We start from the raw sequence: 72,089 nt of genomic DNA, 5'->3' as shown, positions 1-72,089 counted from the left end.
CTTTTCTTTTTGCGAATACAGACTAACACGGCTGTTACTCTGAAACCTTTTATTGTTCAAACTGTCATCAGTCTGACATCATGGATTCCTCTCCTTCAGAACTCAGAAAGAGAGAGAATATATTAGTCTGATGGCAGCACTGCAGAAGGCAAAGCAAAGCAGCTAGGGTGAATAACAGTGGAAAACTCAAGATTATAATCCACTATTGAGTTTTCTTTGAAATGCTAGCCACCCATGTACCAACAATCAGCTTCAATGAAAATAGCAATTAAAAAATGAAGCTTTTAGCACTTACTATGCTCATTTGATTTCTCTCTCTTTTCAGCATTTTATAGACTTTTTTACAGTAGCTAAAGACTTCCCTACCAAGGTTCCTAATGATCCTTCTTCTGTGTCATGGCTGAAAATTTCACTAATATTCTTTCCTTCTCCAGTGAAGACCTGATTTTAGCAGACTCATACTGTCTCTTTCTTAAGGTCCAGAAGCTCACACTTAATTGCTGTGCCTAGGATTTCAAACCATATTAGAGGTTTTAGGACATAATCCTTGGACTCAGTGAAATGTAAGACCTGTAGGTCCTTAAATCATCATATTATTCAGCTCTCTCTTGATTTCCTTCAAAGAGACAGTCAGCCTATTTAGGCATTAAAGTTAACATTCCTTAAAGAAAGGTAAATTCCATTCAATATCTTTAGAGGCTAAATATTAATATAAACATTGGTTTGGACTTCAACACAATGTCTTAGGCACTGAGAACTTGTATGGGCAGAACCACATATACTAGTGGCCACATAGCATTTCATAACATTAATATTTACTAATAATTGTCTTCTGAAACGTGTGGGTGGCCCATCTGGCCAGGTCTGAGAGGGCTCCACTAAGATCCTCCTACTTACTGTACAGTGAAGGAACTTCACCATCAGGATCTTCAGAAGAACCAGCTCAAGGAGGAGACACACTGTGGTGAGGCCAGGAAGTAAGGGACGGAGAGAAGAATGCTGAAGGTACAGGAGGAATTCTGATGTCTGAGGTAGAACTGGTAAATGGAGAAGTTTAAATCAATGGACTTGTACCAGGGATGAATTTGGACCGTGGTCTTTGCCTCTTTATTCTTTTTCTCAAGTTGCTTTTTTGCTATTGATTGTGACTCAGACAGTAAGAGAACCTCAATGACCACCATAATATACAAGGCCTCATGAATACTGTGGCAAGGAGCCTGGATTCTGTGAAACTCCAGGAGAGAAGATTGGAAATTCCTCAGCAGCATCAGGTACATTAAAAAATTAAGGTTTTATTGAATTAAACATTAACATGAATAATACAATCAATACAGTATTACCTGTGTTATTAATTTGATATTATTACATTTAATTGATTTCATGCTGTCCAACATTTCTAATGTTCCATGTGCTGCAGAATTTGGTACTGAAAATGCAAAAGTCCACTCAAAAAGTTCTTAAGGAGGAAGCTGGATGTTTTGGCAAATAAGTAGGGAATAATTGGGGCTTTCATGCTTTGGAAGGTGTGGGAGACAGTTTGGGATTGTAGAGTACATACATTAGCTGGCTGTTTCTGCTAAAATGATCAGCAGTGAAACAGCTAACAATGATGACATAAAATTGTCATCATTATTTTTCAAAGCGGACCCCACACACTGAGATGAATGAGGCAGTGCACATCTTTCTGGGAGCACTCACTTCAGGCATGTTGCAGACTCGGGCAGACATCAATTCATCCAATGGCATTTGGTTCATAGAATTTTTTTTAATGAAATGTTAGACTCTTGAGCACAGTTCTGTTGCAAGAGCTGGACTCTGTACCTAAATCCAGGGCCAAGAAATGAGTGAACACAGAGCCCTGGCTCCATAGCAACCCCATTACAATTGTTGTTGAAGAAGATTTTTGTATTTTTATACGAGAAGAATCTATACAAGAAACCTCTCATCCAGTGCCGAACAAGACAGTGTCCTGCCAGGTGCTGTTAATGTATGCATGTGAGCCTGGAGATTTCCAGAGTTTATAACAATGCAGTGACATTACTGGAGTTACTCAAGGATGAATCTGGACCCATATTACTGCACATGGCTTTGGTTACTTCACATACCTATGTCTAGATCATCAAGATCTGCTGTAGGCAGGGGTGAAAGTAAGTTAGAGGACTTACCGGTACGCCGGAGTCCTGAGCAGGGGTGTGGCCTCAACCGGAAGAGGCAGGGCCTTAAATGCCCGAGCCCTTTAAATCTTGATTTAAAGGGCCAGGGCTCCAGTTGCGGTAGTGGCGGCTGGGAGCCCGGGGCCCTTTAAGTCACCCCCAAGCTATCAGCTGCAGAGGCGGCTGGGAGCCCCAGGGCTCGAGGGTGATTTAAAGGGCCCAGGGCTCCAGCTGCCGCTACCGCAGCGGAGCCCCGGGCCCTTTAAATCACTGAGGAGCCCTGGGGGCTCCCAGCTGCCACCATTACCCCAGGGGCTCTGGGCTCTGGCTGAGCTTTAAAGGGCCTGGGGCTCCACTGTGGTAGCAGCTGCCGGAGCCCCGAGCCCTTTAAATCCCCACCTGAGCCCTGCTGCCCAAGCCCTGGGGTAGCGGTGGCTGGGCTCCATCGGGGATTTAAAGAGCCCCGGGGCTCCAGCCGCCACTACCGCCCTGGCCCTTTAAATGCCTGCCGGAGCCCCACCACTGCTACCCCAGGGTTTCGGCAGCAGGGCTCAGGCTGGGATTTAAAGGTCCCCGGAGGGTAGCAGCGGCTGGAGCTCCGGGGCCCTTTAAATCCCCGCCACAGCCCCACCGCCGCTACCCCAGGGCTTTAAATTGCCCTCTTGGAAAGCCAGTTCTGGTATGGCACACCGGCTCTTACCAGTACGCCGTACCGGGGCATGCCAGCTTACTTTCACCTCTGGTTGTAGGTCAGATTTTCCCTGTTTCCCTCAACTTGCTTGACCAGAGAGATGCACCCCAGGCAGATACAGCTAGGAAATTAATTACTATTTACATATTTTACAGTGCTACGTCTGGCTTACAGAGTGAGTAAAAGACAAAGGGTGAAATGATGACCCTAATGAAAACAATGGGAATTTTGCCATTGTTTTCACTGGGGCCACGATTTCACTCAAAGGTCAAAGAGTTTTAAGCTAAATGGAGAAGTGACTGAAAGGGTGAGGGTAACAAACAAACTAAAAGGCAGTGGGGTGAGGAAAGACAAGAGTCCCAGTAAAATTTCATTCAGTTAGTCCATTTCGTCACAGGCACATCTTGAAGACCTGTGTCTCTCTCTATGTAATATATATACTCTACATAGTCCTAATTCTACCCAGTTATTTCATATCATCTATTTTTACTCAGATATTCCAAGGTATGTAGGGAAAAAAACAGGGTGGTCTGGTTACAAAACAGACTTGCTTTCTAGCAAACTTTCCACATTCCTGAAAGTTTTCATTGATAAATTAGGTAGTTAGGTTGCTGGCCTGCTGCCAAGCAGCTCCTTTAGTTTGCATCTACAAAATGGCAGCTTTCCAAATATGAGCCATCAAAGACAGCAGAGCAAAAACAGCTCAGAAAACAGTGCAGTTCGTACTTCAGAGAACCATCACACTGGTTCCACTAGAGGGGGCTACAATTCCCCAACCTGGGCAGGACTCTGGCTCTGTGGATTTTGACTGCCAGTGCTAACTCTTTCTCACACACAACAAAACAAAGGCTCTAGTCCCGTTCTGAACTCAGATCACAGAGGGTGGTTCCCACAAGGACTAGCTCCTTCAGAAAATGAAATTCCGCAGTAGGATAGCGACTTTAGACATATCTGGGCCTCTCACAGAAGCCATTGCACACACTTTTCTGTGCTGTAGTGCTCTTTCTGCTTATTTTCTTCCTGCACCAGAATCAGAGGTACTAAGTGGGCTGGAAATGTGAGGGTGAGACAAATTCCTTCCAAAGGGCTTGTCAGTAAAGACAGTGTTCTGAGCAGCCTACATTCATTACCTTGGGTGCTGCTCATTTCACTGGCTCAGCGCCACTAAACAATAAATTAGGAAAAATTGCAGTTGAGTGCTTCTTTTTTTCCCAGTAATAAATTTCCAAAGGAACATAGGGCCTGATGCTGCTCCTAATAGAGTCCCTGAGAGTTTGCTGTTGAGTTCACTGGATGCAGGAGCAGGCCCCCAATGTTTACCAATTATTTCTTTAGTGAATAGATAATATTTTTTTTAAACTGAACCAAGAAGGAACAGAGGGACAGCATTTAAAGGTGCCTACAGATGCAGATGGGAGCTTTTAAAAATTCCACTAGGCATCTAAGTACCTAACTTCCAATTGAAATCACTGGGAGTTAGGCACCTATGGGATTTTTAAAAGCATCAGGTGCCTAACTCCCACTGATTTCAAATGAAAGTTGGGCATCTCTAGGTGCCTACTGCAAAAAGAAAAGGAGGACTTGTGGCACATTAGAGACTAACAAATTTATTTGAGCATAAGCTTTCGTGAGCTACAGCTCACTTCATTGGATGCATCTTTAGGCACCTAAGTACCTTTAAAAATCTGGGTCAAAGCCACCACCAAATAGTGCTTCCAAATCTACATGGAGCACATTTTAACAGAGCATTACTCAGGCTTTCTCTAACGTTTACTCTTTCCTGTGCAGAGTAAAATTCCCTTACAGCAACTTGTATTTTATGTGCTTCAAAAAGTTCTCTTGTAGCTTTACACCACCACCAGTTTTTCTCTGTTTCTAATTAGCTTTCTTTCTTCATTTGTTTCCTTATTCAGAATGCTGTCCGATATTTCTCCTCCTCCTCCTCTCTGGGAAGGTGAACAGCTCCCTCATGTGCACCATTCAATTGCTTATCTGGCACAGAAGGTTAGCAGACACCACTGTAGAGCAGTGTTTTCAACCTGTGGTCAGTGGACCCTGGAGGTCCGCAGATTATGTCTAAGATTTCCAAAGGGGTTCACACCTCCAGCTGAAAATTTTTAGGGGCCCACAAATGAAAAAAAAAGGTTGAAAACCATTGCTCTAGAGAATCAATTTATCCACTCTGCAGTTCATTTTGCTCCTCCTGATCCAATCACTGGAGTGTAAATCCAGGGCTGAACCCAGGAGTGCAATTATGATCCAAGCAATTGCCTGTCCATCAAACCAACTCCACTTCAGTGTAACAAAGAGGGGGGAAAATTGCTCACTGCAGCAGTATGAAAGTGTACATGGGCAAAGACCCACTTACTAAGCAGAAACTAAGAATTATGTTTGAAAATAAAAGTTATCAGTAAAAGAGACATTTCTGAGTCTCATTTTGGAAGCCTTCAGGTTGCTGAAAAGTGACAGTTGTGACATCAACAGTACAGGGATCCCATGTTCTAAGCCAGTTCCTGTCTTGCTTTAAAATAAATTTAACACTCACAAGAGGAGCTTTAGAGTCAACATGTTATTGGAATGTTTAAGCAATGATCACCTCCAGCTCATTGGTTGGCAATTAATGATCAGCTGGCCATTGACTGCAAAAGAAATGTCTGACCTGGCGGTCATTATTGCTGTTGTAAACTGGAAAACACTGGCTTGTTTATGACTGAAGGTAGCTCTCACTGCTGTGAAAGGGGAGACCAGAGCACATTTCCAGTTCCAGTCTTTCGCTCACAGCAGGCCTGTAGGCTGGAAAATGGGAGTACCTACAGTTGCTCATCAGTGACTCCACTGGCTGGCTAAGGAACGGTATTACTGACATAGACAGATGAATGAGCTCCATCTATCCAAAACACTTGAGTATGTCTCTGCCCCCAATACCATCTCCCTCTCCACCTAACTTCTTGCTCCGATCCTGCTGTGCTGGGGAAAGAGGGTCCCTGGAGCGGGGCTAGTGAGGTCTGCCTTTGCTGTTCAGCTGCAACAGAACAGGAGGCAGATGTTGCCATTCTCTGTGTAATTGCTGCCTGGTAAATGATGTTCTTTGTACTGGGCAGAAGCAAACAAAATTTGCCTTTCAACCAAGTCTGGCTTTAACTTGTCTTCAGCTCAGATAGCCCAGTTCGTTGTGTTTGTCAGGACATCCATAGTGAACTTCTAATTTGTGAAAGTTTACATTGGAGAATGATGGCTGGTCAGTGTGCTGCTTATTCATTTTATATTTACACAATGGCTGCCTTCCACATATGTAAATGCAGCTAAGGGAATGAGTAGATTAAGTGGAAATATTAAGGGTGTAGACTGTGATTGTCAAAGTCTTGCTCTGCCATTTGAATTGCATCGGCTTCAGTTATAGTTTGGATTTATACACATCTTCTGTGAACTTTAATTTCCTAAATTGAACCCAGCTAGGAAAAAAGACAGGAAATTGTTCATTAATGAGCTAAAATATACTTCCCCAGGGAGTTCTATATCCACTCATAGGTAGAACATAGGGAGGAAGGGACCCTTTGGAAAAACTCCTGGATTCAATGGACTACTTAATTAGCTGTTGTCCTCAAGCGTTGTACACCCCCTCTTGAAGGGATCAGACGAGTCCTTTACAAATGGGCAAAATACCTTTGAAATAAACAGATATGCACCCATACAAGTTAAGAGAAGGAAGTGAACAGATCATGGAGCTGGAGAAAAGGAATAGTGAAGGTAAACAGGTATGTTGTATCTTTGAAATAGAACAGTATTTATGTATTATATGGACTAAAGGTTCAGGTGATTTCAATGTGCTTGAAGGCTTTTTAACATGAAGGCACAGGACTATAAGAGACGAGAGAAGGGACAGAGCTTTACAGGGCGAGGGGAGGATACTCTCCTTTCAGGGAGATGTCACAATACTAGCTGTCAGCCTAGCTGTTCACTGTACTAAAACAATGAAGAGAGACTTCAGTAATACATAAAATCTCCAGGTAATGTAACCAACATGCTCCATAACAAAGCTTAGAGGCTCACTAGCTGTGTGTTTCATAGTGCTCTGGTCTGTGTTTATATTCTGCTTAACATTTGTTTTGCATATTTTTTCTTTAAAAAAGGCTCCAGAGAAGATCCTGGCAATTACAGGCCGGTAAGCCTAACTTCGGTACCAGGCAAACTGGGTGAAACTATAGTAAAGAACAAAATTATCAGACACATAGATGAACGTGATTTGTTAGGGAAGAGTCAACATGGTTTTTGTAAAGGGAAAGCATGCCTCACTAACTACTAGAATTCTTTGAGGGGAGTCAACGAGCATGTGGACAAGGGGAATCCCGTGGATATAGTGTACTTAGATTTCCAGAAAGCCTTTGACAAGGTCCCTCACTAAAGGCTGTGAAGCAAAGTAAGCTGTCACGGGATAAGGAAGGTAGGTCCTCTCATGGATCAGTACTGGTTAAAAGACAGAAAACAAAGGGTAGGAATAAATGGTCAGTTTTCCAAATGAGAGAGGTAAATAGTGTTGTCCCCCGCTACTGTTCAACATATTTATAAACGATCTGGAAAAGGGGGTAAACAGTGAGGTTTGCAGGTGACAGCAAAATTTGCAGGTGACACAAAACTACTCAAGATAGTTAAGTCCAAAGAGATTGCAAAGAGTTACAAAGGGATCTCCCAAAACTGTGGGAGTGGGCAACAAAATGGCAGATGAAATTCAATGTTCATAAATGCAAAATAATGCACATTAGAAAACATAATCCCAACTATACACATAAAACGATGGGGTCTAAATTAGTTGTTACCACTCAAGAAAGAAATCTTGGAGTCATTGTGGATACAGCAGACCCTCGCTAGAGCACGTCGCTATAGCACGGATTTGCATATAGCACAGTTGCAGCAGTGGATCCCAAATTTAAATAGGGATCCATGGTAACACAGCCCCCGGTATTACGTGGTCCCCATGTTAATGCGATCCCACGCATGGATCCTGAACCCCGCGTTCTAGCGAGGGTCCGGTGTAGTTCTCTGAAAACAACCACTCAATGTGCAGAGGCAGTCAAAAAACAAACAATGTTGAGAATCATTAGGAAAGGGATAGAAATATCAAATTGTCTCTATATAAATCCATGATACCACCCACATCTTGAATACTGTGTGCAGATGTGGTTATCCCATCTCAAAAAAGATATATTGGAATTGCCAAAAGGTACAGGAAAGGGCAACAAAAATTATTAGGGATGTGGAACAGCTTCCATACGAGGAGAAAGAACAGGAGTACTTGTGGCACATTAGAGACTGACCAATTTATTTGAGCATAAGCTTTCGTGAGCTACAGCTCACTTCATTGGATGCATCAAGACTGGGACTTTTCATCTTGGAAAAGAGAGGACTCAGGGGGGATACGATAGTGGTCTATAAAATCATGACTGGTGTGGAGAAAGTAAATAAGGAAGTGTTATTTACTGCTTCTCATAACACAAGAACTAGGGGTCACCAAATGAAATTAATAGGCAGCAGCTATAAAAACAAACAAAAGGAAGTATTTTTCACACAATGCATGGTCAACCTGTGGAACTCTTTGCCAAAGGATGTTGTGAAGGCCACGACTACAATGTTGACTGGATTTAGAATGGCCGGAGACCAGTCGAGAAATTCATCTCCCTATCTGCCTCTATTATCGGGGTTTAAATTGCCCAAAATAAAAACTAACAAGGAAGTATAGGAGCAAAACTCAGGTACATTTAGACTAACAACAGTTCAACAAGGTAGGTAAACTGGGTATACTATAAAGGACTCCCAACACAGGTAAGTAAAGAAAACAGGTAAAGGTGACATTATAACTATACTGACTGTGACCAAAAGGGTTTACTCCCTCCCCAAGACGAGTCCTAGGGAAGGGGTATGGAGTACAGAGACTTAAAAGGTCTCTACCATTTCTTGCAGCCTGTCTAGAGCCTCCTGACTTCACGGCACGAATTGGATCCGGAACCTACCAGGTGACTCAGCAGGGTGAGAAGTAGACCTCAGGCAAAAGTAGGTGGTAACTCTGTTTTTTCTTCCTTTTTCCCTGTGGCATCGTGGATGCAAGTAAGATCCGGATGAGAGGGTGGCAGCTTGCAGCTCACCTTTACATGCAAGTATGTTAAACGCTCCCACAACCCTAAGGCTTGGTGCTCTGGCATACACACCTGAGTACAGCACTCTGCCACTCAGATGGGTAGCACCCTCCCTCCGACATGCTAGCCCTTATATGCCCTGCTGTTACTGGGCAGATTGTATGTCACATGGTTGCTCGGTTTCCTGCCTTTTGGCAAAAATGGTGGGAAACTGTCCCTAATGAGGGGGAAGAAAGGCAGCCAAGATGGATTCCTAGTTGTTGTTAGGAATTCAAGATGGCATGTGGGTATTAACAACCAGAACAGAAATACAGAAATTCTCCCCCTACAATAACAGGGTTAAAAAAACAGAACTAGATAAGTTCATAGAGGATAGGTCCATCAATGGCTATTAGCCAGGATGTGCAGGGAGGCAAAACCATTTTCTATTCTATACCAAATGACTTTGCTTCTGTTTAAGGCCATCGTTTTGTTTGTAAAGCCTGTTAGTTTGAGGGCAGTCACTGCTAGGTGCCCTGAAAGGAAGAAACTTATTTCTGTCCTAAGGGAGCCAGAGCAGTAGCAAAGTAATGGGCTTCCGCAGCCAACCACAAGTGAAGAAGTTCTGTGTCCCCTCCCCAAAGTGTGCTGTGAGGGACATGGCTGAGGTTAAGGGCATACAGAGATCCAAATGACTTGAGCAATGCCAGTCCAGTTACAGAGACTAGAACTAGTCAAAGATTTTTTTTGACAGAACACTTTACATCACCAAATGCAGTTTAGTCAAAATGGGAGGATATCAATTTTGACAAATTTGACACGGAAAAGTCTACATGAATCATTTCAATTTTCTTGTTTCAGTAATATTGAAATGTTCTGTTCCAGTAAGGTACAGATGGTGTTTTGTCTTTCGTTTACTCTCATTTTGATTTTATATTTATTTTACATACTCTATATTTTTATTCTATTTAATATTTTTTATTATGTTTTGACATCCATTTGTAGAACATTCCATTGGTGAAATGCACATCTGGGAAGTGTGTCTGTCAGACATATGCTACAAGGTCGGGGTGAAAGTAACTTAACGGACTTACTGGTATGCAGGGCGGCCAGGGTCCTGGGAAATGTGGGAGGGGGGCATGGCCTTAAGCAGAAGGGACTAGGGCCAGATTCCCCCAGCCAGCCCTTCAGCGCTGCCTGGCCCGCACCTCACAAGGCTCTGCAGTGATTTAAAAGGCCAGGGACTCCAGCCACTGCTGGGAGCCCCAGGCCCTTTTAAATCACCGGGCCCTGGGGCAGCTGCCCCTTTTGCCCCCTCACTCCCACCCATCAGCAGCCCTGCCGGTACAGTCAGCTTTTCTTACCGGTACGCCATACCGAACCATACCGGCTTACTTTCACTCCTGTACAAGGTGCAAATCCTGGGGATGGATCATTTGATGATTACCTGTTCTGTTCATTCCCTCTGGGGCACCTGGCATTGGCCACTGTTGGAAGACAGGATACTGGGCTAGATGGACCTTTGGTCTGACCCAGTATGGCTGTTCTTATGTTCAAAAGCAGGACATTGTCTATAAAAAAAAAAACAAGCTGCTGGCCTCTCATTGCTACTTCTTGTTAATTTTAAACCCTCAGAGAAATTAAGATGTTCATTTGAACTTGAAACTTTCAGCCCACATCTTCAAGACCAACAGGTAGCACTCTCAGTCCTGGGAGCCAGACATTTAAAATCCAATTTTTCTGTTGGTCTGAGTCAGCATTTTGGACATGAGATGGCAGAGAGAGAGAGAGAAAGAGGAGAGAACTATTGGCTGCAAAAGGTGGAGTTCAGCCTGCTCTGTTACAAACACATTTGATTTCAAAGCCCAGACAATTTAAACAGAGCTATATCCTGCTTCAACTGAAATTAACCGAATTGCTAAAAAAAAAAATTGAATAAACTAATAGGAAATAGGCCTTTCACTGTCAGCCTGAGGGTCACTGCAGGACTTCCAATAACACAATCTAAAGATCAATTAGAAATTTACTTCAAGAAATGGATGGAATCAAATAAATGGGGACATCCATTTCCTAGAAACAGGGATAAAAATAACAGAAGGAATTGAAATTACATACAGTTAAAGGCATACTGTTAATTGGATGGCTCAGCCAATTTCTGGCTGTAAAACAAAAGAAAAGAAGAAAAATAGTACTAGAACATTTGTAATGATAGGCTTTGATTAAAAGTTATCTAGCCCTCACAATAAAAACAAGAATCTGGATATGAGAGTCCACTCTCCATCACTACTTCAGGTATTTATGCACGTAATGCTTGCTGGTGGAAGTGGGTGTACTGGACTCAATTCTCTTCTTACACCGGTGTAAATGAGGAGCAGCACTATTGAATTCAATACAGTTACAATGCTGTTAAACCGATGTAGTGAGAAGAGTCTGGCTTGACATTCCAGACACGGTGATGGAAGAATAAACCCCAGGAAGTTCTTCCACTTATACAATAGAAAATTAAAAGTAATACAATAAAATACTTAGCCCTTCCATCCACAGATGTCAGAGTATTATACAAATGTTAATTTAAGAAGAGATTGTGATCTCCTGGCTCCCACTGGTGAGCTGTTACGGACACAAGTGGTCCCATTGACTTCAGAAAGATTGCTAGTGGAGTAGTTACTCATCAATGTGGGGATGGGGATTACCATGTGGACCTAATCCTTAAATCACCACTGTGAAGCAAGCAAGATTATCCCTCCCTCACAGCTGGGGAAACTGTAACAGTGATTTTAAGTGAATTGCCCAAGGTCATACAGTAAAAGTTGGGATCAAAATCTCAGTCTTCTGCGTCCTGCCCCTGAGTTCTATTCACCAGACCACACTTCATCCATGGTACATACAGTATACTTCATCTCTCCCAGACAGAATAATATGTACCTCAGAGGTGGCTCTTGATCCTGAAAACATTCACTGTATGTATTTGGAAATGTGCGTGAAGATCTCATATGGGGATAGGAGTTTCCTCCTTGGGGAAATTAATGCAATCTAGTGCACACCAAAGGTAAAACATTTGCTCTTCAGAAGTGTTTTGTGATACTCCAAGATTAGCCATCTCAGATGGGGGTTGTATAGCAATACCCACAACAGGTTCTGGCAAGCCCCCTCCAGCCGTAACTCACATTAGAAAATATTTGAATTCCAATGACTGCATGTGTGGTTTGTCAGCTATGAGCAGCCAATCTCCAGCTCCCATTAATCTCTCAGAAGCAGACATAGTGGCTGCTCTCATTTTTATTAATATTAATGGTCCATTACAATGTTCAAGAGGAAACCTCTGACACTATGGGAATTAAAAAGAGCTGACATTCAGTCCTAGACAAGTCTACTGGGGAAAAGATCAAAAGAAAGGTGTGATGAGATCTAGGATTTTCTTAAATGTGCGCTAGGCTGTAAGCAGAGGAGAGGAACAAATGCCCATGAAACAAGGGCAAATCAAGTGGGGGAAAAGAGGCAGATAGAGATTTGGGTCATGCTGTTCTAGCTTTCTTCTTCAATAACTTAAGTTTATGCAAGTTAAGCATCATAGGTGTGTACACAGTACTATGTAATTAATAACCTGTGCCAAACAGCTAATAGGATCCCTACACCAGTTTACAATTCAAGGGTCTGTGCCAATACCCACTGAAATAAAAAAAGACCCCCCTCTGGCTTCAGTGGTTAGATCAAGCCCTAGTTTTAGGCACAAGTATGTATAATATGTTATATTATGATGCAACAGAAAGAGAGAGTAGCTTCCAGAGCCAACTAACTGAACTTGGGATGACCCTTGTATTAACAACCTCCAGATCCTGAGCTGACTGGCCTTGTCGAATATGTATGAGTGTGCATACATGGGGCTATGAACTTACAACCATTGGTTCTGAATTAGCTTCACAAATTTCTATTCCCCGTGCCCTCCCCAGCCCCCAAGCCAATAGTCTTAGTTGGACTGAAAAATATTAATTGTGGTTGATATGACTTATGCTCTCCTAAGATGTTATGTACTTCAACTGACTTCCCTCTGAAGATTTATCCACTGTGCTGTGTAGATTTGAAAGGTAGCGGTCGTCTTGTAGTTCAGATTTATCCCATATCTGCTCCCTCTTTATACTATACCTCTCCTGAGGTCTTTGAAAAGTATTGTTGAAATGCATGAGCAAAGTGTGCCAAGTGGAGGTTTACACTGCAACTGCACAATGTCAGCCGGTGATGGGGTTCTGGCAGCCAGTGGCCTTTTCAAATCCTTTATTTTGTGCAAATGTTTTTTTCAACTATAGTTGCACCCAGGTGCTGTTAAAAGTCTTCATACAGTTCAATTCAGTGCCAGGCCTTTTTTTAAAAAAGGTGACCAGGTTATGTATTTCATGTTGGCATTTGCCAACAATTCATCTCAAGTGCAATCCTTTAGTCTGTTTTCTAAACACCAGGGCCCTTTCCCAGGAACTGTACATCCTGTTCTTTGCTTTACAACACCTTGTATGCAAGCAGTGGCAGAAGTTTGAACACATGGCAACAGGACTTTAAATTTTCCAACAAAAAGCTGACATCAGACTTCACTAGGTTCACAGTATGCAGTTTAGTTGTAGCTGTGTTAGTCCCAGGATACTAGAAAGAGAGAAGGTGGGTGAAGTAATATCTTTTATTGGACCGACTTCCGTTGGTGAAAGAAACAAGCTTTCAAGCTACACAGAGCTCTTCCTTGGTCTGGGAAGTGTACTCCCAGTGTCACAGCAAAATGCAAGGTGAAAAGAAGAGGAGAAAGTCCGGGATATACATCTTAACGTACTCAAACCCGCCTTCACCAAACACAGACACTCCCCCATAGAAATAGATCACATCATGGAACGGGCCAACCAAATACCCTGAGAGAATCTGCTTCAATACAGAAATAAAACCCGCTCTGACTGCACACCCTTAGTTGTAACTTATCACCCCACACTGGAACACATATGGGTCATCAGACAACTACAACCCGTTCCCAATGGGGACCCCATCCTGAAAAAAATCTTTCCTGAACCCCTAGCCTTCAAACAACACCCCAACTCATGAACAGCGGGTGGAGCTCCACTTCAGGGAGGCTAGCCCCCTGTTCCGCCCTTTCCACCCAACCCCTCCATAGCCAGAGCCTCGAACCTCCCTGCCTCCCCATCCTATGGCCAGAGGAGTGCTAGGCCAGCCACAGCCCTGAGACACGCCCCGCCCCCGCACCCAACCTGCTCAGAGAAGCCGCGGGCTTGCCAGAGCCTCCGCAGACCCATCTTTAAAAAAGAGAAGGAGGAGGATCCAAGGAACTACAGGCCAGTCAGCCTCACCTCAGTCCCTGGAAAAATCATGGAGCAGGTCCTCAAGGAATCAATTCTGAAGCATTTAGAGGAGAGGAAAGTGATCAGGAACAGTCAACATGGATTCACCAAAGGCAAGTCATGCCTGACTAACTTAATTGCCTTCTATGATGACATAACTGGCTCTGTGGATGAAGGGAAAGCAGTGGACGTGTTATTCATTGACTTTAGCAAAGCTTTTAATATGGTCTCCCACAGTATTCTTGCCTGCAAGTTAAAGGGTATGTGTACACCAGGAAATTTAGTTGATTTTATAGAAGTCGATTTTTAGAAATCGATTTTATACAGTCGATTGATTATGTCCACACTAAGCGCATTAAGTCAGCGGAGTGCGTCCTCACTACCATGGCTAGCATCGACTTACGGAGCAGTGCACTGTGGGTAGCTATCCCACAGTTCCCGCAGTCTCCATTGGAATTCTGGGTTAAGCTCGCAATGCCTGATGGGGCAAAAACATTGTCACAGGTGGTTTTGGCTACATGTCGTCAGTTGCCCCTCCCTCTGTGAAAGCAACATCAGACAATCATTTCGTGCCTTTTTCCTGTGCAGATGCCATACCACAGCAAGCATGGAGCCTGCTCAGCTCACCATTGATCCCTGGGTGCTGCTGTCAGCAGAAGGTGCAGTAGGATTGCTAACTATTGTCATAAACTGCTTCCACTGTAATTCTGCTCTCCTGCTCCCCAGCGACGAGCTCAGGGGATTCGTTCTGGTCCTCTTGCGTGCTGTACAACTGCTAACAGTCATCATCCACCACTTCCGCTGCAACCCTGCTCTCCTGTAGATACCATACCACGGCAAGCATGGAGCCTGCTCAGCTCACCGTCACCCCTGCTGTTGTGAGCATTGTAAACACCTCGGGCATTATCCTGGAATATATGCAGAACTGGGCTAAGAGACACCAGCATGAGGAGGATTTTTATGAGGCCATGGACACAGACGTTCCTGAAAGCACAGGCTGTGGCAATTGGGACATCATGGCGGCAGTGGAGCTGGTTGATACAGTGGAACGCCGATTCCGGGCCCGGAAAACAAGCATAGACTGGTGGGACCACATAATGTTGCGGGTATGGGATGATTCGCAGTGGCTGCAAAACTTTCACATGTGTAAGGCCACTTTCCTGAAACTCTGAGAGTTGCTTTCCCCTACCCTGAAGCACAGGAATACCAAGATGAGAGCTGCCCTGACAGTTGAGAAGCGAATGGCAATAGCCCTGTGGAAGCTTGCAACGCCTTACTGCTACTGGTCAGTTGGGAATCAATTTGGAGTGGGCAAGTCTACTGTGAGGGCTGCTGTGATCCAAGTAGCCAATGCAATCATTGACATTCTGTTATCAAGGGTAGTGAAATGTGCAGGTCATACTGGATGGCTTTGCTGCAATGGGGTTCCCTAACTGTGGTGGGGCGATAGATGGAACGCATATCCACATCTTGGCACCGGACCACCTTGCCAACCAGTACATAAAGCGCCAGGGGTACTTCTCAATGGTGCTGCAAGCAATGGTGGATCACAAGGGATGTTTCACCGACATCAGCGTGGGATGGCCGGGAAAGGTGCATGACGCTCACATATTTAGGAACTCCAGGCTGTTCAAGCAGCTGCAAGAAGGGACTTACTTCCCAGACCAAAAAATTACCATTGGGGATGTTGAAATGCCAATAGTTATCCTTGGGGACCCAGCCTACCCCTTGCTCCCATGGCTCATGAAGCCTTACATAGGCAGCCTGGACAGTAGTAAGGAGCAGTTCAACTATAGGCTGAGCAAGTGCAGAATGATGGTAGAATGTGCCTTTGCTTAAAAGCCTTAATGTGGTAGAATGTGCCTTAAAAGCTCGCTGGCGCTGTTTGCTAACTAGGTCAGACCTCAGCATAACCAACATTCCCATTGTTATTGCTGCTTGCTGTGTGCTCTATAATATCTGTGAGAGTAAGGGGGAAGACATTTATGGCTGGGTGGGCGGTTGAGGCAAATCGCCTGGCATCCCATTTTGAGCAGCCAGATACCAGGGCGATTAGAAGAGCACAGCAAGGCGTGCTGCGCATCAGAGAGGCTTTGAAAACCAGTTTCGTGACTGGCCAGGCTTCAGTGTGACAGCTGTGTGTGTTTCTCCTTGATGCAAACCCGCCCCCTTCGTTGATTTTAATTCCCTGTAAGCCAACGACCCTCCCCCCTTCGAAATAAAGTAACTATTGTTTTGAAACCATCACTCTCACAGATATTGGGAGACAGGCCAGTCCTTGCTTACAGACAGCCCCCCAACCAGAAGCAAATATTCGCCAGCAACCACCCACCACACAACAGAACCACTAACCCAGGAACCTATCCTTGCAACAAAGCCTGTGGCCAACTGTGTCCACATATCTATTCAGGGGACATCATCATAGGTCCTAATCACATCAGCCACACCATCAGAGGCTCGTTTACCTGCATATCTATCAATGTGATATATTCCATCATGTGCCAGCAGTGCCCCTCTGCCATGTACATTGGTCAAACTGGACAGTCTCTATGTAAAAGAATAAATGGACACAAATCAGACGTCAAGAATTATAACATTCAAAATCCAGTTGGAGAACACTTCAATCTCTCTGGTCACTCGATTACAGACCTAAGAGTGGCAATACTTCAACAAAAAAACTTCAAAAACAGACTCCAATGAGAAACTGCTGAATTGGAATTAATTTGCAAACTGGATACAATTAACTTAGGCTTGAATAGAGACTGGGAGTGGATGGGTCATTACACAAAGTAAAACTATTTCCCCATATTTATCCCCCCTCCCCACTGTTCCTCAGACGTTCTTGTCAACTGCTGGAAATGGCCCACCTTGATTATCACTACAAAAGGTCCCGCCCCCAGCACTCTCCTGCTGGTAATAGCTCACCTTAAGTGATCATTCTGGTTACAGTGTGTATGGTAATACCCATTGTTTCATGTTCTCTAGGTATATAAATCTCCCCACTGTATTTTCCACTGCATGCATCCAATGAAGCGAGCTGTAGCTCACGAAAGCGTATGCTCAAATGAATTTGTTAGTCTCTAAGGTGCCACAAGTACTCCCTTTCTTTTTGCGAATACAGACTAACATGGCTGCTACTCTGAAACATATCCTTATGTTCACAGTGGCAGCCTCCACACTTTAGCTTCTTTCCTTATTAAAAGCATATTGCGGTAATGGTCCTAAATGCTGCAGGAATAGCTTTGCAAACTGTACTCTTCAGAATTATTAATGGAAATGCTGTACTTTGGGGTTATTTTAATTAGGGTTATCTCTGGGATCACCGAGAAAGTAAATGTTTGACAGAGACATGCCATTTACCTGTACATTTTAAATGTTATACAGCTACCCGAGGCTAGACAGAGAGAGAAAAGAAAAGTAAGCTGGTGCACTCTGGGAGCAGAGTGCCAATCACAAACGAGGCTGCCAGAAAGCCTGTTGTGGTTTTTTCCCAGGCAGCCCAATTCCTGGCATGATTACAGATACCACTCCCTGCTCCGTGCTCTCTGGACCTTGTATTACACCGTATGGCCATGTTTTCCTGTGAACTAGAACTCATTAGAATGAGTTGTGTCCAGGTCACATATACTACATTGTATGACACTGATGAATTTCGTATTGCCTGATCCAAATGCTCTAGATCGGGGGTTCTTAACCTTTTTCTTTCCGGGGCCCCCACAACATGCTATAAAAACTCCACGGCCCACCGGTGTCACAATAATGGGTTTTCTGCATATAAAAGTCAGGGTCGGCGTTAGGGGGTAACAAGCAGGGCAATTGCGTGGGGTCCCATGTCACAGGAGTCTCCGCAAATCTACATTGCTCAGGCTTCAGCCTTGGCTGGCAGGGCTCAGGGCCCGGGCTCCAACCCCACATGGCAGGGCTTCGGCTTTCTGCCCTGGGCCCCAGTGAGTTTAATGCTGGCCCTGCTTGGCGGCCCCCCTGAAACCTGCTCGCGGCCCACCTGGACCACTGGTTGAGAATCACTGCTCTAGATTAGCAGTTCTCAAACTTTATTGCCCTTCATTGGGCCGCGAGCAGGTTTCAGGGGGGCCGCCAAGCAGGGCCCTTAGAAAAGAGTAGTTTTGGCTTCTGCTACATATGGTGGTGGTAGACTATGCCACCCAATACCCAGAGGCTGTCCCCTTGCATTCAACAATGGCAGCCGCCATAGCAAAGGAACTCTTAGAAATGTTTGCTTAAGTCAGGATATCAAAAGAGATTCTGACAGACCAGGGGTGCCAACTGTTCATCCCAACTAACAGGACCTTGAAATCGATGCTCCATAAATTCGTGGAGGATGATCCACGGCATTGAGATAAATTGTTACCTGCCTTGCTGTTTGTGATACGGGAGATACCCCAAGCATCCACAGGGTTCTCCCTGTTTGAACTGTTGTATGAAAGGCAATCCTGGACCTCCTTCATGAGTCCTGGGAGGAACAAGAGTCCCGGGTTACCAAGTCCATTCCACATATATTACAGCTGCGAGCGCACCTTAAGAGGCTTGGAGGGTTTACCAGCAAGAACTTAACAAAAGCATAACAGACCCAGGAGCGGAAGTACAACCAAGGCGCCCATCTGTGGAACTTTGAACCTGGTGATCGTGTCTTGTTGCTACTCCCGTCAGCTGAGTCCAAACTGTAAGCCAAATAGCAGGAACCATTTGAAGTAGTCTGAAGAGAGGTCCAGTTGCCCGGATGGCAGCATGAGACCTGGGTATACTATGTCAATTTCCTAAAGGCCTGGAAAGCCCTGGAGGGCATGCTAATTGCCCCTTACCCTTACCTGAAATAGGGCCAGATGCCTTGAGCCACCTCGACACAACAATTGACATTGGGCAGGAGCAAAATGAGGAACGACGACGACAACTGACCTAGTCTATCGCCCCACCCCAGGCACACAAAGATAGTGTACCATCACATAGCCACCAGTCCAGGACAGGTGTGGGATCATCACCGATCATTGTCCCGTAAGATGTGGGGGATCATAAAGGAAGAACTTAAAGTGATGCTAGCCTTGGGGGTTGTGGAGAAATTCCGTAGTGAGTGGAGGAGTCCTATCATTCTTGGTCCCAAGCCAGACAGGTCCACGAAGTTCTGCACAAATTTTCTGAAAGCAAAAGCAATCTCCAGGTTTGATGCATACCCTATGCCAAGGGTAGATGAGTTACTGGAACAGTTGGAGAATGCCAAGTTCATATCTACTCTTGATCTCACAAAAGGATATTGTCAAATCCCCCTGACTCAGATATCCCGGGAGAAGACAGCCTTTGCCACCCCATTTGGCATCTTCCAATTTACAACCATGCCATTCGGGCTATATGGGGCTGCTGCAACCTTTCAGAGGCTTATGGACCAGTTACTGCAGCCACATGAGCAATACATGGCCGTCTACATCGATGATATAGTGATATACAGTACCAACTGGGAGGACCATCTTAGACACCTCACTGCTGTGCTGCAAGCCCTTGGAGAAGCTGGGTTGAAGGCCAAGTGCTACAAGTGTCACCTAGGGCAAAAGGAAGTAACAGATCTGGGGTACACGGTGGGCTGTGGGCAGCTGCGCCCACTCATGAATAAGGTCCAAGCCCTGAAGGTCTGTCCAACCCCATGACCAAGAGGTAGGTGAGAGTTTTTAGGTCTGGCCGGCTACTACAGATGCTTTGTTCCAGAATTTGCCATATTAGCAGCGCCAACAGACCTGATGAAAAATTCCCAATTCAGAGGGTACAGTGCTCCCAGGACTGTGAGTATGTTTTCCAGGCCTTGGAGGCATGGTTAAGTCAGGGGCCAGTCATTTTTCACCCAAATTTTGCAAAAAGGTTTATACTCCAGACCAACGCTTCAGAGGTAGTCCTGGGAGCTGTCCTATTGCAAGAGCATGACGAAGAGGAACACCCGGTGTTTTACCTGCGTAGGAAGTCGTTTCCTCGTGAGACCAAGTACTCAACGATTGAGAAAGGCACTGGCTGTGAAATGGGCTGTTGAAGCACTACGATACTACCTGCTTGGGAACCACTTCCAGCTCATCATAGATCTCACAGCCCTCTGATGGCTCCATTCCATGAAAGACACTAATGCCAGGATTACAAGATGGTACCTTGCCCTCCAACCCTACGATTTTGGGGTACTTCACCGCCTAGGCCAAGCCCATGCAAATGAGGACTTCTTTTCCCGAGTAGGAGGGGAAGGGGATGAGGAAGGACTACCATCTGGTCCAGACTTGAGGGGGAGGGTGTGTGACAGGGTGTACCAGCCCCACACTGGGCCACCAGGGGCGGACCAATTATTGTGGGCCCAGGAGGCCATGCCCGCTATTCCCTGCTGCACATGCTCCAAGTGGAGAACTCAGATAAAAGGACGCAGCCCAGGTCAGTTGGGGAGGAAAGGAGGGGGTGCAGGGGGAACAAAGGAGGAAGGGAGTACACTCCTGGCTCCTGCAGAGGTACCTGTAGCACCCCTGGGGGTAAAGCCCAGGGACAAGGACTACTTGCTGGCTGCAGAGACCACCGTGGAAGTCAGGCCCCCACTCACTGAGGAAGCTGCCTAAATTACACCCCAGCCCTGAGAGATGTGAGGCCTATAGACTGAACCTCAGAAAAGCCCCCTTTCCCCTAGCAACCTGGATGGTGCTTGAGGACAGGCACCAGCGTAAAGCCCCACAAATTGTTTGTTTGTTTACAAAAGCAGCACCAGGTTGGGGTGGAACGGAGACAAACAGGAAGCCCCCCCCCCCTTTTTTTTTTAAATGCTGGTTGCAATAGGCAGTGATTCCTTCCAATCACAACCAGGGCATGCTCAGAAAAGCGTGGTTGTGTGATCCAGAATTCATCAAAACAGGCAGTTTACTAGTTGAATTGCTTGCGGTTTAAGGGCTAGCATTTAAAACATTGCCCGTTTCCCATAGGAGACCGTATGCAATATCACTCTCCTGAGGGTAACAGAGGCGGAAAGGGAGCAGATGCTCCAAGCATCTGCATACAGACCTGGTCCTCATGCTGCAATGCTCTGTGTCGCAATGATGCCAGAAGAGTTAATACTGGAGTGGCACGGGAAAGTGTCCTACCGTGGGGGATTCCAGGGCCATCCCCATGCACATAAACAGTCTCCAGAATTTTAAAAATTCTGGGCTCCAGAATTTTAAAAATTCTGGGCTCCAGAATTTTAAAAAAAGTTCTTAGCTGTCGGGGAGAATGGCTTGCCTGCCTCGCATTCTCTTTCTCCTCCTCCTCAACAATGCCCTCCTTATTGTTGCTCGAGGTCATTGGGGGCTCCTAGGAGGTATCCACAAAGTATTTTGGGGTAGGGGTGGGGTCGCTGCCAAAAATCACATGCAGCTCTTCATAGAAGCGGCATGTCTGTGGCTCAGAACCAGAGTGACTGTTTGCCTCCTTTTTTCTGGCATGCTTGCCAAAGCTCCTTTATTTTCATGCGGCACTGCTATGTGACCCTGGTGTACCCTTCTCCCCCATGCCCTGTGTGATCTGGAGTGCGTTTGTGGCCTTAAGCTCTCCACGCTGATCAAACAGGAAATGAAAATTCAAAAGTTCCCAGGGCTTTAACAGGGGAGCGGCTGTTTCCTGTGTACCTGGTTGACATGCAGTGGAGTTGAAAGTGCTCTCCAGAGCGGTCACAGCAGAGCACTGCAGGACACCTCCTGGAGGCTAATTCACTCAAATTACACAAAACAGCGTCTACACTATCCGCATGTTGACCCGTGGATGTCGAATCAAGCACTACGCCTCTCACAGAGGAGGAGTACAGAAGTCAACTTTACAGGCCACTTAGGTTGGTGGAAGGGACTCGGTAGTGTAGACACATACATTATTAACTCAACCTAATGCGGCTTATGTCGACCTAACGTTGTAGTGTAGACCAGGCCTAAATCTTGAGGAAAATAAACCCTTTATCTTTAGTGGCCTCCACCTAACAAGCAATCCTTACCACTGCAGCAACATTCCCTAGTACCGCAAATATCAATCTGCACTGGTCATAAATAGAGCAGATGAAAAAATATTCAAACCAATTTGTTAATGAAAAATTTATGACGTGCAAACTGGTCTATTCTCTCTTGCTTTCATAGACTCCTCCAGAGACACTTAATGTTGGGGAAAATGCACCACCAGATTGTAATTTTATATATCGATTTATAAAGTAAAATTAAAGAAATCTATGCAATTAAAGAAAACTATAAAACATTTCAATTGACCCGAAACAAGTATTTCAGAATTTTGTTTTGCAGAAAACCGATTTTTTATTCCAAATACGAAAACACAATTTCAAGCTGTCAGACTACTACACACTATTCATCAGCCTGCAGCACTGATCAAAACTCAGAAATTGAGTCAGCCATATTTGCCTGTTAAATAATAATAATATCACATTGATTCTAACATTTCTGATTAAGTAGTTTTATCTGAAACTACTGGATATCAAAATGTGGCTGCCTCTCCAAATTATGTGAAACAGTAAAGCTTCCCATCAGAGGTAGTCATTGTACAGTCCCTCTCCTGCTGCCCTTCCTCCAGCTCCTTGCTTTGTCGTTGTTTGTATTACCTGCCATCCAACTTGCCTTATTGGGGGAGGAAGTGGACCATTTGATTCCTTTTCCACACTCCCCCATTTGCCCAATCAATTCAGGTCTCCTCAGCTTGAAGAGGCTCACATCTTACCCCCTTCCCCTCCCCCAAGATTGAAGAGCGGTTAGGCACAGATCTTTTGCTCCTTTTTCATCAGGAGGTGGGACCCTGCCACACATCTTCACATGTTGGCAGATATGTAGGGTGTACTATCTTAAGCTCTCATACTCTTTCCTCCGAAAAAGGACATGTAGTAAAGATAGTCTGCCACTCAAGCAGGAGTAGTGGAGGAGGTTGGATTTTCCTCTCATTAGTGGGGCCTGGACGGTTCATATGATCATGTACCCACCCCATCCCCCAAATACTTCTTGGAGAAACATGACCAAGTGTCTTCTTTCTTTTGATCCCTACTTTGATCAGGCAGCAGAGTAAAAAATGTTCCAGAATAAAAGGTTTGGGGATGGCTGAACCCCTGCTCTCCCAGTCCTACATGTACCTTTCTTTACACAGAACAGCTTGCTATTTTGACTGATGGGACTTAAAATACTCCACTCAGTATCTTGAACTTAACTCCCACTACATACAAGACTGATCTTTCATCTACTAAACTACACTCAAACATCTTGCTAATACACTTCTGAAAGAGGAATTTTTAATCACTCTCTAACTCCAGGGAGCATAGCACCTGCTCCCCAAACAGTGCTTAAGGGAAAGTCTATATAGCATCTCCCCACATAAAAGTAATAAGCCTATTTATAATCTGACATTTAGCAAACACTTCTGCTCCAGCTTTTTACACAGCTTCCTCAGCATCTCATTTCAGCCGCCTTTTCATAAGCAGTTCCAGGGATTTCCATAACATGAAAACTAGTTTCGCCAAAGATTTAATGATCTGTCTTCATCTGTATTTAAGTAATGCTCTTTGTACGAATTCCTCTTATATAAAAGCACACTGGTCTGGCTGGTACTATTAAAAAAATTAATGTATCCTGTATGAAGACATTTTTGTACTGCTTGTAGGAAGTCAACAGCAGGCTTCTATCAACATAGATACACCAGAGTCAGAATGGAAGGGTAAAACATATTTCAGACAATGCCACAAGTGGTATGGTAGATGCCAGATATTTTGGGTGGTCTCCATAAAACATCTGATTTTACTTAAAATCTACAGTGCACAAAATTCACCCTTTTAAGTCATTGGCTTCCCAGTAGTACTACTTGCCAATAATAAATTAGCAGTATACTTAAATAGGAGTTCTTTAGTCAGTGGTAGATGCTTTGTGAGATGTAACACAGCTGAGATGTTTTCATTTGATTAATATTTTTTCTAAGTTCCTAGCGTACAATGCTTACATAGCTCTTACAAAAGCCATTTGCCTTTAAGATGCATTTCGACAGCTGCAAAACTCAGCACATTGTGCAGATTTCATGAGAAGACAACCTATGCATTCTAGTATAAGCTTCTTTTACTTCCACACAAGGAGCTTCTAATATGTAATCATGTTTATATGTTTCATATTCCTCTGTACTACATTTATAGATGGGACTACAAAAACTCCATCTGAAGTTTTTTGAAGTCAAGGGTTTTTTATTCATCTTTACATTTAAAGTTACAACTCCTTCTTACCCTCTTCTTTACTGCAATATTGACCTCTGCCAGCCTCCCAGACAGACTCACATAGGCTATGTAACCTAGGAAACTGCATATAAAACTACCAATTCCATGTTTAGCATGGAGTAGAGAGGAAATATTTCTCTTACAGCAAAATTTAGACTCTCTGCAAAATAAACTAAAGGATCACAACTCAATACACCAAACTGAAGTATACTATGAAGTCCTAGTACCTTGTTAAATGAACCAAATACCACGTTCCTACGTTTTCCATGTACTTTACATGCCATCGCATGCTGCTGGTGCTATTTGAATAGCAATTAGTATGCATCCAAAAAAATCTAAAGTTCACAATTTTTTACAATAGTAAATTACAACATATGATTATAAAGCTGCAAGCCTGACAATACTGAAGTGACTTAAAAGAATTGTCTGACATTCTCAGTACATATCACTATTTAAAAAAAACAAAAAACCCACCACTGACATGGCTCTCACCTCTGTTTTTCAAATGTGTGGTCAAATATTTGTATGCAGCTCTCCTCTTATAGCTTTGTCACTTCCACATCTCCACTGCAGTTTTCATGCAGATATTCCTGATTCAAAACTTCCACATTCTTTTAATGGTAAAAGGACCTTTATACTCCATCTGAAGTCAATCTACTTGTGAATCAAGATTACCAACTAAAAATGTGTAATAAGTCACCTGGGTTTGCTAATATTTTAATGGTTACATAAATATCTTTTGACAAAGTGCTGACATATATTACTCCCCTCATAGATTTTAACTATGTTTAAATATTTATAATTGCCATGAATAACTGAAATTAAGCTCTGGTTGTCTGGTAGCCAGATTCATGCAGTGTTATAGCCATGTTGGACCCAGGATATTAAAGAGACAAGATGGGTGAGGTCATACCTTTTATCGGACCAACTTCTGTTAGTCAGAGAGTTTTCAAGCTGAAGAGCTCTGTGTAAGCTCAAAAGTTTGTCTCTCTCACCAACAGAAGTCGGTCCAATAAAAAAAAAAAAAAACAACATACCTCACCCACCTTGAGACTAAGATCCATGACCGTTGTATTCCAAAGCATTTGCATGGTTTCCCAATTTTAGCATATCACATTTGACCACGTCAAAGTATTTCTGCCCTCCACTTCCACCTCTTCATTTTAAAGTGCAGTTTTACTTTAAAAAACTTACCAAAAAAAGTGACACCTTAAACATGTGGAACAGTTTTATCATGTATTTAGTTGTATCTGATTTTAGTGGCAGATATTTTTGTTGCTTTTTAGTTCTGTTAGCTCTACTAGCTAATAGTGAGCTGGATTCTGTCACTTCTTGTGCATCAAAAGAAATGTAATAAAGTCAAACCAGTTAGCTGTGTAAATCCTTTGATGGCAGTTGGGCTACACAGGTTTTACCAAGGATCTAATTTGCCCTGAAGAACCTTTGTTGTTGCAATTTTGAGAAAAAGCACACAAACTAAACCTGAGTGTGCAAGGCTGACCAGAAACACTTATAAATTAAAGACATTCGATATAGAAGTCTATTGAGACCTCCCTAACATATTTTTAATCAAATTATAAGCACACTAATTCAAGTTTAGAGTAGGGCTGTTGGTTAATCACAGTTAACACAAGCGATTAGCTCAATAAAATTAATTGTGATAACAAAATTAATTGTGAATAATTGCAGCTTTAATTGCACTGTTAAACAATAGAATACAAATTGAAATTTTTTGGATGTTTCTCTACATTTTCGAATATATTGATTTCAATTACAACAGAATACAAAATATACAGTGCTCACTTTTTATTATAAATATTTGCACTGTAAAAATAAGAAATAGTATTTTTCAGTTCACCTCAGGCAAGTACTGTAATGCATTCACTACCATAAAAGTGCAACTTACAAATGTAGATTTTTTTTTTGTTACATAACTGCACTCAAACAAAACAATGTAAAACTTCAGATCCTACAAGTCCACCCAGTCCTGCTTTTCGTTCAGCCAATCACTAAGACAAACAAGTTTGTTTACATTTATGGGATATAATACTGCCCGCTTATTTACAATGTCACCTGAAAATGAGAACAGGTGTTTGCATGACACTTTTGTAGCCGGTATTGCAAGGGATTTACGTGTGACATATGCTCAACATTTGTATGCCCCTTCATGATTTGGCCACCATTCAGAGGACATGCTTCCATGCTGATGACACTCGTTAAAAAAAATAATGTATTCATTAAATTTGTGACTGAACTCTTTTGGGGGAGAATTGTATGTCTCCTGCTCTGTTTTACCTGCATTCTGCCATATATTTAATGTTATAGCAGTCTTGTATGATGACCCAGCACACGTTGTTCATTTTAAGAACACTTTCACTGCAGATTTGACAAAATGCAAAGATGCCGCCAATGTGAGATTTCTAAAGATAGCTACAGCACTCAACCCAAGTTTAAGAATCTGAAATGTCTTCCAAAATCTGAGAGGGACGAGGTGTGGGGCATGCTTTCAGAAGTCTTAAAAGAGCAACACTCTGATGCGGAAACTATAGAACCCGAACCACCAAAAAAGAAAATCAACCATCTGCTGGTGGCATCTGACTCAGATAATGAAAATGAACATGCATTGGTCTACACTACTCTGGATCGTTATTGATCGGAACCAGTCATCAGCATGGACACGTCCTCTGGAATGGGGGTTGAAACATGAAGGGACATATGAATCTTTAGAGCATTTCACACGTAAATATCTTGCGACGCCCGATATAACAGTGCCATGCGAATGCCTGTTTTGACTTTCAGGTGACATTGTAAACAAGAAGCGAGCATCATTATTATCTCCTGCAAATATGAACACACTTGTCTGCCTGAGTGATTGGCTGAACAAGAAGTAGGACTGAGTGGACTTGTAGGCTCTACAGTTTTACACTGTTTTGTTTTTGAATGCCGTTATTTTTGTACATAATTCTACATTTATAAGTTCAACTTTCATAATAAAGAGACTGCACTACGGTACTTGCAATGCGGGAATTGAAAAATACTATAGTTTTTTACAGTGCAAATATTTGTAATAAAAAATAAATATAAACTGAGCATTGTATACTTTGTATTCTGTATTGGAATTTAAATCAATATATTTGAAAATGTAGAAAGCATCCAAAAATATTTAAATAAAAGGTATTCTCTTATTGTGTAACAGCACAATTAATCACAATTAATTTTTTTAAACTCTGGCTGTCAAGCAATTAAAATCAAATCTTTCACATTTTAATTCACAAACCTATTAAAAAACAACCTATTTTAACCACTTTTTCCAGTGGATTTCACTGCAGAGTTTTTAACCCTCAGGTGTTCATTTGACATGTCAAATCCCATCCCTGCCCCCAAAGATACAATTTTCTGTAAATTTTGCTACACCTCATTTACTCCCTTCCCCTTCTGACCTCTCACCCTCCCCCACCAGTTTCTTAGCTCCGAGGTTATGGAAGTTCCTTTTGTGAAATCCACTACCACCACCCCCAAGCACACATATGTATCAGGAGCAAAGTTAATGATGTAACATCCAACCCACACCACGCAAATGTAATTCATTTTAAGGGCTTTTTTTTAAGTGTTTATATGCACCATAAAGTGGAGTGTATTTAAAATGCAGTGACATATCTAACAGTAGCACAAGTGAATTTGTGCATCACCGAGCACAAAGGGGACACAATCCCAATGGGGGCTTCTATTGTAATAAAAACTAATAAAAAGCTTCCACACAGACGGTGAACCCAACACCACTGCCAATGTACTAAAGAATCAGCAAGTGAAGGTATCTAGATACTAACTTAACTTGTCATTATACCAGATATGACAAGTTAAAACAAACAAACAAACTGGTTAAAAGTAAATTAGATTTTTTTAAAATGTCAATTTAATGTGTGTTAGCACCAGAGGCAAAAGAATTATTAGATTTGACTGAATTCCTTTAGCTTTTTTTGTCACTTAAAACTGAAAAATGCTGCAAGGTAAGCAAAATGGCATACAAGAAGATATCCCATTGGTTGGTTGGTGTTGCATTTCTCATAACACAGATGCTTTCCAGTGTCTTCCTATTGTAGTGCCTTTCCTTACAGAGAAGCCAGACTGGAAAGATCTGTATCCTCACTTTTGGTATAATACAGTACACAAGACAATATGAAAGCATCGTTGTATCACATATCAAGTTCCCATAAGTTTATATGCTGCAATGCAATTCATGAAGTGCCAGAACAGACATGCTGTTTTACAGATTTACTTACAAAACCTCTTCACCTGTTGGTTTAAACCCTACCAATTCCTTCATAGGCTCACTTAACTATGCGACTTATTAATCAAAGTGGACAAAGGAAAAATGTAATACTGATCTCTTGGGAGAGATTTTATTAACTTATAATTGACATTCTAGTTCTCTGTATGACAAGTCTGCCACACTTTAGGAAATATGCTTTATTGTTCATATACAAAACTACACGATGCTTTTTAATAAGCACCAGAAACCATGAAGACTTAAGTGCTACAGTATATTTTGTAGTGATTGTTACCTTGTCCCGATATTTAACAGGTCAAATCGGCAAAGCACTTCTAGAAAGTTGCTGGGTTTGTTTAAACGCACTATTTATGCATTATGATTGGTATGCTCAAATCCATTCATTATACTGCAGATTAAAGGTCTCCAATAAAAAAGACCATTTCAATACATTCCTCCACATTATCAGTGCTAGAAAGTCTAGTCACCATATTTATCTTTACTGAAGCTAATATGAATATATAACTAAAGTAACTTCAGATTTTATTCAGAAGAATCTATTTTCCAACAAAAAAACTTTGTTTTTGACAATAATGAATGAGTATATTGCAAGTGACATTCTGCACCAAAAGCTGGAGGGCTGGGACTGCAACTAAAAGTCTACATGTCAGCAATACAGACACTTTTACATGAACTCTGACCATTTTTAATATTAACATTAAAGACCAGGTGCTTTAAAGTTTGTGCGCCTGTCAAGCAATTAAAACCTCCACACAAAAAAAAAAAGAGGAAAAAACCCACAGAACACAGTATTTCAGAGAATATAACACATTAGACACTTCCATGACATCTCAGATCAGATTGGCAACTGAAACTTAACATCCACCTGAGCTTGCTTTGCTAAGGTCACTATTTCTGAAAGTTTCACAACCTGGGAGGGAAAAAGGAAATAAAGTTAAAGATAATTAAAGAAATATTAACAGTTTAACAAATGACATTATTAAATTTTAGGAGTTCGACTAGACAGTCTACGTTACGAAGTGATGTCAGAAAGAGCTTGCCATAAGAAAAAAACAGATTCATAGATTTAAAGGCCAGAAGAGACCACTGTGATCATGTAGTATGCATGACACATGCTACAGGACTTACCTGAATTTAATTTCTGCTTTAAGTCCAATACCTTTGGTTGAACTAGAGCATCTCTTTTAGAAAAAAAGAGTTAAGATTCTGGATTTAAGAAGTTTCCAGTGATGGAGAATTCACCACAACTCTTAAGTTGTTCCAATTGTTAATCACCCTCATTGTTAAAATATGCACCTTATTTCTAGTTCACATTTGTCTAGCTTAGATGCCAGGTGGCCAGCATGGATTATTAACAGATGTTAATGATGTTGTTTGTTCATAACTTTATAAAACCAGAAAATTGTGCATAAGTAATCTACATAATCAAGTGATCCTATTACTGTCACCCTCATTTTCCCTCTTCCATTTGTTTTTACACCTACTTGCTGCATCATGTCTTAAAACAAAGCTCTACAGGGAGTTAGGACTTGTCTATGAAGAGCTGTACCTGAAAGTTGCATGTGTGGACATTCTTATTCAGGAACAAGCCACTTCCTGTTTAGTTTAAGTCAAGTTGAAAGTGGGTTAAACTAAACAGGAACAAGCCACTCCCATTCCAGAACAAGAGAATGCTCACACATTGCACTTTAAAATTAATGCCCTACCTGAATCCATGTTAACTTTCAAGTGTAGCCAAACCCTTATTTTTTTATATACATTTATACAGTGCTCAGAACAATAAGCCTCAATCAAACTGGGGCCTCAGGGTATTTTTTTTTTAAACACGAGTAAATATTCTCTGGAGAAATGTATGTTATTTTTAAACTACTAGTACTTTTTAAAGTGATTTTGGTATATAGAATATAATTTTAAATGAACAAAAATTAATTTGGGTCATGTTAACGTTGACAGACTTATTTCTTCATTTATAAAACGGTACCAGTAATTTTAGATGGTGGGCACCTTATACAAATGCAATATAGGTCTAAAACCCAAATTCTCTGCTGCAAAAGCATTCTAATGATCAACCAAGGGCTCCATTAGCTTAATAAGATTTTCACTGTGCCCTTAAACTCAGAGTTTTGCGGATCAGGGTGAGCAGGTTCTTTCACTGAAACGCAGCTTGTTCTGGAGAGTTCAACCCCAGGAGCAAACACTACAAATGATTCAGATTAAACACTGATAGCACCCTTGCTTATTAGGGAGTTCAAATACTTATCTTGGCCTTGAACTACTACAAGTGTTGACCTAAAAGTATACTACCAACGAGGGGTGCACCATTAGAAGTGCAGCCTTTCAGATGAGATTTTAACTTGAGGTCCCTTCTGCCCATCTACAAAGTTAAAGATCTCTTGGCTCTTTTATTAAAAAAAAAAATAAAAGTAATAATCTAGTCAATATTTCTCTCTAGCAATATAGAGCCGGTTCCTAGTTTGGGGTAAAATAGATTCTGCCTACAAAGTCACCACCCTACCAGTTACTTACAGCTTTGTGAAATACTTTGGATACATAGTGTCAGTCATCTTCAAGGCTTCAAATATTTTATCCTAGACTACGGTTTTAAGTTGACTGGGGGAAGATACAACTTTACTAAAACTTCATGTTAAAGCATAGCATCTGTTATGAAGAGTTATGCAAAAAGTTCTTTCTTGCTCACCATTTTAGCAGCTTCATCCAAGTCATCACAGGCAAGGATTTTGAGGCCACTAGCTGTTATTAAAGCTTTGGCATCATCAACTCGTGTACCTGAAGAAAGAGAAGTAGTGTTAAACAGAATTCAGTACTGAATGAAATAATGACCTACTAACTACCAGCTTCGATCAGAGACAGTGTGAGCTGGTGATGATCAAGTTTTCCACGACAGATCTATCAAGACATCTCAAAATTGAGATAAGTACAGTATACACTAGAAGGCTTTTATAGTAGCAGCAAGTTAGATTTGCTGTTCTAAAATATCAACTAAACAGTTACCAAAAAAACCAATATGGTAAGAAATAAATATTGAATAGTGTTATCAAGAAAAACACTGGATTTTAGATGTTAATATATATTTCTCTTTACAAAATATTCTTGTTTACAAGCAATTTTGCTATACATTAAGTGAACTGCTAAACACGGTGATCGCTATTATTATTATACATAAGTATACATAAATCCAAATACTTAGATTTACACAGTAGCGAAGAGTGCTCACCTTGTAACCGTACAACAATAGGTATTTTTAGGTCCAAATCCTTTACTGCCATAATGATTCCTTGTGCAATAACATCACACCTCATAATGCCTCCGAAAATATTCACCAGAATAGCCAGTACCTACATACAGAAAGCAGCAGGTAGGGTTATACATTTAATGATAGAACACACATCAAGTCCACCATCCTATTAGATTATTATGAAGAATTTTAACATGCAGCAAAATAGACCATCACATCAGATAAAGGGATTCATCCAACTCATATGGGCAACAAATCAGTTCTAAAAATTCAAGCTCTAGAAATTCAATGCTAACCAGATAGTTTAAGAAAGCCTTCATTCATATTCTATATGAATTCAGCAGACAAGTTACTAATCTCTAAAATAAAGTACATCAGAATCCTTTTTATCGGATTTCATTGGGACTGGGTCCAGAACAGATAATAAAAAATTCAGCTAATCTGGAGTATGGGACAGTGTGAGGCTGCAGCGCCATCTAGTGGCCAACATAAGAGATTGCCCACTTCTTGACCAGTGCACACTGTTACGTTTATACGGTGAGTCGGATAAACACGGTTCTACTGTACAGCAAGACAATTATTGCAGGGTATAGAATCCTAGGACTGGAAAGGACCTTGAGAGGTCATATACTCCAGTCCCCTGCACTCATTGCAGGACTAAGTATTATCTAGATCATCCCTGACAGGTGTCTGTCTAATCTGCTCTTAAAAATCTCCATTGATGGAGACTCTACAATCTCCCTGGGCAATTTATTCCAATGCTTAACCACCCGAACAGGCAGATTATCCTAAAGTCCAACCTAAACTACCCTTGCTGCAATTTAAACCCATTACTTCTTGTCCTATCCTCAGAGGTTAAGGAGAGCAATTTTTCTCCCTCCTCCTTGTAACCTTTTATGTACTTGAAAACTGTTATGATATCCCCTCTCAAGGTAGGTCTACACTATCTGCCAAATCGGCAGGTAGCGATCGATCCCGAGTGCTCTCCCATCGACTCTGGAACTCCAGCGCCGTGAGAGGAGCAAGCGGAGTTGACAGGGGAGCGGCGGCAGTCGACTCACCACCGTGAAGACGCCGTGGTAAGTCAGTCTAGGTACGTCGACTTCAGCTACACTATTCCCATAGCTGAAATTGCATACCTTACATTGACTCCCCCGCCTAGTGTAGACCAGGGCTAAGTCTTCTCTTTTCCAGACTAAATAAACCCAATTTTTCCAATCTTCCCTCATAAGTCATGGTTTTCCTGACCTTTAATCATTTTTGTTTCTGTCCTCTGGACTTTCTCCAATTTGTCCACATCTTTCCTTAAATGTACCACCCAGAACTGGACACAATACTCCAGCTGAGGCCTAATCAGCATGGAGTAGAGTGGAAGAATTACTTTGTGTCTTGCTTACAACACTCCTGCTAATACATCCCAGAATGATGTTTGCCACTTAAGCTTCAAAAATGTTCCGTGATTTATTTTTGGTTTTGGAAAGGTTTTATATTTGCCATTTAAGACACCAAGACTAGCAGGCACGAATAACCATTCCCTTTATAAAGAAAAAGCATCCTGATTTGTAAAAAGTTAACTGAAATAAGATGCCAACCGAAAAGAAACATTTTGATCTCTAACAAGAATGTAAAAATGACTGCACCATAACTTTTCCTGATAGTCTTGCTCAACCAATTTTCTGGGGAAAGCACATACTTTTATTCAAAGAGATTAAACCTCAGCTACTAAAATTTATGTCATAACTGTTCCATTTGCCAACAGTTTGGCCTTCCAGTTTAAGACAATCCTGCTAGAAGTATTCCCCAAACTAATACTTCGGTGTGTCACCTGTAAGATGAACTCTGTTGAAGGACCTACATTAGAAGAGAGAATGAGCATGCTTTTTTTAGACTGAAGGTCATTAGCTTTACCATCATGTCTTTGCAGACTACATTTAATGTTAGAAGTTAAATTATGAGTAAAAGGGGTAGGGCACAGGAAAATGACATTCTTCTTGAGCTCTATTATACAGTCTGTATGAACAAAAAGAAAAGGAGTACTTGTGGCACCTTAGAGACTAACCAATTTATTTGAGCATGAGCTTTCGTGAGCTACAGCTCACTTCATCGGATGCATACCGTGGAAACTGCAGCAGACTTTATATACACACAGAGAATATGAAACAATACCTCCTCCCACCCCACTGTCCTGCTGGTAATAGCTTATCTAAAGTGATCATCAAGTTGGGCCATTTCCAGCACAAATCCAGGTTTTCTCACCCTCCACCCCCCCACACAAATTCACTCTCCTGCTGGTGATAGCCCATCCAAAGTGACAACTCTCTACACAATGTGCATGATAATCAAGTTGGGCCATTTCCTGCACAAATCCAGGTTCTCTCACCCCTCTCCCAAAAACCACACCACACAAACTCACTATCCTTTCTTTTTGCGAATACAGACTAACATGACTGTTACTCTGAAACCAGTCTGTATGAAGCTACTGCAAATGACCAATACACCAGGACAAAATGCCCACTCAGTAGAGAGAGAGGGTTAAAATAAGTTCTCTAACATAAGCAATAGTCATTTTCAAATACTTCAGCATATTGCAATGTTCATTCTTTTACTTTCCTAGATAAGGGATACAGCAGCTACCATACTGAAGTCTTCAGCACTGGAAAGTATGCTTTAACACAATATACAGGTGGCAGGGAAAGCAACCAAACAGGCAAACAAACTGACTTTAGAACAAAGAGAAGAACTACATTTTAAAAAGTAGTTCTTCAGCATTTTAGCTCCCTTTAAACAAAGTCAAGTTTATGGAAACCGTTTTAAATTATTTTAGTCAAAAGGAAAAAGTTATGATCTTCTCCCCTCAAACAAGCCTAGATGGCAAAGAGCCCACGGCTAAAGGACTGTGAAGTTAAAAAGTACTTTCAGAACTTGACTGCATGTCTCCGAGGAAGACAAGGGGGGTGAGGTAACGTCTGTTATTGGACCAACTTCTGTTAGGGAGAGAGACCAAGAGAAGCTTTAGAGCCACACAGAGCTCTTCTGACGAGATCTTGAAGAGCAGCCCTCTGTGGCTTGAAAGGTTCTCTCTCCAACAGAAGTTTGTCCAAAAACAGATATTACCTCACCCACCTTGTCTCTCTAATATCCTGGGACCAACACAGCTATAACATGTTTGAGGGAGTGATTTGATCATTTCTGTAGCTACCAGGTAGGCCATGACTTTGTGTTGGTACACTGTGGAATAAAAAAAGGATTAAGGAGGGGGGTGGTGAAAAATCAGAAGGTTGAGGTTCTACAGAAGGGTGTAGGAAGTCTGGCTGGAAAGCAAGCAGACAGGAAGCATGGTTGTTTGGTTAGAGCATGCGGGCCGGGATTCAGGACTCCTGGGTTCTATATCTGACTCAGTCTCCACAAAATTTCAGTGTGAATAAAAAAAGATTTTTAAAATCAGATTTTTAATAAAGATTTACTTAAAACTTAAGTTTCCAACCATCTGTCTCAAGGCTTAAACTTACAATAAAACCTACTAATTTAAATATGTTTTATAAGTCAGGTTATTTTATTGGAATAGACTGAAGTGTTTGCCAAAGCAGCTGAGCTCAGCTGAGATGCTCATGCCAGCTGGGCCTAGATATAAACACACGAACTGGTGACAAGTTGATAGGCACCCTCATCTAGTCCAATAGAGCCAGAATTCAATGGCCTTCAGGCTACGGTACAAGGCCCATCTGCAGAAATTTGATAAGGATGGACAGGGAAGGGATTAACTGGATCACTGTCCTGCTCTCACCGCAGGCAACCAATACTAAGCGATGGGAAAGACCAGAGCATCAACAGTGCTTCAGAAGATTTCAACAATTGCTGTGGTAAGACCTTCAGTGCATAAGGTAGCAGGGAAATCAGTGTGAATGCCAATACCTCAAGAACCAAATGAGTCAAGTCAGTACACATGAGAGCATGATGCACAAGGAGTGCTTTGATTGCAATAAGAGCTCTAACATTTCTCAAAGCAAGGTCTGCAGCAAGAATCAAAGGAAATACTATGGTCTTCAAGATTAAAAGGATCAATCTGCATATGTCCTCAAACACGACATCAGTTCAGTCTCCCAGTCTTGAATCTATAGGGAGAGGACACTAGAGGCTTTGAGGTAGAACAACGTGGAGTTCAGGCTTCAGAACAGCAGAATGCCAGGCAAGCAAATGGCTCTCTGTACTTCCTGCTGATCCTTCTTCTGGAGAGGTAAAATGTCATCCAGTGAGCTGGAGCTCAGTACCACTGATATCAGGCACACTGCCTGCAGTGAAGCCCAAGGCTTTATAGAATGACAATGTCTCAACACTGGGCCCAGAGGGAAGCAGTGTCTTTCTATTCAGTAGCTGAAGGCAACTCAGGCTACTTCCAGAAGCTCTTCTTCACAGCATGTTGGGCTAGCCTTGTGCTGATCTTAAGGAAGTTTTCTACCTACAGAAAAGACTGAAGGCATTCCCCAAACGCTTGAATGAGACAAATACAAGAATCCTTTCACAGATGCTGGATCCCAGGCAAATGACACAGCAAGCATGCTCATCTGTGTACATGATTCATCAGGTCACGTTTTCTGTACTGTTTCTCAATGCATTCAATCATTTTAAGATGTTAAATGCTGCTTTACACTGGGCAGTGGTGTTCACTAAGCTCTCATCTCTCCACAGCTAGCTCAGCATCTCCTCCCCTACTAACTCACAGCCAACTCAAGCAGCACATAGCACTGTGTTAGTCATCTCTCTGTTTCCTACCATCAGCCTCTGCCCCTCTCCTTCCTATCCATCTCCTCTATTGCCCAAGGACACATCTCCTACCTTTTTCCCAGCTCCCATGAACCTCCATCCCTCTGGAATCACTCACTTCTCATCACCCACAACCCTCCAGCTGCACAACTGTCACTACCTATCTGATTTCTTCTTCTCTCAGCATTCCACAAAAGATAATGGGTTAAATATGGTATTGTTCGTAACTGTACTAATCTCTCCCTTCACCTGCTAAGTACCCCACTGTTCTATAGAACCACAACTTACATCCATTGTATCTGCCAGCCTGCCCTTTCTGCTGCAGACTTAACCATCAATGAAGGTGGAATACAAGCAAGCAGTGATACCATGGATACCAAGTTCTATTTGTCAGCGTGACTGATAAATACAAAGTCAAAGGGGTACTTCATAGGCAAAACCAGAATTGCACTAGTGACTCACTTCAAGCTCTTCTCCATTTTGCAGGAAGAGATGAAATACTCCAAAAAGATACTGATGAGTACTCATGGGCAATATTGCTTTGTGATGTGCTTTGAAATTGAGTACACTGAGGGAATGATTTAATTCAGGAGGAAAAAACAGGATTGGGGGTTCAGGGACAGAAGTTTGGGAGGAGAGGGATGGGAAGAGGAAAAGAAAAGTGTGACCTTTTTAAAATCTTTGCTGGATGATTGGGGAGAAAATGTGAGCAGAAGCGGGTGGGTGAAGGCCTCAAACTTAAAGTGAAGCGTTGTTAGTGCAGAGTGCCACATAAACTCAGCTTTCCTTCGTGGTATTACTCCTATCCATCAGTAAATGTATGTCATTAGGGCAGCCCTAGAGTTCTTCCTCCTGTTGCCCAAAATTATACTCAGTTAATTTTTAATTAAATGTTCAAATAAAATGTATATATTATTCCAACACAGGTACAAAGATCCTGGAGCTCTTCAAAATAGTACTGGGACATTCGTATCCTTCCAGGCAAGTTATCAAAATAATTTTATCTTACAATGTTACTATGTTACCAAATAGCATCTTAGAATCTTAAAGTTTATGTACAAGTCAGACAATACCCGTTACAATCCAAGTCTGGAATCCTGTAACTGGATCTGCATGCACATACACGTGCACCCGCACGAATCTAGTTGCAGGTTTGGTACCTAAGTCAGGGATGGACAAGAGTCTAACCTGATACCAACATTTCAGTTTCAAATTCGTTTTCAAACAAGGAAAGCACATGCTTCGGATATTCTAGGAAACCTCTTATTAGCCTAGCTGGCCACTGATCTAAGTACAAATAAAGCAGAATTTCTTTAGCAATACCAAAATTATCTAGTGTAAAATAAGATAGCCTGGTTTGAAATCACTTAGTTTATTCAGCAAGGACAGTTAAACAGCTTTAAGGATTTTTAAAAGGGTAATAATGGCACCTCTGTACTTGTTTACAGTACTACAGACGTGATTTTTAAAACTGTGGATCAAGTTACTGTGTTGTTCATTTGAGTCTGCTAAGTGTATTAGTGCTTAAAAAAAGTACACCAGAACTGAAGGTGCAAAGATAATTAAAAGGTAAGTTGTTTACTATTTATTCTGAATACATGTAACAGTGCATCTTCTCTATGTTTATATTGCATCTAAATGACTTGGGTCAGTTCCTCGAGAATAACTGTTTCCATTTAATTTGCTACTATCTTTAACCTAACTTCAAATTACACAGGAAAGTGTTACTTTATTTATTGCCTTTTTTCATACTAATTCTATTAGAAAATTCTAGTTTTATTTTTAAAAGGAGTATTTTTAATTCCAACTAAAAAAGTGACCTGCAAAGAAGGGTGTTTGGTAGCCTCCTCCTTGTAATAAATATAAAAAAATTGAATATTTTCTTCAGAACAGGGTTTGCTTCTTCTGGTTCCTCCCCTCCTCTCAGATACATTACAAGTGCTAGGTATCCTCTACTAATTTTGCCAGTTAACTGCTTAGGAAAAAGTAGAGAACTACTGGGAATTACATCACAACTGTGCAATTGACAGACATTTTGAGTATTTGAATCTCCCACAGAGCCTTTTCTCATGCTTGTCCCTTCAACTGAGGGCTGAGAGACTTCCTACTTCAGTTCTCCTTTCCTGAAGGACTGAAGACTGATATCCTGACAAATAAGAAACATGTAGAAAAAACTAACATGTTTTTCAGGCACATCATAAAGTAGCAAAGACAGCACAGTTCTCCCCTCTTCGTAGCTCACCTTTAAAAACCACGTCTACTAGTGAAAATATACAATACATACTATGCCTTGTCATATGATGTTTTAAAGTAATTATTCAACAGTGCAGAACTTTGAAATACTAATCCTTGTTTTACCTTTTTATCTGAAGTAATAAGTTTAAAGGCTTCAGTTACTTGATGTACTGTAGCACCACCTCCAACATCAAGGAAATTTGCTGGAGTGCCTCCGTGAAGTTTAATTATATCCATTGTGGCCATAGCTAAACCAGCACCATTCACTGTAAGAAAAATAGTTACATTTAAGAACTCCATTAGCAGTAAGTACATCAAAGGCATCTAAACATCTATTATGTAGAACATACGTACCTAGACAGCCTATGTTTCCATCTAGTCCTATGTAGTTGAGGTCTGCTTTAGCTGCATCCTTGTCTCTCTCATCCTCCTGTGTCCAGTCCTGCATATCAAAGATTTTCTGCTGACGATAGTATGCATTGCTATCAAAGTTTATCTTTGCGTCCATACACATCACTTGGGAAACAAACAAAAAAATTGTTTAATGCCTTTATCTTTGAAAAAGTCAAATACTCTGAAATACTTATTCTATTGTATATCAGAGCACCAAATAATTCGTTTTGGGCTTACATGCTAACTCATGAAGCCCTCATTCCATAAATTCCAAGGCCAGAAAGGAACATTGTGATCATCTAGTCTGGCCTTCTGTATAATACAGGCCACAAAACTTCCCTAAAATAATTTCTAGAGCACATATTATAGAAAATATCCTATCTGGATTTTAAAATTGCCAGTAGTAGAGAATCCAACATGACCCTTGGTAAATTGATCCAATCATGCCTTACCATTAATATGTGCTTCATTTCCAGTCTGAATTTGTCTAGTTTCAACTTCCAGCCATTGGATCTTATTACACCTTTGTCTGCTAGACTACAGAGCAGTTTATCATCAAATTTCTGTTCCCCACTTAGTTATTTATAGACTAATCAAGTCACTCCTTAACCTTCTCTTTGTTAAGCTAAACTGACTGAGTGCCTTCAATCTACTCACTATTAAGGCATATTTTCTAATGCTTTAATCGTTCTCATGGTGCATCTCTGAACCCTCTCCAATTTATCAACATCCTTCTTGAACTGTAGGCACCGGAACTGGACACAGTATTCCAGGAATGGTCGCACCAGTGCCAAATACAGAGGTAAAATTTCTCTCTGCTCCTCCGATATTCCCTTATTTATGCAACCAAGGATCACAGTAGCCCATTAGGCCACAGCATCACACTGGAAGCTCATGTTCAATTCAATACTCATCACGAGCCCCAAATCTTTTCCAGAGGCCATGCTTCGCAGCACAGAGTCCCCCATCTTGTAAGAATGGCTTATACTCTTTTCCCCTAGATGTATACATTTATCCATATTAAAATGCATGCTGTTTGCTTTTGCCCAATTTACCAAGTGATCCAGATCACTAGCAGTGACCTGTCCTCTTCTTTATTTATCACTCCAATTTGTGTATCATCTGCGAACTTTATCAGTGATGGTTTTATGTTTTCATCGAGATCACTGATCAAAGTGTTAAAAAGCATCAGGCCAAGAATCAATCTCTGCAGGACCTTACTAGAAACACACTTGCTTGATGATGACTCCCCATATACAATTGTATTTTGAGACCGATCAGTTAGTTAGTTTTTAAACTATTAGATGTGACATTAATTTTGTAACATTCTAGTTTTTCAGTCAAAATGTCTTGTGGTATCAAGTCAAATGCCTTACAGAAGAGTTAAGTATATTACATCTATACTATTACCTTTAGCAAACTTAAAATCTCATCCAAAAAATCGTTAAGTTAATTTGACAGGATCTATTTTTCATAAACCTATATTGATTGCTAATCAACCAATTACTTTCCTTCGATTCTTGATCAATCAAGTCCTCTATCAGTTGCTCAATTATCTTGCCAGGATCAATGTTATAGGCTTGTCAGTCTAACTACCCAGGTCATCCTGTTTACCCTTTTAAATATTGGCAGAATACTAGTTTTCTTCCAGTCTTCTGGAATTTCCCGAGTCTTACTGCAAATCAACATTAATGGTTCAGCAAACTCCTCAGCAAGCTATTGAAGAGTGATTTTTACAATATTTATTGCATTTCTAGTAGTAACGTGTCTAGAACACGTAACACAAATTCACCTAAATAAGAAACTGCGCACCAAAATAATCCTTCCACCATGCTCTTTGTATATCTTTAAAAAAGCCACCCACTTAGGCTTCTGCTTTTAAATTAAATCTATGTGTTTCATAAGAAGAGCATATAACAAAGTCAAAAGAAATGCAGAAAAAGTCCCAGAAGAATACCAAAAAAGTTTCTCCCACAGATAGTAGAGGGACTTTGGGGAGGGTGATACTAAAAGCCTAAGCAGACTCCTTGCATCGATGAAATACTATGTAAAAGGTTAAGATTATGTCAGTTATTTTTAGTAAAAGTCACAGACAGCTTGAGGGCAAGAAACAAAAATTCATGGAAGCCCACAGAATTATTGGGTGGGGGGCTGGCTGAGCGGGGACAACTAAAGCCCAGGCCCTGTGGGGGAGAGAAGAGATCCCAAACTCCAGTCAGTGGGGGAGGAGGGGGTGAGGAGTCCAGCTGGAAGCTCTGCCCTCCTTTCCTAGGGCCCCCCCACCTCGCAAAGCAGCTGGGAGCTCCCGGTCCCCTTTCTTCCCTCCTGCAGCAGCTGGGACCTCCAGGCACCCTTTACTCTCCCTCCCACAGCAGGGGGGGGAAGCAGAAAATGTCACGGAGGTCTCTGAAAGTCACAGAATCCATTGCTTCTTTGACCTCTGTGACATAATCTTATCCTTAACCACGTACTAAGGAAACTAACACAAAAGAGACCCAACTAAGCTAGGTCTAAGTTCAGAATATCAAGTACAGTTTCCCAAAAAAAATGACATACAATATAGTCTTTATTCTAACACTCTTGTATAAAAAGTGCACTGAACTGCCTGCACAAAACTAGATGTGCAAATCTGAACAGCAGGGCTCAAGCTGAGACTTAGGCCTGGTCTACAGTACGCGGTTATTTCGGAATTAGCCGAGTTACTTCAAAATAAATCTGATTCCGTCCACACGACCAAACCAGTTTTTTCAATTTAAAGGGCTCTTAAATCCGATTGCTGTACTCCACTTCGGCAAGTGAAGCAGCGCTAAAATAGAGATTGCAGTTCCGGGTTACAGGTACTGTGGACGCAATTCAACGTTATTAGCCTCTGGGAGCTATCCCAGAATGCTCCCTTGTGACTGCTCTGGACAACACTCTAAACTCCGATGCACTAGCCAGGAAGGCAGGAAAAAGCCTCTGGAACTTTTGAATTTCCTATTTGGTCACCACCAGCACAGACGACCATCAGCACAGTCCACCAGCACAGGCGACCACGCAGTCCTGGATTCTGAGGAAAGCTCCAACATGGTCCAAACGGGAGGTACTGGATCTCATCACATGTTGGGGAGACGAATCTGTTATGGCAGACCGATGTTCCAAAAAAAGAAATGCAAATACGTATGCTAAAGTCTCCAGGGCCATGACGGAAAGAGGCTACTCCAGGGACATAGAGCAGTGTCATACAAAAGTCAAAGAGCTCAGGCGAGCGTACCAAAAAGCCAGGGACGCGAACGAGCGCTCTGGGTCACAGCCCCATACATGCCACTTCTACCATGAGCTGCATGCTATTATGGGGGGTGACGCCACCACTACCCCACCACTGTCCGTGGACACCTGCAAGGGGGGGAGTAGCACGGAGCGAGGAGGATGAATTTTTGGAGGAGGACGACGACAGTGCACAGGCGGCAAGTGGGGAATCCGTTTTTCCCCCTAGCCAGGAACTATTCTTGACACTGGAGCCAATAGCCTCCCCCCACTCCCAAGGCATGCTTCCAGACCATGACCCTGGAGAAGGCACTTCTGGTGAGCGAGAGCTTGATCGGAGCCACGCGGTGGGGGGAAACCCAGCTGCGCTGGGCTGTTCACCTTTAGTTTAAAGGGCTCATCCCTGCTCAGAACCTCATCGGAGCCACGCAATGGGTGTGGGGAGAGGGTGCTGTGTGAAGCGATCATCCCAGAGAGCCTGCAGGCCCTCCTTTTGCATGGCAAACCCACCAGGCATTGCTTGCTATGAGAAAGGGGGCCTGGCAGTTTGAAAGCATTGAAATGAATGTGGAAGAAGCAGAACCCCACATTCCCCTAGGGCTTACCATAGCTGCCTGCAAGCTGAATTCTGTTGCCTGGCCACATGTGATGGCTTACTCACACCAAAGTGGCAGGCACTTCAGTATAAGAGGCAAAGTGTAACCTTGTACAGAAAGAACATGTGCTGTGTACTATGAATTGACTGTTTCACTGAGAAAGAGTATCCCCTTTGTTCTCTAAAATGTATCTTTTAAAATACTACCTTCCCTTTTTCTCCTCCCGCAGGTGCAAGTGTTTCAACACGGCCTCTATCTACTCCGTCCCAGAGGCTGGTCCAGATTAGAAGGCAGGAAAAACTAACTCTGGACAACACATTCGTCTAGCTTATGCAGTCCTCCCGCACTGATAGGGCCCAGCTGAATGTGTGGAGGTAAAAAATTGCGGAGTCACGTAAAGCGTTACATGAATACGAAGAGAAGAGAGAAGTGCTCAATGAGAGCAGGCAGGATGCTATGGTCAAGCTCATGAGGGAGCAAACTGACATGCTCCGCTGTATGCTGGATCTAATGCGGGAAAGGCAGCAAGACCACAGACTGCCGCTGCAGCCCCTGTATAACCGCCCTCCTTCCTCCCCAAGTTCCATAGCCTCCTCACCCAGATGCCCAAGAGCACGATGGGGGAGGCTATGGCGACCCACACAGTCAACCCCAGAGGATTGTACAAGCAGCAGAAAGCTGGCATATCCAAAATTTTGATTTGGTTTCTGGACTTGTCCTTCCCTTCTCCTCCACCCCCCTCCCCCGTCTAGTTTCTGATTTCTCAACGTTTTGTGCAAGAAATAATAAAGAACAGTTTTTAAACAATTGTGACTTTATTTCCTTTCATATATATAGGGGGCAGGTAACTTTAAGAGAAACAAACAATTGTCATACAGTACCCTGGCCAGTCATGAAACTGGCTTTCAAAGCTTCTCTGATGTGCAGTGCGCCCTGCTGCGCTCTTCTAATCACCCTGTTGTCTGGCTGTGCGAAACTGGCTGCCAGGCGAGTTGCCTCAACCTCCCACCCCGCCATAAATGTCTCCCCCTTACTCTCACAGATATTGTGGAGCACACAACAAGCAGCAATTACAATTAGAATATTGCTTGTGGTGAGATCTAACCGAGTCAGTAAACTGCGCCAGCGCGCTTTCAAACGTCCAAAAGCACATTCTACCACCATTCTGCACTTGCTCAGCCTATAGTTGAACTGCTCCTTACTACTGTCCTTACTACTGTGCCTGTGTATGGCTTCATGAGCCAGGGCATTAAGGGGTAGGCTGGGTCCCCGAGGATAACTATAGGCATTTCAACATTCCCAACAGTAATTTTCTGGTCTGGGAAGTAAGTCCCTTCCTGCAGCTGTGCAAACAGACCAGAGTTCCTGAAGATGTGAGCATCATGCACCTTTCCTGGCCATCCCACATTGATGTCGGTGAAACGTCCCTTGTGATCCACCAGTGCTTGGAGCACCATGGAAAAGTACCCCTTGCGGTTTATGTACTGGCCGCACTCGGTGTTCCGGGGTCAAGATAGGGATATGCGTTCCGTCTATCGCCTCGCCGCAGTTAGGGAACTTCAGTGCATTAAAGCCATCCACAACGGTCTGCACATTTCCCAAAGTCACTACCCTTGATAGCAGCTGGTCAATGATTGCGTTGGCTACTTGCAACACAGCAGCCCCCACAGTAGATTTGCCCACTCCAAACTGATTTCCGACTGACCGGTAGCTGTCGGGCGTTGTAAGCTTCCATAGGGCTATGGCCACTCACTTCTCAACTGTGAGGGCTGCTCTCATTTTGGTGTCTTTGTGCTTCAGGGCAAGGGACAGCAAGTCACAAAGTTCCATGGAAGTGGCCCTGTGCATATGAAAGTTTCGCAGCCACTGAGAATCATCCCATACCTGCAACACTATGCGGTCCCACCAGTCTGCGCTTGTTTCCCGGGCCCAGAATTGGCGTTCCAGAGCATGAACCTGGCCAAACACCACCATGATCTCCCAATCGCCACATGCCGTGCTTCTAGGAATGTCTGTGTCCATGTCCTCATCAGTATAGTAATCACGCTGTCGTTGCTTCCTGGCCCGGTTTTGCAGGTACTGCACATACTGCTGGATAATGCGCGAGGTATTTACAATGGTCAAAACTGCAGCGGAGATCTGAGTGGGCTCCAAGGCTATGGCGCTTGCATGGGTAATCCTGGAAAAAGGGCGCAAAACATAGGAGAGCAGAGTGGCAGCGGAAGAGGTGCTGTTCGGTTCATGATAGCTGAAAAAAGGCAGGAAATGGTTGTCTTCTGTAGCTTTCATGGAGGCGTGAGCCCAGGACAGACAACATGGAGAAGCCTGGTAGCGCGGCAAGCGTGGGAGAGCAGAGTTGGTGGTGGAAGCTGTGCTGCTCGGTTCACAATGGCCAAGCAGAGTTGGCAGTGGAAGTGTTCGATGAGGAAGAGAAAGAGTAGATACTAGAGATTACATAGGAAGACAAGAGAAAATGCGAGGTGGATTCATAGTAGCAGGACAGCAGCGGTGCACCATCAGCTGAAAGCGGTATGGCGTCTACACACCAAAAAGGTGCGAAACGATTGTCTGCCATAGCTTTCGCGAAGGGAGGAGCGACTGACAACACACACCCAGAAACACCCGCGAGAATGTTTTTGCCCCATCATGCACTGGGAGCTTAACCCAGAATTCCAATGGGCAGCAGGAACTGTGGGATAGCTACCCAAAGTGCACCGCTCCAACATTCGATGCTAGCCTTGGTGCTATGGACACACTCCGCCGAATTCACTCGCTTTAGTGGGGATATAGGAGACCGAACACATACAATCGCTTCCGAAAATTCAAATAGAATAAATTTGAAATAATTTCATACTGTAGATGTACCCTAATACTGAAAATGTTTAAAGGAGGAACAGTAGAGATGTGCCGATACCTACAACATTCCACCGGATTTCAAAAGACAATACTTACTAACAACAAAACAAACCTGTAGTGTCTGAAAGACACTTCAAGTGTGTAGCTGTACTTTCACACCACCATCACAGACACTGGGAAAACTTAAGACAAATGAGAAACAGAAAGAAGGTGCAAGTACCCAATCTAACTGTAGAACTCTACTGAAAAGACTATAATTGGTTGTTATTTAAACTACGTTTCCAAATTAAGACACTGTTTTCATTATAACTTAACTACACACCAAGAAACTGCATGAAATGCTGTAAGAAGCTTTGGGTGAAGGAAATATAGCTATAATTTAACCTTTGTTGTATCTGAATTTAGGCTGTCTGAACAAGTCCAAAATGCTAAGACCATCAGTTGCCTTTAAGGCAGCTATTCTTAATCGCTACAAAGTCAAAACTGAAGAAATATCCTCTAGAAAAGCAATACTTTTATACACTGACTTTTGAGATACAGTTTTATTTCAAAGAGGAAAGTTTAAATTAATCTACATCTGATTAAAAACTTCATTTCCTGGGTATCCTGTAGTCATAGGCGTAGCTTGACTTCTATATGGCGGGAAGGGGGGGGCAGCTCCAGTCAGGCCAATGGGGCTGCGCATTGGGGGGACAAATTATACACCTACCCAAGGCTTGCAGTTTGGGAGGGAACACCCCCTGTTTCCCCCAAACTACACCCATGTCTGTAGTGTCTTCAGAGTAGGATTTCTAAATTAAGGAACAAGCCGAACTCAGAAAAGAAAATCTTTTGGATTTAGTTATCTGTGTTTGGGCATTGAGAGAGTATCTACTGCTGGCAAAATAAGAGGTTGGCAGCTAACTCTAAAGAGCATAATGTCTGTCAAGCACTTACAGTATGTTTGGCAAGGAAGTGGGGTTAAGACATTACACTTCCTTCAGTGTCTAGGATGAAGAGTCAGAAGTCACTAGTATTTTGGGTTGCTCAGTATTTTGAAAAAAATCTTCGACTGTCCGATTTTCAAAAAGGGCCTAATGTCTGAAAATTGCCCTTTCAAAGTACTTCAAGTTGGGCACACAAAAGTGCAGTCGCTTCTTAAAATCTTGGTCTAAAGAGTTAAACCAAAGGGAAATAAGATAAATTTGTAGTTAAGGAATTACAAAAGCTTGGATTCTTTCCAAGAGGGAAAGCTATTATTGTACACAATTGAATGCAACTTCATTCTTGTTCCTCTCTCAGAAAAAAATGCGGATTCTTATAGCTTATAGCTACCAAAGCTTGTTATATCACCAGTGTCAATCTCCATCTGAATGTTAAGCCTTAGCTGCCTTTATGGATTACCATGCAAGCACAATTAGGATGTATTCAGAAGTAGCAGAATGGTCAACTAGTTTTGTATGCTCTGAGAATGTGTGTTTACAGCACAAATATTTCACATAAACTACTTTAAATCCCACCTTAACTAGTATTCAAAAACTGATTTGAACATCTAAATATATAGGGCATTAGCATGAATATTGCAGTCCATGTTTATGATGAAAGAAAATTCCAAAAAGCATTAGAGAAATTTGAAGCCAGCCCCCGTAATTTGCATAGAATTCACTCCAGGTAGTGGGCTCCCAGATCCAGTGCTGAATATTAGGGCTGTCGACTAATCACAGTTTTAATCACACTGTTGAACAATAGACCATCAATTGAAATTTATTAAATATTTTTGGATATTTCTCTACATTTTCATATATATTGTATTCTGTGTTGTAACTGAAATTAAAACGTATATTATATTATAAATATTTGCACTATAAAAATGATAAAATAGTATTTCAATTCACCTCATAAAAGTACTGTAATGCAATCTTTGTCATGAAAGTTCAACTTACAAATATAAATTTTTTTTTGTTAAGTAACTGCACTCAAAAACAAAACAATGTAAAACTTTAGCACCTGTAAGTCCACTTCTTTGTTCAGCCAACTGCTCAGACAAAATTTTTTTTTTTTACATTTACTGGAGATAATGTTACCTCCTTCTTTACAATGTCAACAGAAAGTAAGAACAGGCATTTGCATGGCATGTTTGTAGTCAGCATTGCAAGGTTATTTACATGGCAGATATGCTAAACGTTCACGTACCCCTTTCATGTTTTGGTCACCATTCCAGAGGACATGCTTCCATGCTGATGACACTCATTAAAAAAAATAATGCATAATTAAATTTGTAACTGAACTCCTTGGGGGAGAATTGTATGTCCCCTGCTCTGTTTTATCTGAATTCTGCCATATATTTCATGTTATAGCGGTTTCAGATGACAACCCAGCACGTTGTTCATTTTAAGAACACTTTCACTGAAGATTTGACAAAACACGCAGAAGGTACCTGTCAAGGTTCCTTCCCCACTCTGAACTCTAGGGTACAGATGTGGGGACCTGCATGAAAACCTCCTAATCTTACTTTTAACAACTTAGGTTAAAACTTCCCCAAAGTACAAAATTCTTTTACCCTTGGATTTCCACTGCCACCACCAAACTTTATCTGGGTTTACTGGGAAACGTAGTTTGGATACGTCTTTCCCCCCAAAATCCTCCCAACCTTTGCACTCCACTTCCTGGGGAAGGTTTGGTAAAAATCCTCACCAATTTGCATAGGTGACCACAGACCCAAACCCTTGGATCTTAGAACAATGAAAAAGCATTCAGTTTTCTTACAAGAAATAGAATATTATAAATATAATAGAAGTAAAGGAATCACCTCTGTAAAATCAGGATGGTAGATACCTTACAGGGTAATTAGATTCAAAACACAGAGAATCCCTCTACGCAAAACCTTAAGTTACAAAAAAGACACAGACAGGGATAGTCATTCTATTCAGCACAACTATTTTCTCAGCCATTTCAAGAAATCAATCTAACACATACCTAGCTAGATTACTTACTAAGTTCTAAGACTCCATTCCTGTTCTGTCCCCGGCCAAAGCATCGTACAGACAGACACAGACTCTTTGTTTTTCTCCCTCCTCCCAGCTTTTGAAAGTATCTTGTCTCCTCATTGGTCATTTTGGTCAGGTGCCAGCGAGGTTACCTTTAGCTTCTTAACCCTTTACAGGTAAGAGGATTTTTCCTCTGGCCAGGAGGGATTTTAAAGGGGTTTACCCTTCCCTTTATATTTATGACAGTACCAATGTGAGATTTCTTAAGATAGCTACAGCACTCAACCCAAGGTTTAAGAACCTGATGTGCCTTTCAAAATCTGAGAGGGACGGGGTGTGGTGCACACTTTCAGAAGCCTTAAAAGAGCAACACTCCAATGTGGAAACTACAGAACCCAAACCACCAGAAAAGAAAATCAGCCTTCTGCTGGTGGCATCTGACTCAGATAATGAAAATGAACATGCGCTGGTCTGCACTGCTTTGGATTATCATCGAGCAGAACCAGTCATCAGCATGGACCATGTCCCCTGAATGGTGGTCAAAGCATGAAGGGACATATGAATCTTTATCTCATCTGGTACATAAATATCTTGCAACACCGGCTACAACAGTGCCATGCAAATGCCTGTTCTCACTTTCAGGTGACATTGTAAACAAGAAGCAGGCAGCATTATGTCCTGCAAATGTGAGCACACTTGTTTGTCTAAGTAATTGGCTGAACAAGAAGTTGGACTGAGTGGACTTGCAGTCTCTAAAATTTTACATTGTTTTGTTTTTGAATGCAGTTGGGTTTTTTTACATAATTCTACATTGGTAAGTTCAACTTTCATGATAAAGAGAATGCACTACAATACTTCTATCAGGTGAACTGAAAAATACTATTTGTTTTGGGGTTTTTGTTTTTTTGTTTTTTTTTTTTTTTACAGTCCAAATACTTGTAATCAAAATAATAGTATGAAGTGAGCACTGTACACTTTGTATTCTGTGTTGTAACTTAAATCAATATATTTGAAAATGTAGAAAACATCCCAAAACATTTAAATAAATAGTATTCTATTATTGTTTAATCGCACGATTAATCTTTTTAATCCCTCCACAGCCCTGCTGAATATGCTTGCAGATGTTTAGGTGCCACCGTCAGTTTTACTACACTTTTCAAAGTACCGTGTTAGTCCTAACTCCTCTTACTGTATATAGTTGGAGAAACTTTAGCAGAACCCCTATATCAGACAACAGGCTTTGTACAGATTCAAACTGCCCATCTAAAAAAATTCTATAAAGAAAGTACTTTACCAACTCCTGATGCATCTTCTACCATAGGGTTTATTTCTACCATGGTTGCATCGTATTTCATAAAGACATTATATATCTTGATCATATTATCTGCTGCTTCATCCAGCAGGTTAGGGGGAAATCCCATTTTCTGGGCCAACTGAAAGTAAAAAAACAAAGTATTCTGGTCATCAGTTTATAACATTAGACATTAAAATCTTGAATTATGGTTAAAATTTAGGAACCTCACAACTTATATATATATATATATATATTAAAAAAAACCTGTATATATATTATTATAACACAACTATACAAATCTAGCCTGTAGCTACAGAACTTCACCTACCCTGCAGGGAATGGCTCCTTGCTTCTGTTTTTTAAAAACAGTCAGTTGCATTGATCCTACAAGGGACAGTGAAATTAAGGCTGCCAGGCTATACACCAGCCTAATTTAAGTACCCACATCTGGAGCTAGATTTACATTCTTTATTGTAAACTAAACAGTACATTAAAATATCTAGTAATAATTGTTTGGAAGGGTCAGTTTTCTTTAATCAGCCAAAAGACTGTATAAAATTTATTAAGTATATTTACAAAAGCAAAACTCCCTCTAACTATGATTGTGTGGAAATGTACTCTCTAGTACCCTGATAGCTTGTTCCTTTTTGATGCCTTCCACAATATCAATGGGTTCCTTAATTATCGCATCAGGACTCTCTGCAGCAATATCTTCAATGTTAACACCACCATGAGAACTGCCTATAAGTACAGGACCCTAAAGACAGAGAAAAAGTAAATGTAAGACTTTTGTATAATTCACTATCTTAATTCTTTCCACAAATATTTCAAAGAGCCTCTTGTGCTCAGTATTAGATTCTTGGCTTTTGGCAATCCACTAAAGTTGTCTTTTATTCTCTTACTGTTGCTATCTTTTCATTCAAGATACTTATACAAGACTTATGTTATACGATGACCAAAGAAATTTTCCAACTCTAAACCCTTATATCAAAAGGAAACTTTTCGTATGTTAATATCACTATTTATACTGTGGGAAGAACATACCATACTGGCTTAAAGTTAGGACAGAAAAAGGCAGTAATGCAATGGTACATCATATCCTGTGTATCCCTTCTTTGGGTTATGCTGTCAGTGAACAGAGAACAACCTTCATTTTCTTCATAGTTTACCACACTCCAGCCTCTGAAGATAAATCTAAGTCTGCACAGCCATTTGCAATAGTTGTTGCACTTTATTCCTATTCACAGTGGTTCATAAGCCTTGATAACTATAACCACCTCTGAAAACTTGTCACACAGTGTTTCACTGTTCAGTGACATGAGTTTAGTGGTGTCAATACCATTTCACAGTGCATAAATTGTGTCAAAAAGGCACTTTCACAATTAATCCCAACAGAGGCACCAAAAACTCAATGGGCATGGAGACTGAACAATCGTAGGACCCTGGAAATGGTCCATCAAGTTCAGGGTTGAGGCATGTTTGAGTCAACCATCATTCACTGTCACTACACATACAGTACTTGTTGCATGCATAATGAGAGACTTCCACTTGCTAGACTATTAAGTCAGTACTTCCAATGAGCACATAAGTAGGGTTTAAAAAAAACCATACTTCGGAAGTGTAAGTGCAATTACAGTTGTAGAAAGCATGGTTGTTGCTGTAGTGGACAGGCTTTTTTTTTTTTTTTTTTTTAAATAAAAAGAAAATCATATTGGATGCCCTTCTTCCAAAAGAAAGGTTCTAGAACCATTTCTTAATATTTTGAAAACTATATACTGAATGCAGCTGCAAGGAGAGCTGCAAGTGCTTTTGAAAACTTTCAGGCATAATTGCAACTCAGTATCGTTAGAGCCTAAAAGTTAGTATTGGTTCTGCTTAAGACATGACAAGTACATTTCACTCCTTTAGCTGCTTCTGCCTGGTAGGGTTTTATTTTTTGAAGCAAAGTTTGACACTATCAGAATGCATGATATACACCACAGAATCGTCACATTTGGGATTTTTATTTTAAATTCTTACACGTCTAGGAAAACATGTATGGTGTTAATTAGGTGCTGAGACTCAATCACTAGGAGAATTCTTGTCCAAAAAACACGAGTCCACAAATTTATAAGCAATAAACTAATTAGCAACAGTTGACAGTAATCCTGTCAACATAAAAAGAACAGGAGTACTTGTGGCACCTTAGAGACTAACAAATTTATTAGAGCATAAGCTTTCGTGGGTTACAGCCCACTTCATTGGATTAATAGAATGGAACATATAGTAAGAAGATATATATATACACACACACACACACAGAAGGTGGAAGTTGCCATATAAACTGTGAGATGTGAATTACTCCATTAATTAATTAAGACTGAAATATTGGACAGTTTCCTATGAAAAGGAAGAGGCCCCTGAACCTAAGAGGAAGAGCAGGGGGAAAAAGGAGTAGATAGAATACAAGTTAGACATTTACCAGTTCACCCACTATGCCTGATTTGCATACAAATTCTAAATCAGAGAGCAGAATTGTTTCCAAAAAAGTTCTTATAACATTGTAAGTGAGAGAGTGATCTACGGAATTTACTGAACCATCCTCTCTGCGGGCTTTCTAGCATTATTGCACCAACCAAAGAAGCTGGCAGAGGCCATCTGCTCCAGCTCTGAGCTTTAATGATGTAGTTGTACTTTGTACTCCCAACAGAAATAAGCCTAGCAGAACGTCGTAACCTGGGGAGAAGATAGCTCTGGTGCACACATCACCAACTGGACAGTTCTACAGTTTGTGCAGAACTCAGCTGCAACTCTACACACACACACCCCTGATGTCTCCAGGAGCATCAGTATCCTTAAGATAAAAAATAAGGAGCTTTGCTAGACACTAGAGTAAACGCTGCAATGGATCACCACCACAGAATTACACGTCACCCTCATTGGGCTAGTGTAATTTTAAGTTTAATGCTCATCCCATATCTATACTGCTTCTAAATTTGATTCAGTCCTCTAGAGACCAGAAGCTATCTTCTTTCCTGGAGTGAAGCCATGATGATTCATTAATTTCATTCATATATCAGATAAGTTACGAGATTTATTTCACAAAATGTGAAATACTTACTAGACAAATCAACTAACTCAAAGAAAATTTGCTGCACACATTTCCTCTATAAAATTAAGAACTGGGCACCTACAGAACCAGAGTTACACAGATTCCTTCAAGGAATGCTTCTAAGTGTTCAGAAATTAAATAGGAAGAGCCTAAACAGCAGAGGCTGCAGAGACATGCCAGCCACTTCAGGGAGCGGCATGGGGCCAGGGCAGGCAGGGAGCCTGCCTTAGCCCCTGTCATAAATATAGAGACGGGTAGCATAAAATCCCTCCTTGGCAGCTGTACTAAATCACCTTACCTGTAAGGGGTTAAGTAGGTCAAATAACCAAGTTGGCACCTGACCAGAAGGACCAATGAGGAAAGAAGATAGTTTCAAATCTGGGGACGGGGAAGGTTTTGTTTGTGCTCTCTCTTTGTTGTTCCCTCTCCAGGCGGAGAGAGAAGCCAAGCAGGTACAACATCTCCTGAAAACATACTTGGAATAATAGATCTAAAACCACAGAAATTGTAAGTAGGCAAGGAAATGCTTTAGGTTACCTTTTGTTTTAGCTTGTAAACTTTCCTATGCTACATAGGTAGTTTTATTCCTGTTTTTGTAACTGTGAAGCTGAGCCAAAGGAGAATCCTCTGTGTTTTAAATCTTTTTATTTACCCTGTAAAGTTACTTTCCATCCTGATTCTGCAGGCATGATTCTTTTACTTTTTCTTTATAAAGTTCTTCTTTTAAGAACCTGATTGATTTTCAGTGTCCTGAAGACAAAGGGTCTGGTCTGTGCTCACATTGCTAACCAATTGGTTGGTATATTATTCTCAAGCCTCCCCAGGAAAGGGGGTGAAGGGGCTTGGGGTGGAATAGGGATTCCAAGTGATCCTTCCCTGAAATTTGTGTAAATCACTTGGTGGTGGCAGCAATACCGTCTAAGGACAAGGAAAGGAATTTGTGCCTTGGGGAAGTTTTTAACCTAAGCTGGTAGAATATAAGCTGAGGACAGGGGTGTCCAACCTGTGCCTGCAAAGGAGCCAGAATTTGCCAATGTACATTGCCAAAGAGCCACAATATTATGTCAGCAGCCTCCATCAGCTCCCCAACCCCGCCTACCAGCCGCCCTGCCCATCAGTGCCTGCCCTCCCATCACGCAGGATGCAGGAGGCTCTAGAGGTGAGGAGAAGAGAGAGGGCACAGCAGGCTCAGGGAATTGGGTGGGAAGGGGTGAAGTGGGGGAGTGCCAGTGGCAGAAGCAGGGGTTGAACAGTGAGCTTTGGAAAGTTGGCACCTGTAGCTCCAGCCCCAGAGTCGGTGTCTATGCAAGGAGATGCATATTAACCTCTGAAGATCTGCATGTGGCTCCGGAGCCACAGGTTTGTCACCCCTGGCTTAGGGGGTCTTTCATGCAGGTCCCCAGATCTGTAACCCAGAGTTCAGAGTGTGGCAGGACCTTGACATGGATGGAGGGAGGAGGGAATGGAGTGAGCGGGTCAGAGGCTCAGGGAAGGGGCAGGGTAGATCCTGGGTTGATCTTAAATTCAAAAGGTGATCTTGTGCGTAAAAAGGTTGGAGACCACTGGTTTATATACTATTTTTGAATTGTATGTATGTATGTATGTATGTATGTATGTATGTATGTATGTATGTATGTATGTATGTATCTTCTCTAGGAGGAGGAGGAGATGCTAATATAATTCCTCCAGTTATCAGCGGTTTAAAAGTCAGGTCACTTACATGTCTGAACAGACACAGAAACTTGATTCTGGACACCCATTTTTTAAAATCTTGGTCATCTTGCTCTGCAGTTCTTTAGACAGCTGTGGCTGCATGTTTAAAATTAATCCCCAACCACTTAAAATTAAGTGTGGTCAAGGAGACAGAAATTAGATCATTTCTCTATCCCACTGCAATTATCAACTCTGCAGTTCAGAAATGTCAGTACTACAGATATCCAGTTATGTAGCATTCATTTAATTGCATTGTGCCACAGCAAATTGCTTTGGTATTTGAAGTGTTTAAAAAGCATGCAATCCAAGGTCATGCTACCAAACAGAAGGTTATGTTCATGTACAACTCTATAAATCAGTTTCAAATTCAAATGTGACCCAAGTGAAGAACAGCAGTAATATTTTTTCGATTCCCAATATACCAAATTCAGTTTAAGAGCACTATATCTATACTCACTTGAAATGACCTTTCCATAGTTATTGCAAAATAGTATTCTCTCCTGGGATATCTGCGCTCACAGATAAATACTTGATTGCATATCCTGCCCTTTTCTCCTGTCTGCTTGGTAAACAACTTCTTTCCAATCATTTTGGAGGAAATCTCTTTTGCTTCTTCTGGACTAGAATAAGAGAAGCTCAGAATGTGACAAGAGAAATGCTTGAGTAAAGAGAGGAGAATGAATTAATACAAGTTCTGTATATTAGTCTACAGTAAAAATATGTTCTTACCTAGTTTACGTCTTCATAGTTTACAAGGCATTTTAATCAAATTCAAATTCCAAGCCATATAAATGGATTGAAGATATTTTCAATTTACCTGATAATTTAAAAATACAACTTACGAAAAAACTATTTTCACTCCGCCTTTGAGGCCACCTTCAAAGGTTCCTTTTCCTCTACCACCAGCTAAAACCTGAGCTTTTACCACAAGGTCCTTTGAACCTAGAATTTAAAAAAAAAAAAAAAAAAAGCCAGAATTTGTCAATTATGATTCCTAAATTAGTCAGTAGCATACCCAAGGATATTTTCAGTTTATTTCCCTCCCACAAGATAGAGCACAGATTATTCAGACTAAGATGGCAGAACTCTCACTTACATTACTCAATGTTTTCTCTTGACAAAAAAATAAATCAGGCTGACGTACAAACAAATCTAGGAGCTCCAGCTCAAGAAAGATTCCAAATTCCAGCATTCTAAGTCTGTATTTATAAAATGACTGACCTGACTTTTGGTTTAATTAGTCATTATTCAATTATTTGTTGACATAATCTAACAGATTAACATTCTCTCAGATCTCAGTACTATTTACATCATTAAATGTCAACACAACTTTTCAAGCCATCATTAGCCAGTATTTTCTTGTGTGTGAAAGAATGAATAGCAGCATGCATCCACCCTATGCACTATCTTGCCCGTTAGTATACAACTGATATACTTTCTCAAGTTAACTTCCAAATGAGTAGCGCTCGTGCAATCAACTAAGGCCCCAATCCAGCAGACCACTTAAGCACGTGCTGGAATGCTTGGCAGAAGTCAGGGCCTAAATGAATCTACCAGATTTTGTGAGAAGAACATGAGAATGAGTAGTATAACTTTTAGGCGGTCAAGCTTCTTAATTCAGCCTAAATCAATTTTATGTCTACATGACAGACTTCTGTAGGCCATGATATAGCAGTCAGGGGTGCAAAGAGAGGTGACCCCTGACTGACATGCTTCTGCGAGAAGAAGCCATTGGCATAGATGCAATTACACTGGCAAAACTGTACTGGCAGAACCGTACTTTTACAATTCTAGCTTGTTCTGTTCAGAGGGTGGACACACTAGAAAAAGCTATACAAGTACAGCTTTGCCAGTATAAGTTGCATCCATACTTGGAGCATTTTGCTGGTATAGTATACAAAGCATAGTATAGACTCAGCCATAACCTTTGGGCAAATACTTTAAGCAGGTTCCACCCTCCTCATGACAAAGGCGGCCTTATCTACACTATAAATGCTTTGCTGGTATAGTTACACTGGCAGACACCCCCAGCATAGATGGAATGTATACAGACAGAACAAGTTTTTCTGCTGGCATAGTAACACCATCTCCCAAATGACATAAGCGATGCTAACAAAAGAGCGTCTCCACTGGGGCTTTTGCTGGCTTAACTATGTCAGCTAGGGTTGTGGTCCTCCCCCTTCCCCAACACACACACACGCACCCCTCACCAAACACAGATAAGCCAACAGAACTTTGTAACATAAATCTGGTCTTCTGGGGACATGTCCCAGGGTTCTTTGTGCTGCCATAAGCTAAGCTCATCTATGAATTCTTTCCCCAGTGAATTATGGGAGAACTTGTCTATGCTTTCTGGGCACACCGGGTGGTGATGGGAGAAATTTTGGAAAGGCAGTGGAAGACTACCTGCACTCAAATTGAATTATCCTGCTATCATACAACAAACTGGCCATGACAGCCGTTGAGTTGTGCTAACCTGAGCTTTAGCCTATATCCAACAGGCCAGCCAACTCGAGTTAAAAGTCATAATCAAGTTGAGTTTGTGCACGGTATGTGGACAGGACTCAAGTTAGGGGCAATACTCTAGTTATAATCTGAGGTAACTATGCAGTGAAAAGTACTAGTAGCCAATCCAGCACTTTTAAAAAAAAAAAAAACACTAAGGAGCTCTCTTTAAATTTTCTCGGTCACTATCAATCTCTTTGGTATAAAATATTTGAAGAGTTTGCGAGTTAAGATGTGAGCACATGTAGACTTACTATGACCTTTACATCCAAGATAATTATCTTCACAATCCTATTCCATTTTATATATCTACTGAATACTGGATGTCATGCAGATTAGACCAGGGGTTCTCCAACTTATTGCTCTGTGACCCCCTTTTGACAACAAAAATTACTACAAGACCTTAGGAGGGGGACCAAAGCCTAAGCCTGTCTGAGCCCCACCACCCCAGGCGGGGGAGCCAAAGCCCAAGGGCTCAGCCTCAGGTGGGGGGCCTGTAACCTGAGCCCCGCCACCCAGGACTGAAGCCTGAGCCCCACCGTGGGGCTCGGGCTTCGGTTTCAGCCCCGAGTATAGGGCTCAGGCTTCAGCCCCAGCCCCAACAAGCCCTGGTGATCCCATTAAAACGGGGTCACAACCCACTTTGGGGTCCTGACCCACAGTTTGAGAACCAGTGGATTAGACTAATATTTTCATAGAAGTCATGCAAGAAATACTTGGGACTCTTATTATTCATGTTACCCTTCCATGAGACTATTCTGTCTTCGTACACTTGTACAAGCCTTATGTTTAGCATCAAGCATAAGGTAACCAACCACCAGATAGAAATATTAATGTTCATTGGCCAATGATATTGCTACACACTGATCTGCAAACAAAACAGACCTACCCAGTAATCGATTAGCTACTGGGCTAATGGGGCCCATGTCCAGGGGGCCCACAGAAAAATGGGCACCCTGTCTGGCGCTTGTGCCAGGGAGCAGGGTCAGGGGCTTGCCTCACCTGGCACTCCTGCCATGTGACTGCAGTCAGAAGGGGGAGGAGGGGCCCCCCCCACTTGCTCTGGCCCAGGGCCCCACAAACTCTTAATCTGCCTCTGGAGCTACTACTCAAACGCTACAATGTACAAACAATCTATTACAAAGAATACATTAACGGAGAACTGACCCAAAAAGTTCATATGTAACATGGGTAAAAGAAAAGTAGAAACAGGTACAAAGGCAGGACCAAAAAAAAAAAAAAAAAGACATCCTTCCATGACAGATAAAATCCACTTGGATGGCTTTTTGAAGATCAGAAGTTATACTCATTTCATTATGAAGATTTTCAGAAAGATGTATATTTGCTATTTTGATAACTGTAGAGAAATACTGCTATACATCAAAGGTCTTCAGCTACTCAGTAACCAGGAGAGAGGACAATTTGTCAAACATCACAGAGCAACGCAGTGGCAATGTTGGGAAAAGAATCAGTTTTCTGGACTCCCAGTCCTGAGCTAAATCTGCAAAGCAATAGGTGCCTCTCTATAAATCAGAGATGGCTAAACTTACTGACCCCACAAGCCACATACGACAATCTTCAGAAGTTTGAGCGCCAAGATGCACCTGCCGGGGCTCAGGGCTTCAGCCCAGATCCTGCTGAAGCCCCGAGCCCCAGCAGGTGAGCCAGGTGGGGCTGAAGCCCTGAGACACCTCCCTCTCTGCGGGGCAGAAGCCCCTGCCCCACCACCCTGCTGCAAGGCAGAGGTCCTGAGCTCCCACCAGCAGTCTGGTAGGTGAAGAATGGCGGGGAAGAGGGGGGGCTCCGCGAGCCGCACTTTAATGGTAAAGCCACATGAGCCACAGTTTTGCCACCCCTGCTATAGATGTTTTCAGGCATTGTTTTTGATTGACACCAATATTTATTAGCCTAATTTTCTCTAAGCCACTAAGTTTACTCAAAGATTTTCTGCATATAACCAGACAAATCCTGGATATCTAGAATTCTATTTTAACCCCTCTTTCTAGCCTACTAGAACAAAAGTCAATATCCTACCTCAGCATAGCCTGGTGCCAGCCAGAAAAAGTACAGGGAGCAGCTCCAAATAGAAACACTCAAACCACCTTTTTTGTCCTCTCTTAAGAGGTTGGAAGGGACACGTTTGCAGATCACGAAATGGACAGAGAAGTTTTTGTATGTTCCACTTTACAGGTATAAGCAGAAAGTAAACTGTTCAAACTTAAGCAACAATGTTGGGGCAGCGGTGGAGAGCACCAGCAGTATTTGCCCTTCTGAAATGTTTGCTAAAGAGAGGAATTCTTTACTAAAGCAGGTTTTGGATTTTTGTTACAGTTGTTGGGTTTTATTTAAGTCTCTCTCCCCTTCAGTAGGATTAGACTCTGGAAAGTTATCAGCCTTGGATTCAATAAATTTCCAGCAAATGAGCAGTGAATAAGTAGTGAGGAATATGAGTTTATTTTTCATTAAAGTTAAAAGAAAACTGTAGACAGTGCAGTTATAATACATGCATAAATTGAGACATTTGTTATTGGTACATATAACCTCTCTGTCCACTCCTTAAGAATAACAAGCTGTTTCAAAATTTGACAGACCACAGAGGAGATTTTCAAAGCAATTCAAGGGATTGAGTAGTGATGTTTCAGAGTAGCAGCCGTGTTAGTCTCTAAAGTGCCACAAATACTCCTTTTCTTTTTTGCAAATACAGACTAACAAATTTATTTGAGCATAAGCTTTCGTGAGCTACAGCTCACTCCATCCGATAAAGTGAGCTGTAGCTCACGAAAGCTTATGCTCAAATAAATTTGTTAGTCTCTAAGGTGCCACAAGTACTCCTTTTCTTTTTAGTAGTGATGTGAAACTCTTAACTGTTACACAGAACGAAAAATATACAGCAGAGAGTTTAGCTCTACCTTCTCTTGCCATGAAACACAAAATATCCTAATTCACTTAAACAACCAACCTGTCAGACTATTTCCAAGAAGCAGCAAGAAATCCAAAGTATGAGAATATAATTATAAGCTTCAGCATTTTCTGTTCATCTAAGAACAGGCAAGAAACATTAAAGAAGAACTTATCTGAATATATGATCTAGTAAATGTGTTTCCTTTGATTTGCTTCATTAAACTACGTGCTAATCAGGCCCCACTGTCTGGAAGCATTTCAGGGGAGAAAATGAGTTTGGCTATGATGAACTGCATTTCCTCTATTTCTATATCTCTGTTCAAATTTCTCATGAGTCTACTGAAGGACCCAAAAAGATAGCTGTGATAAAGATTTGAAAAGTCTGCTACTGAAAAGGAAATAGATAAAAAAAACAGAAGATATTCTAGCCTTCTTTCTTCAGCTTGGCTTCCTCAACTTTGATTCATATGCAGGCCTTCACCACTCATTCCCTGTTGGGGGCCAGAACAGTGGAAAAATTATACGTACCTTAGGAAAATAAAAACTAGCACACTCCAGTTCTCTATTTAGAAACACTGTTGAAAAGAACCTGTTGATCTGACCTATGTACTTGTGACACCCTGTACCCCATGTTCACCACTTTTATATGGTTATGATATATTTTGTACAAAGTATGCCTTGTGAGTGATCATTTGAAAATTCAATCTGCTGAATATTATCTTGTTGAAACGTACAAACATCACTGCATGTAAAATTATGAAATTTTGCTATATGATTGTTACTGAAATATGTTGCAGATCTGGGTAACACCCACAAATCATCTTCTCAGAAACAAAGGCACACTAGCACACCAGCAAGGTGCTAAGGGGCCAGTACCTACTTAACTGGCCATCCACCAGCAGTGGAGAAGGTATAAACAAGAAATTTACATGTTTGAATCTCATGCACACAGATAACTGTTTGTCTACAACCTGGTGGGAGGAGGGGATAATGCTCAAAGAAAGGAGAAGGCTATAAAAAGAAGAAACAGTGACCTCCACATCACCCCTTTCCTCCTCCCATCTCTGCTCATGGCATCAACAAATACTTAAAGCACATTGAACAGAGGGACCAGTCACCGGCTGAAAGAAAATCCAGCCTGTGAACTATTACAGCTCATGGTGAGAGATATTTGGCTTTTAAGTTCATTTAGGTAGTAGCTTGTGTTTCTCTTTTCATTTCTTTTGTAACCAATTCTGACTTTTATACTTTATCACTTGTAATCCTTAAAATCTATTTCTCTCTACATAAAAAAAACTTTATTTAAATTATTGTGTTTGGGAACCTCTACTTCGGATAAGGCTGGTGCAGAATGTGTTGGAATGACAGACTTACTATGAGCTTACACTGTCCAGAAGAATACAGAGCAGTGCAAGACGCACATTTCTGGGGAATAAGGCTGGGACTGGGTATACGTGGGTGTTGCTGTGTAAGTAATGTATGTTTGGCTAGGCTAGTAGCACTCAATGCTGTGTAGCTGGGAGCAAGTTACATGCTGGAGGCTGTCTATTAGCAGGCCAGGTGTCCTGTTCTGGCAGCAAGTCAGTGTACGAGGCATCCCAGGCTAGAGACTTAAGGGGGCACTGCTGTTCAATAGTCCAGATTGTACCCTGGGGAACGTCAGTGTTTTAATACTTTACAGCCCCAGTAACTTGACTTTCTGGCTCCATTTCTTTTCATTTCTATTTCTGTACTTAATGTACTTGCAAATTCTCTTTAGGGGAAGAGACTATCTTTTTAAGAGAAGACATTACATTTGATTCCATAATGAACTTAGAATAGGCAGACCTTCTGAACAGCATGAAAGCTTTGGTATAACGTCCAAATAATTCAAGAATTGAGCCTGTATTTTAATTGCAAGGCAATAAGTTACTGTGGAAGATTGCATCTTGGTGGTCCAGTCAATGGGTTAACACACCACAGCTTCTTCAAGACTAAATTTTTTTGGCTAATTATCACTGAGCTAGATTTGTAAAATGTTATGGATAGGACCTTATACACTGATTTATCAGATAAAAAAACCATTTTTAATAGTAATTCTTTAAGAAGTACTGTGCATGAGTTTACATGCTTGATTAAAGGTGTTGCACAAGTTATTGTGTAAAAATGTCTTGATTTGTTTGAAAATTTTATGTGTGTACCTGCTATTAAATGGAACATACGTAGCAATATCACAAATTTTAAGAGATTCTGCAAAACCGCATATCATCAATTCAGTTAGATAACCAGTGCTATTAGAACAGGGTTTTTGGTCATCTCCTCCTCACACTCCCACCCAAATGGGCAAAAAACAGTAGTAAAGAATTGAATAAAATAAAAACAAAGACAGGTTCACTTAACGTTTGGCTCAGTTTAAGAAAGTAAGAGCATTACTGCTGCCTTTTTAATTGGGGTGGAATAAGATGCCGCAACAAAAGTCCTGCTGAAGAGTACTACAAAGCAAATGGCAAGGGAACATGATTTACATGCTCTGTAGCTATCTAGCTCAACACACAGGACTAGGAAACAGGGAGCTGGAAGCCTCAATGCCGGAAGTCCATATCATAGTTCCATAACATTTTTTGGGCTCTACAGCAGGTAAACTCTATAACACCAAACTTTTGAAGAAACAATGTCAGAACACCACTCAAGCCTACTAGTTTCAGTGTTCTAAGTGATTTTCAAGTTTGTGGTAAACTGTATTTCAGCCAGAAGGGCCACAAGCAAGCCAGACGCAGGCTGTTAGTTCAGGCACAGGAATGGTGTGAGGTGTTTCAGGGAGCATAGTCCCAGGGATAAGTGCTCTGCAAGACTTGGATATATGATAATGTGACCAGTAAAGAGTAACAACAGTTAGCATCTACACAGTAAGGAGTGCAACTGTACATCTGCTAAAGGAGTGCACTTCTACCCATGGAAATTATTGTGAACTTGTAGCTCAGATTACAGTGAACAGGAAATGTCAGTGCAAGAAGTCATTTGATACAGCCACTGCTTATACTAAATTCTAATTGTATTACTACTTCGTCCTATTCCACTCTCCACATATTTGCTGTATCCATCTGTTGTCTCCCATCAGATGCTAAGATTCTGAATTTTCTGGGGCAGTTCTGGGCCTGTTTATTATGGGTGTATAAACACCTAGAACAACAAGGCCTTGATGGGGCCTCCAAACACTAAAATATAAAGTGATACTTTCCCCTTTAAATATAAAGTGAGCATCTACTTTTACTACTCAAATTTTATGCCTCTAGTAGTAGTTCTCTTAGTGCTTGTCTACATGGGAAATTTTTTCTAGTTATACAGCTATAGTTAAACCATTGCAGTTATAGCAGTGAAACTGCCCATGTGGACACACTTACAAAACAAACACACACTTACTCTGGGGTCCTACCCACTCAATTTATGCCACATTTCCAAAGTGACATAAGTTAATATGGAAAAAAAGATACTCATACTGGAATAATATCTGTAAAACTACAGTGATTTAAATTTACACCCTACCTCATACTGGTATACCTTTCCATTTAAACAAGTACTCAAGCACAGGAAAGCTATCCATGCAACCTACAAATTTCAAAGCAAACAGACACTTTCATTAGTAGTTATAACATTTCTGTCCACGAATCTCTCTAGGATTTTATCAACATTAAAAAGGTACTTAAATACAATGGACTTAAGATCAGAAATTGTTCAGACAGTTGGTACAATGAATACTGACGAAAAGAGTGGCTGCCTGAAAGTTAAATATACTTAGATGCAGCATCTGTTCAGGACATCAAAATCTATGGGGTGCCAGTACTGTTATATATGAATATCCAGAGTTTATTAATTGGGGGGAGGGGGGGACTTCAGAGAGGGGCAAGCCCTGTCTTCATGTCTTGGCATATTAATTTATTTGCTTATTTAGGAGGAATGAGGGAATTTCTAGAAAGATAAAAACACAATACATCACTGGAGAATGTTTTTTTTAGTGGAGATGTTTCACATATTGCCTCAATGATTCTGTATCAGGTTAGCTTAGTTTGAAAGTGAAGAGATGTTTTTTTCTGTTTGAAATAATGCTAGTAACAGACTCTGCAGGCCAAGTTCTGCCCTAAAATAAGCCTGGCAACCCCATTGTCTTTACTGGGATTGCACTGGCTTAAGGGGGCGAGGGGAGGATGGGAGGAGATTGGTCCTGCAAATTAAACTTAACAATTTTGTACATATATGAAACAAAACAGAATTCAGCTTGTACTTTGTACATCAGTTGGTTCTGCATTGTTAACAGAAGTAACGTCTTACTGCTATCTCTAGTAAATAGTAAGAAAATCTGACTCCCAATACACAAGGAAATCTTAAAAGTTACTTTAAATGAGAACTAATTTTTTAAATTAAATTTTCTCTAACACATCACATGATTTGGAAAATGTGTTTATACATCCTTCCTAACCTTCAGTTCAGAAATTTGCCCTGTTTGCAACATACCATATGCATAGGCCTGAGCACTAGGATATCCTGGTTCATGACTAAGGCTTCTAGGTGCTACAATAATATAAATAATTATTCTTCATCCTTCCTTTGAAAAATTACACTGGATACAAAACAAGGGTATGCAGCATCATGCTCAATGTACATGAAGCTGGAAAACAGTTTATATTACATAGCTGTTGCTAATTACATTATTGGATCAGGTTACCTGTCAACTGACAATACACCATGTTTGTTTGGGCAGTAGTTGTAAGTGGGAAAGTGAAATACTGTAAAACATTTAAAAAGTCTGAACATAGTAAAACTGCTGGTAACAGAATAAATAAAATATTTTCCCAACTCTTAACTAAACTATTTCCTCTTCCATAACACTCCTTTTTAATTTTATTACACAAGTGAGCAAAAGACTCATTGAATTCTGTGAGGTGGCAAAAGATCTTATTGTAATGATCACATTTATCAGATTTACTAAACAGTTCCTCAAGTAATGTCAATTTAAAAGGGCTAAACTCCCACAAAATACTACTACTGTACTGCCACCACCACTCTCGTGGTAAGCTGATGTTTGTCGGCTTGATTCCCATAGAGGCTACTTTTGGGTTTAAAGATTATGTCCTATCTGTAGCTCCTTCACAGAATTCGGTGAGCCTGTCTGTCAGTTTAAGGCAGGGGTGGCCAACCTGAGCCTGAGAAAGAGCCAGAATTTACCAACGTACATTGCCAAAGAGCCACAGTAATACGTCAGCAGCCCCCACCGACCACCCAATCAGCTCCACCCCTCCCCCCGCTCCCAGCAACTCTGGGGGGGTAGGGGGAGGAGCGAGGGCATGGCAGACTCAGGGGCGGGAAGGGAAGGAGTGGGGGCAGGGCCTGTGGCAGAGCCAGGGGTTGAGCAGTGAGCACCCTCCAGCACATTGGAAAGTTGGCGCCTGTAGCTCCGGCCCCAGAGTCGGTGCCACATATTAACTTCCAAAGAGACAAATGCGGCTCAGAAAAAAACAGGATAGACAAGACCTGAATTTCTAGAATATCAGACCTACGGCGGGGGGGGCGGGGGGAAGGGTGTCTTTCTAAAGCTTCATACATCTTAACACAGCACCACTTGCTCTGAAAAAAAAAAAAAAAGTTATTTGTAGATCTTATTACTTGCAATAAACCTAAGCACCACAGAGTTCAGTGTCCAGACACAAGCAGTTATCTTTGTCTAAGAAATAAAGATTGAGGAACCATCTCTGCTGCAGCAAGTTGAAGATATATCTAGACCTCCTACATATGGTAGTGGAATCAGCAAATCCTTTTCTGCATTAAACCCTGACTGATGCAAGTCTACAACATGATCTTTCAAATTAGAGAGCTTATTTCATGCAAATTAATAAAGAATCATTGCTGAAACAATGCAGAAGGGAGATCAAAATCAAATCAGAAATACATATATATACACACACACACACACACATTTAACAAGAGACATGGGTAGATTAAAGTAGCAAGTCAGTGTGACACGAAAGTCAAGTCAACTCAGAAAGAGCAAGCCTACAGAAAGTTACCTTTAGAACAATGTATTGGCATAGTTTTTTTTGACAACTAGTAGCCTAGAAAGAGCTTAACAATTGACCATTCTCACATAATGAATGCCCATAATGTACTACGAGAAAGGTTGCAAACAAAAAAGTAACTAAGTTGCAGAGTTCAAACAAATTGGTTCTCTTCAAACCCTGGGAATTCAGCGCACCGTCCACTACAACACTACATACAGTGGCCCCCTCTGGAACAAAAGCAGCTGAAGGGGGCTTTTGCAAGGAAAACTGAGAAGAACTCAAGGAACACATTGTCCTGTTGAAAGGACAGATTTTTGCCCTTACTCCCATTGCAAAAATGTTGCATGCAAACCTGGTAATGCCCTCATGATCAATGAGGCCTGGACCACCCATGCAAAGAACATTTTCACCTGCAGTGGCTCCCCCCGCCCCCCACCACAACCCCTCCAGCCATGTCTTTCCCTGGATCTATCTGGGGGGATGGGAGAGGTGTAAAAGTTATGACGCATTAGCTCTCTCAGAGAAATTATGAAGGGCCCAGGGGAAAATGACGGAAAAACATATTCCCTTGTTACCCACCCCACCCTAACCCATTCCAGCCACAGATGTTAAACTGTGTGAAGACCCTTTCCACAGAGTCGGGGGCAAGAAATAGGAGTGCCACTGAGCCCTGCTTTCCATACATAAGGACTAAGATCCTCCCCATGTGAGTCTCAGGCACATGATTTGATCCAGCAACGCATCTCTATCACTAGGCCACCTGGCTGATGTCACTGTTTCCATTGTTGCATTGTAGAATCTCAGGCTTTAGAAAGCTTTGATGAATAAAACAAGATTTCAGCTACAAAATAATATTCAAGCAAGTTTTTTCCGGGGGGAGGAAGCTCTCCTTAAGAGAGGATATGTAGAACTAAGACGTGTCTTACTAGGAAAGTACGAAACAAAAGTAATTACACCTTGTATCAGAAATTCCATGTCTAAACTACATATGTTCTCTTTAATATTATACCTATTTCTTTTGCAATTGTGTAAGCTTCTTCTGGTGTCTTTGCAACCAGTCCATGTGGAACAGAAATACCAGCCTCTTGCAACAGTTCCATGCTCAGGTATTCATGCAGTGACAGGCTCCTTTGTTGTTGCTGTTGCACCTGAAACCCATGGCTATTGAATAGTCCTGGACCTCCAGCAAGTACCTAGGAAAATTAAAGAAAGTAATTCTCTTTCAAACAGGGTGTCCTCTATTTAACCACAAATTTTATGTTAAATGCATAAGAACTATGGAATTTGAAGAATGGATTTATGTGAGATGGTACATTCTGGTACAATAAGAAGGTTGCGCAATGCTAGATGCCATACCACTAGTAAATTTAACATGAAAGTAAGAGTCACTTCCAGTTTTCTTAAAGCAAAATCCTATGTGCTCAGTTTAACACTTGGCATTTTACATAAAAAGTGTAAAGATTGACAGAATTAGATACAGACAGCAAAATGTATGGTAAAAGCTAAACTATATCTTTAAAACACTTCTGCATAACAGATATATAAATTAAGAGGCATAACCTGTGGTTAAAAAGGGGCATTGTACACCAGTTTCAGTAATTAAAAGAATGGGTTGTACGGAGTTTGACCAATCTAGCAAAATGACTGTTGACAGGACTTAGCATTGCTATCTTGGTCTCCAGACCGTCGTAAAAGCAGAAAAATCCAGATTTAACTTTCTCTATTAGACATTATCAGTACTTGATGTCAAGCGCTAACAATTAATCAGAGGGCTGCATAGAAGGCAAGCCAATATAAAAAATATTGAAGTCAAATAGAGAGAAAATATGCTCAAGACCAAAACTAGGACATTCCATTCAATGCAGTCACTTCTTCATGGAAACTGACACAGAATGAGTGCGCCAGGAGTTTCTGGATAGACACTAGCCAGAAACAAGAGGGCGAACGGAGCAAATGAGGGTGGAATTCTGACTTTACTACACAACCCTGACAACAGTGCAATGTGAACAAGACTATGAAAAGCTATTACTGGACACAATGCAGAGTAGTTTTTCCAAATTTTAAAGGTGGCATAAACCAAGAATTTGTGTTTATAACACAAAAGAGAACGATTTCCAACAATACCAGAAAAAGGCATTTTTGTTTTCTAAATTAAAGTGTAGAAGAGCACAGTGCTTAACTTTTTGCACATTATTTGTCCTATTGAAGTCAATGGGTTTAATTTATATACACATTTGCAAACCTGGAGCCAAAGGTATTTCACTGTTCAAGCTGACTGAAGTACAAGAAATGTTTAATTTTTAAGATTCTCTTAGTTTAGGCTAAGGTGTTAATAGCAACAGTGACATTTAAATACATTGATTTTTAACTGGACACTTATCTTTAAATATCCTGGAATTTGAGGAAATTCTTTTTATAATTCTGTGACGCATGGCTAGAAAGGGTTAAACATCCTGCGTTGAGATAAGTTTGTGTTTTTGTGTATTTACGTATGTATGAAGTAGGGTAGACAATGTAATCAATACTCCCTGTCTATGCTGTATTCTGATAATTCAGATGTCCAAAGAACATCCTATCATGTAAATGAATTGTAAACACGGGATATCTCCGTATTCATCCTTCAAATTCATCCTAATTACCTTTTGTTCCCTGAGGAATTCCAACTTGTCAAAAGAGATGAAATTGTATAAAAGACCTTTGGGTCCTGATTCTGTCATCTCAGATCTGCTTACACTTCAACAGGGGAAGTTTGAGTCGCAAGACTGAGGTCCCAGTTATGCTAGTACTCCCTAAATATGGTATTTGGACATTGGGCTATGACCTATGAACTAAATTCTAAAGGAACTCTTTGCAACTACAAAGCTCACCATCTCTGCTATGAATCTGAGCCTCAATGGATTGAACTCATGTCTGTATGTATACTGATCTTTTAACCATACTCTCTCTTGTTTTTTAATAAATTTTAGTTTAGTTAATAAGAATTGGCTGTAGCATGTATTTGGGTAAGATCTGAAACATTCATTAACCTGGGAGATAATGTGTCCAATCCTTTGGGATCGGTAGAACCTTTTCTATGATGAAATAAGATTTACAAAAATATTCATCATATTTGACATGGGTACCTGGATGGAGGCCTGAGGCTCGATCACTTTAAGGGAACTGTGTTGTTTGGACTTCTGAGTAACCAGTAAGGTAATAAAGAAGCTGTTTTATGCTGGGTTCATGAATCTAAGTATTGGAATATCTACCAGTTTTGGGGAGTTTGACTGCCCCATTCTTTGCAGTTCACCCTAATTGAGTGACCATAGCTGGTGCCCACTGGGACGCCGGTCGCAATTTCAAACAGCCTAAAATAAGCAAACAAGAGTTTGCCTGGGAAATTCAAACTTGACAAAGGAGAGCAAAGCCTATTTAAATCTCAGAAGGATCACTACTGCAAACCATACACGGATCAAACTGTGCACTCTTTACTTTGCTTCCTGTTCAAATGAAAGGTTTCAGAGTAGCAGCCGTGTTAGTCTGTATTCGCAAAAAGAAAAGGATTTGTTAGTCTCTAAGGTACCACAAGTACTCCTTTTCTTTTTGTTCAAATGAAAGGTACTTGTTGCAGCAGCTGCTGTTTCTCAAACCGACCAGCAGTGCCCCTCAAAGACTCTGCAGTGTAATATGAGATAAGGAGTAACACCAGCCTTCCTCCATTTATGGCAGGGGGAAGCGCAGACACATCGAATCTGTTTGCCTCACAGAATCATAGAATATTAGGGTTGGAAGGGACCTCGGAAGGTCATCTAGTCCAAACCCCTGCTCAAAGCAGGACCAATCCCCAATTTTTGTCCCAAATCCCTAAATGGCCCCCTCAAGGTTTGAGCTCACAACCCTGGGTTTAGCAGGCCAATGCTCAAACCACTGAGCTATGCCCCCCGCCCCCAGCCCGTGTTTTGGTTTGCATTAAATTCCCTGTAGTTATGCGAAGGGAAGCAAGGAGAACAGGCTGAAAACAAACGTTCATGTAAGCCATCACCCGGGCAGGAGCACAGCCCCCCACCCGGGGGGGGGGGGGTTTGGCACCTACTGAAGCAACCAGCCCGCAGGACCTCAAGTGGCCAGTGTTACTACAGAGCTGGGGTCGGGGGGGGGGGACCACTGCCACAGCGATGGGGGCAGGCAGAAGCCAACCGTCACGGCGCGGTGGGAACGGCCAAGGGCCAGATGTCAACATCCCCCTCCCCCACCGCCGCCCAGCCCGACACACGCACTCGGGTGCTCCCCGGCCAACCGAAGGGCCATTCTCGGCCGCCTGCTCCCGGCCGCCCTGGGACACGCCGCGGCCCAGCTGCTCCCGCGTCCTGCTGACCCGAACCAGACACTGAGAAGCCCCGTCACTTTAACAGCCCCCCAGCCCCACCCCAAGCGCTGCCCCCGGCCTCCCCCCACCAGGCACCTCTGCCCCCCACCCCCGGGGCTGGCGGGGGCAGAATGTCACAGCCAGTGACCCCCCCGCCCCTGCCCGGCCCGGCCCCGCCCGCCCCCGCGCGCCCAGGCCGCGGGGGGTCACCTTGGCGACGGCACCGAACGACGCCCGGCAGCCGTTGTTCCTCAGCCCGGCCGACACCCGGCTGCAAATCATGGACGCCGCCATGACCAAACCTTGGCAGCTTCCCACTCACCACGCACGCGCGCCGCCGCTGCCGTTACCATAGAGCGTGGGAGGGTTAGAAAGGGCCTCGGCTCCGCCTCTCCTGAAAACAGCGGTCCCCGAGGGCAGCGCCCAGCTGGGGAACTCTATGGTCTCTGGACTCTCGGGGGGCCTCCGAGCCCAGCGCTGCCCTGCCCTCTAGCGAGGGGAACCAGCAACTTCAGGAGCCCGCCCTGCTGAGATTGACTGGCCTGCAGGGGCCTGTTGTGAAGGGCCTCCTAGCCCCAGGCACGGTGGCTTCACCAGGGCCTGACCTGTGGCTCATTGAAGGCAATGAAAAGCGCCCCCGTGACTGCGGAGAGCAGCGGCTGTTGACACCCTCGAGGGCTGTGGGGGTGGGTGCAGACCCGCAAGTGACTCCGCGCTTCCTCCAGCCCTAGGGGCTGTGAAACAGCTCAGGCTCCAGGCACAGTCCCTGCCCCAGTCAGGCTGCCCTCCCACTGGTAACCTGCCAGCCAGGATCCCCAGGGCTCAAACTGCTCAGGCCACCCATGCTGAGTGTGCCCAAAACCCCTGTTGTCCCTGGCTGATCGCAGGGCAAACAAGATCAGCCGAGGAGCTTGTGTTAACCAACCCCAGGGTTACAAGGGTTATAGCAAGAAACCTGTGGCTCGGTGTAGGGGGCCTGTAGTTCTGAAACTGAACACCCCCCTCCCCTTGGCCTGTTACACTACAGATTTCTGCAGCCATCACTACATCAATCAAGGGCTAGACAAAGTGTCCTCTCTGCCCAACATAGCTCTGC

At 42.0% G+C, this 72,089-nt stretch overlaps 1 protein-coding gene across 1 annotated transcript; it reads right to left on the bottom strand.

The window, feature by feature from the left end:
* Positions 1–28,891: 28,891 nt before the first annotated feature.
* Positions 28,892–71,337, bottom strand: SUCLA2 (succinate-CoA ligase ADP-forming subunit beta). The gene is made up of 11 exons (XM_077811464.1): positions 71,204–71,337; positions 67,658–67,841; positions 56,056–56,155; positions 55,671–55,833; positions 51,038–51,166; positions 50,410–50,548; positions 39,413–39,574; positions 39,182–39,324; positions 32,042–32,162; positions 31,505–31,593; positions 28,892–29,716 (listed from the first exon to the last, which is right to left on the bottom strand). Exons 1-11 carry the CDS (start codon positions 71,285–71,287, stop codon positions 29,642–29,644), a joined length of 1,389 nt encoding a protein of 462 aa, XP_077667590.1. The 5' UTR covers positions 71,288–71,337; the 3' UTR covers positions 28,892–29,641.
* Between the last annotated feature and the right edge of the window lie 752 nt (positions 71,338–72,089).

The sequence above is a fragment of the Eretmochelys imbricata genome, chromosome 1, assembly GCF_965152235.1.
Source record: "Eretmochelys imbricata isolate rEreImb1 chromosome 1, rEreImb1.hap1, whole genome shotgun sequence".
NCBI classification, from domain to species: Eukaryota; Metazoa; Chordata; order Testudines; family Cheloniidae; genus Eretmochelys; species Eretmochelys imbricata.
Note: the sequence above shows the minus strand (reverse complement) of the source record. Positions and strands in the feature narration are given on the sequence as shown.

What these genes read in the sequence shown, in the direction of transcription:
- SUCLA2 (XM_077811464.1), bottom strand. Translation starts at nt 71,287, where the DNA reads ATGGCGGCGTCCATGATTTGCAGCCGGGTGTCGGCCGGGCTGAGGAAC. An exon ending in AGAAGATGCATCAGGAGTTG is followed by an intron (nt 39,575 to 50,409) that starts GTAAAGTACTTT and finishes TTGTTTCCCAAG; the next exon opens with TGATGTGTATGGACGCAAAG. An exon ending in TATTGTTGTACGGTTACAAG is followed by an intron (nt 31,594 to 32,041) that starts GTGAGCACTCTT and finishes CTCTTTCTTCAG; the next exon opens with GTACACGAGTTGATGATGCC.